Here is a 72,089-nt window from a genome sequence, read left to right on the forward strand (position 1 = left end):
CTTTCTTAAGAACACGCATAGAGAAATGTAGTGCTTTCCAGGATCTCCTTGTAATATTGGTGTCTTGTTCCTCTCAACCAAGTTTGCGATTTAAATATATACGTAGGTATTTACAAGTGTTCACTTATGGCACCGGTGTACCATTCTGTTGATACTTTATCATACAATATGTTAATCATTATGTATGTATGTATGTATGTATGTATGTATGTATGTATGTATGTATGTATGTATTGTAAATTTTATACTGAACAACAATGTAGTTTATTCTTCCAACAATAACTCTTCACCTTCTACATTTTAATTCCACTCCGTCAACAATGGGATTTGCTCTCCACACAGTAACACAGTATTCGTTAGTGCACTCCACAGACGACAATGGCAATTTACTTGGACTATTACGAACAACAATGAACTGTTAATCTTAACTAATGTTCACAAAGCACTATTTACAACACAGAACTGTCAGTTCTCGGTTCACAGCTCGTTTGTCTTGGCTAGTTCTTCTAGCTCAGTCACTCGCGTTCACAGAATCTCGAACCCCAGACCTTCAGATACGATCCGCTGAACTTCGAACTCAGATCCCCCAACTGCGGTCCACTGCACTCGAACTCCGGGCTTCAGGCTCCACAGTTACGGACACAACTCAAGTCGCGCTCTGGTCTCGAAGCTGGCTTCACTGCTACACAACACTGGCTTACTGACTGACTGAATGACTGACTGATTGACTGTTCCAAGTTCACTCGCGTGCGTAATTTATACTCACACCATAGTTGCGAGAAAGTACGAGTCTCGATATTTCGACGCGCGTCCATATAGCACTCCAGAGAAAGCACTCGAACAATCCGGACCCCTCTCCTCTCTGCCGCGGTCGCTCTTTCCCCTTTCTTCTCTCCGCAAGCACCAGATGCGCGCGCAACCCGCCCAAAGCACGGCCGACTTAGCTTCTCCTCCGTCGGTCGTGAGATCGAACCTCACGTGGCCGTCACAGTATGTATGTATGTATTTATTTTTTAGTAGGTTATTTTACGACGCTTTATCAACAGCTTAGGTTATTTAGCGTCTGAATGAGATGAAGGTGATAATGCCGGTGAAATGAGTCCGGGGTCCAGCACCGAAAGTTAGCCAGCATTTGCTCATATTGGGTTGAGGGAAAACCCCGGAAAAAACCTCAACCAGGTAACTTGTCACGACCGGGAATCGAACCCGGGCCACCTGGTTTCGCGGCCAGTCGCGCTGACCGTTACTCCACAGGTGTGGACTGTATGTATGTATGTATGTATGTATGTATGTATGTATGTATGTATGTATGTATGTATGTATGTATGTATGTATGTATGTATGTACTCTGCTTCCTACACAATACACACAGCTCGTTCCTGGAATTACTTGTCACAGGAAATCAGGAGCAGTCGGAGTCTAAAATCTTTTAAGTACACTCTACTTAGAAATGTCTTTAATGAACAGAACTAGACTCTTGCGGAAGTTTCTAAATAGTCTTAATTTACCAAGTTGTTATTTTTTTCTCCTCTCTCTTTTTCTTTTTCTTCTCTTTTTTTTATTATTATCTTTATATATTACTTAATCATTTGTGTTTGTGTGCCATTTAGTAGGACTTTGCTAATCAACATTTTATGTCTTGTCACCCATATGTATTCTCCAATTAGTATATTAACTGAATAATATATCTCAAGTAAATTAATCGTCCAATTTGTCTCGGGCATTTTAGATCTTATAAATTGTGTGTGTGTGTGTGCGTGTGCGTGCGTGCGTGTGTGTGTGTGTTTTTTTTCCCCCTTATGTTATGTAACTGATTTTGATTATGTGTAATTTTCTACTTTATTTTATATATTATGTAACTGATCTTGTCTATTGTAATTTCCTACTATATTTTATGTAATTCCTAAGTTATTCTCTTTTGTGTTGCCCTGTAATCAAATTTTATATCTCATGTATTTGTATTATTGAAACCTGGTTGAGTGGAAGAGAAGGCCTCATGGCCTTAACTCTGCCAGGCAAAATAAACGTACTACTACTACTACTACTACTACTACTACTACTACTACTACTACTACTACTACTATGTATGTATTCACACTGCAAATGGTAAATACTCGGTACACCAAGTATACATGGATACATACATACATACATACATACATACATACATACATACATACATACATACATACATACATACATACATACATACATACATACATACATACATACATACATACATACATACATACATGGACCAGTGAGCAGGATAGAGGCAGATAGGAAAGAATTAGGGCGTGTGAGTCTGGGAAATACTTGAATGTAAAAGAATAAAAAATAAATTCGTGAGTAGGTATAAAATAAACCTAGTAAAATTGTTGGATAGTAGGTCTGCAGATTGTAAAGTAAGAAGCGTGTTGTGGTCGACAAGATACATGGTAGACGTTTGTTTTCGAAGCACCCTGTCTGTTTTCCAGCCCCATAAGAGAGAACCGTCTGACGCTACTGCACTTAACATTCTAGAGAAAGATCCTAACACGACTAAGCTTATAGCAAATTAAGTATTCATATCATGTCAGCAGAAAAGAGAGAGTAACCCACTTGTAAATATGGGTCAAATTGTCAAGCGACGACTGCAAATGTTCAATCACACTATAACAGTCTATCGTTTACAGTTGATCCATGTATTTGCATGTAGCAGGAGGAGTGTTTGTACGTGGCTGGAAGCACATTCCTAAAATGCAAATAAGATCCCCCCGTGTCTAGGTTAATGTAATTGTAACACGAAGCATGACGGCGTAACAACTCAAGATAGACCCAGAGTCTTGTCTGCCAGCTCTAAGAGCCTCCATTAAGCTGCAACTGTATCATGTGACATCAGTTAGACCGAGTTTCATTTTCCAGCTAAATAAATGGCTGAATAATATAGATCTGCCGCGCCGGATGATTTTCAGACTGAGCATAACATCAAAATGTTAACATCAGGAGCGCCAAAACTTCGCCAACAACTATACTTCTTCGGCGACCTGTTTTATTGTTTTGAAGACGATTTTGGGATTTGAAGGCTGAATTCCTATAGCGTTTGGGAACCATTTCGAGGTTGTGAACTTTCAGGGTTTCCATGGTGATTTTTCTTACAGAAAACCTTCCGCATGATCAGGTTGAAATATTTTTTAAAAATCTGTACGTGGTCTGTTGGTCAGCATGCTGGCTTCCAGATCAGGAGGTCCAGGGTTCGATTCCCGGGCTCGGCTCTCGATGAATTTTTCTTGAAGAAGGGGAATTCCCTGGGTGTCTAAAGTCTGGAAATTTGTATGAATGTGAGTGTGATTGTGAGTGTGCTGGGTTAATATTAATTAACCAATCATCACAAATATACAAAAAAAAATACATGAAGTCTGTCGCTGGGCAGTAACCTGAACACAGATTTCAGCGTCACATTGTTGACAAGTAACTCCATCTGTTAGCACAACCATAAACCATCTAATAGATGCTATAGAGTTACGAACAATGAAAAAAAAAAACAATCTGTACGAGGGTTAAGGTCCATTCACAATGAAAATTAAACATAACCGTAACATAAACACAGAAGTTTGCGGCCAGGCTACCAAATGGGATCATTCACAATGATTCACATAAACACTGACATTAACATTACTGTAAAACGTTAACATGAAAGTTTGCAAACTCCAATCTTTCATACTTATGCTTACGTGATTTGCAAAAAGAACACAATCGTGGAGAGCTGAAGTATACGACAGAATATGAGGAAATGGCGTCGTTGTTATGTTTCCATGGTTACCAAGTATGTTTGCTGTTATGTTTATGTTCCCATCGTGAATGATGGTATGACTTCTTGATTTTACCGTAACGTTTACATTCTTAAGTTAACGCTTACGTTATGTTTAATTTTCATTGTGAATGAGCTTTTAATTCTGTAAAATGGCAAACTACTACACCACATACCTGCGGATACAAACTTACAGTGACAAGATGATGTTTAGGATTTGCCATGTTATTACCTTACAGTTGGAGAAAACCTCTAAAACACACAACCAGTTAATCACCTCACTACGTCCAAGTGCATCAGCTGCAAACGCGCAATCTCCTCAGCAACCCCGGTTGCCAAAATATTCAATTCAATTTATTAAGCCATTAAACATACAGTGATAGGCTTCGTCACAATACAGAAGGAAAAAAAAAAGACATACATTTGAAAAGACACATATAATTGAAAACAGTAAATTTTAATTAGAATGAAAACACAAAACCTTTTGAAACTCTAAAAAATTAATGAAAACACTTCACTCTTAATGTAATATTTGTAACTAAATGTAAATAACTTTATTTATTAAAAAACAATTTCTTATGAATTTATGTTAAGAAACTCATTTACAGAGTAGAAAGGATTAAATAAAAGCCAATTATAAAATCTAGTTTTGAAACTATTGGTTGGTAACTTATAATATTGACTGGGAAGTATTGGCAGCTGATTTTGGTGTTACTTAAAATTCCTTTACAGTGTACGTATCTGTGTAGGCCTATGCATTTTCAAGAGAAATTAAAATAATGGTTTTGAATAATTTTCTTACCAGAATATATTTCTTTTTATTTTAAGTCGTTTGTTGAAAATAAAGGGTAGTATTCATAAACAAGACTGTAGGTGAAGACGTCCCAAAGTCGACTTTCGTAGCTAAGTTTAACTAAGTCCTATTAATAGACAATTGAAGGGTTCAGAGCCATAGTGGGCCAAGCGTCATTTATTAAAAACGGAGAAAGCAAAGGTTAAAGTTAAATGAATACCATAATTTAATGAATATTAACATATCATTTAGTTTAAATGAGTATACTTTATATTACTTGCTGTATGTTTCCATTGAATTATGGTGATAACTTCATTTTAACCCTTGTTTTCTACGGTTTTAGTAAATGGCGCTTGGCCCACTATGGTTTGAACTCTTCAATTCTTCAGAGACTTTGATTTTGGTTAGTCCAGATTTGACGATCTTGTACTAATGTTAAGAGTCACAATCAAATAAATTAAATTAATGGCTAGTTGAAATATAGTAAGCATTATCACAAACAGCGCCATCTTTTTGAGTTACAAATCAACAAAACAATTGCACGTCAGTTCACTCATTGTAAAAATTATAATTCTGAAGACATGGCAGATAAGAAGATGTCACCAATGAACTTTGCGTTATGAAAAGGAATTTTATAAAGTTACATTTGTTCGGATCAAATTTCTGCACATTTGAAGGACAAAACTAAAATTCTTTCATTCATTTATTATCATAATGTACTTACTTACTGGCTTTTAAGGAACCCGGTGGTTCATTGCCGCCCTCACATAAGCCCGCCATTGGTCCCTATCCTGAGCAAGATTAATCCATTCTCTATCATCATTCCCACCTCCCTCAAATCCATTTTAATATTATCCTCCCATCTACGTCTCGGGCTCGCTAAAGATATTTTTCCCTCCAGCCTCCCAACTAACACTAAGTATGCTAATAATGGTGTAAACAGATTCTTCGAAGATGAATGATGACTATCGGAAATGGGATGTCAGATAACGAAGCTTTTATAGAAATTAGTTTATACCTGACTCCTACAAATACAAGACAGAAACAAAATGAAAGGAGCCGTGGAATGTATTCGCTAACTGGCGGAAATATTGATTGATTTCTGCGTCGTCGTCTAAACACAACAAATGCCTGCGGAGGCTCATTACGTTTCTATGACAGCGAGGCGGAATTAAGATTCCCTCTTTCAGGATTCCTCATTATTCCTGCCTTCCTCACTGTGATTGGTTTGCATACAGCGATTTTGCCGATAGCAAACCACCACAGCCTCTCAAATGAAATCCTAAGCAGGATGCCTAAATACATAACATTGAAATATTAATCACATTTCGTTTGTTGTAAATGAAGACTATATTGATCGAACTTCAAAACGTGAAATCGAAAATTGTCTGCAGAAAACCATTAGATTATCCGACAAAATTAATTTACTCTGAATTTAAAATTTATCTAACAAGTCGCCATGGTGATCTAGTGACTAGACTTTTCTCTTTATATCCACACAACTCGCGTGGGCTGACGAAATGCCAGAGACCCACAACGAGTGCACACAATCTCTGTGTGACTTGGAATTGTGGTTTTCTGTTAACGTACACAGTAACGTATATATTATGCAAATCTAGTCTTTCAGGTGAAGCTCCCTGTAAAGCAGATTTGAATAATTTCAAGGGAAAAATTGTTCCGGGGCCGGGTATCGATCCCGGGACCTCTGGTAAAATAATAATAATTATTATTATTACTAGTAAAAAGGTAAAAAACGGTAAAGGTATCCCTGTAACATGCCATGAAGGCACTTGGGGGGGTATGGAGGTAGAGCCCCATGCTTTCCATGACCTCGGCACTAGAATGAGGTGGTGTGGTCGGCACCACGCTCTATTATTATTACTATTATTATTATTATTATTATTATTATTATTATTATTATTATTATTACATGGAACTTAGGAATGATAAAAATTTTGAAATGTGGCAAGTATTCATTTATCATCTTTTATGCTAGCGAGACGACCAGGTTATGTCCTTCAAGCGTTATAATGTAATGTTATTATTTGATATAGTGCATCCTTTTTTATTTCCATCTTATTTTGTTCAACATATTTTGTATTTCTCGCATTTATAGCAATTGTTTTATATTAAGCTATTTCATATCGGTGTAACTAATTTCTATGGTTACTATTGTTGAGAACAATATATCAGATATAACAAACGTCTGTCGCAGTGATTCAGGGGCCCGGCCGGTGTCAGGGCAGTGTGAAGGTGTTTGCATTGTGACGCCCCGGTGGGGTGGAGGCCCTGGAGGCCTCTCACACTTGACATGCAGTGGCCGGTGTGACTGCAGACGCAGGGGAAAAGGTCCAGGGTGGATGTTAATGGAAGAACGCAGCGAGCATTGCAAGTAAGAGAAGAAGGACGAAGTCCACCAGACGTCTGACGCGGAAAGCGGTCCAATTGCACCAAGGGGTCGTGGGTTTAAATCCACGTGAGGCCAGGTTGAAACTTTGTGAATCAAATATCAGTGACGAAAGATTCATAATTTTGATTTTCTTGAATATTTGTATACTCGACTATATTTGGATATATACCCGAGGAATGGAGAATCGCCAAAATATCTCCGATATATAAAAAAGGAAACAGACAAGACTGTTCTAATTATAGAGGAATAAGTCTACTGAACACATGCTATAAAAGGTACGCCAATATTTTAAAAAATCGTTTAAACATAATTGTAGAAAATGTTATTTCGGATGTTCAAAATGGATTTAGAAAGGGAAGATCCTGTTGCGACTGTATATTCACTTTGACTCAATTATTTAAAAAATATAGAATTCAATATCCCAACATATATAGGATTTATAGATTATGAAAAAGCTTTTGATATGGTAAATAGAAGAAAATTATGGGATATAATGAGAAATAAAGGTATTCCACGACATTTGATCACGGCTATTAAAAGTCTATATGTAGACAATACAATTGTAATTGAAATGGGTTTTAAATCAAAGGAGCAAAAAAAGGTAGTAATAGATCGTGGTGTCAGACAAGGGTGCCCTCTATCATCTTCTTTATTTAATTTATACATAGACGAAGTCATTTTAAAATGACAGATCAGTTTAAATAAACATTTCAAAATAAATAATAAATTGTTAGATACAATGTTATTTGCCGATGATCAAGTAATGATTTCCAGTTCTGAAGATGATTTACGTTGGAAGAAATAAGTGTCAATTATAATTTTAAAATATCAAAGAATAAAACAAAATTTTAGCATTTAAAGGACATGATTCCTTAAGAACAAAAATAGTAATTGGTAATACAACTTTAGAGCAAGTGAATAGTTTTAAATATTTAGGTTTTAACTTATCCTATATTAAAAGTGAAGATATTAATGACAAAGTAAATAAATTTAATCTGATGTGTGGCACTATTAAAAGAACCCTTAAACACACGAGGAAAGAAAGAAAAATGAAATTTTATAAAGTAATGGCTGTTCCTATATTAATGTATGGATCGGAATATTGGACGATCACCAAGAGACAAGACTGGAAGCAGTAGAGATGAGATTTCTAAGAAATATAGCAGGATATGCTTTACTAGATAAAAAACGAAATGGAGAGTGAGTTTGGGAATGCGCCTTGCATGTGGAGTAGCGCAATAGATCTCTAAAGGACGTAGTGCTGGGCCGTAGTGTCCCTGTCCGGAAAGTCCATCCCAATAATAATAATAATAATAATAATAATAATAATAATAATAATAATAATAATAATAATATAATGAAGTTTTATAGTTTATAGTGGCAGTGCAAAATATTTGAACAGTGAAATGTTTTGAAGTGTTAGTGAAATCAGGATAGAATCAGTGAAATGTGTCGTAGTTCCAGTGCAGTGAGTGAGTTGACAGCGAGATGAGTGTAGTGCTGAAAGGTACTTGGGCAGGTATGAACATATCATACTCGTGAGTTTTAGTTCGAACTTAGGGTTAAGATACAAATTAGATTTACTTTAAATGTTACTTTAAGTGATCGTGCTTCATTTAATTGAGGATGCTCCCTGTTATTATTATTATTATTATTATTATTATTATTATTAATTATATTTTTTATTAATTGTGTTTCTTATTAATTGTCATGCAATTAGTTTCCACTGCCACAGAGTACATACCCATTTGCAGAGTGAATACATACATACACACATACATACATACATACATACATACACACACATACATACATACATACATGCATACATACACACATACATACATACATACATACATACATACATACATACATACATACATACATACATACATAGGCCTACATACATACATATACACGTGTTGGTTTATTAGACCCATAGAGTTGGTAAAAAAATATAAACGCAATCAGAAATATGAAGGTCAAAATTTGTTTAATTTTGTGCGATTTGACGTGGAATGTATGTATGTGTATGTATTTATTCACACTGCAAATGGGTATATACCCGGTGGCAGTGGTAACTAATTACATTCAATAATGACAATAATAAACTTATTAATTAAAAATACAATTAATAATAATACTAATAATTAATACTAACAATAATTTATAATAATAATAATATTATTATTATTTTTATTATTATTATTATTATTATTATTATTATTATTATTATTAATAACAGTAATATTAATAATAACAGACTCATGACTCATATGTGACATTTATCTAATAGTGATTATCTAATAGTAATTTAGAATTGTATTGAATGATCAACAAGTCATGTAGTATTACTAACCTTGTAATGGAACATGCTGTCCAATAAAAACAAAACAACAAAAAATACATACATACATACATACATACATACATACATACATACATACATACATACATACATACATACATACACTACAAATCCAGCTGACTCGGTTTTGACTCTCGACAGGGAAATGGAATCGTTCTAAATGAGGTAGGAAAGAGCATTAGGTTGTTCAGGTATGGTGTAGATTATTGCCTTTACTTTCCTGGTAAATTTAGCAGGTAAAATAAATAAACTGCTAGTTACCAGGGTAACGACTTCAGCAGCTGGTTGCGGCGGCGGACATTAACCAAACAGTCACAGAGTCACATTTCATTTATATTAAAGAACTTCTGAATAATTCAAAGAGGCTGTTTTCTTGCGCTTCATATAGCGTGAAGCTAGGATTGATGACTGGCTAGGAGAGAAGACAAGCGCTCTAAATTGCTAGGTTACAACCACGTGGAAAAAGTTATTTATCAGTCTGATGTCTAGTAGACAAGGAAATAGAGTACGCCGTCAAATTCTTTGCAGATTTGCAGCTCCGGACACAGAATTCCAACTAACACTTGTAGAAGTCTGAATTTCCATGCTACTGTTTTATCATTTTTAATTAACTTATAGTCTACAACGCAGTAATATCAGGAAGTTGCACTCGTGAAAGTGTATGTCTTTCAAATACAACTTTTCATGTAAATCTGTCCATTTAAATTAGAAAACTAAAGAAGGCCAGGAGATACCAACACTCTACGAAACTCAGGATGTCTTTTGCATAGCGTGGATGGGTACGAAACTGTTTTCGTATCGATCCATTTATGACTTCCCGTGTACTTCATACTTTTAACGAAACTTTTAATGGCAACTTCCTTCCGTGAGATTCCATTTCACATTTTTACACCCACGCTCTTATGAAAGCCATTCATACAGTTTATTCGTTTGCACTCATCAAACTTTTTGCGCAGATCCAGAGGGTGGTGGAGGCATTCCTCTCCGACCAGCGCTCCAAACTTTTCCCCAAGTCCCGCAACTTGCTCAGCAGAGCCCCATGTGAAATATGTGGGTCCAGCCAGGAATTCTATTACAACTTAAACGACACATACTCCTTCGTCTGCCTGGTCACTCCGTTCACATCAACCTCAGAGCGAAGAATGCCTACCACTTATTTAACGATAGTCGACGATAAGTAAGGTTCTTTCTTCGCTATATAATGCACTTCCACCCTCTTGTATTAATTCTGCACCTTTACTTTTTAACTTCGCTTTAGAATATGCCATTAGGAAAGTTCAGGATAACAGGCAGGGTTTGGAATTGAACGGGTTACATCAGCTGCTTGTCTATGCGGATGGCGTGAATATGTTAGGAGAAAATAAACAAACGATTAGGGAAAACACGGAAATTTTACTTGAAGCAAGTAAAGCGATCGGTTTGGCAGTAAATCCCGAAAAGACAAAGTATATGATTATGTCTCGTGACCAGAATATTGTACGAAATGGAAATATAAAAAGTGGAGATTTATCCTTCGAAGAGGTGGAAAAATTCAAATATCTTGGAGCAACAGTAACAAATATAAATAACACTCGGTAGGAAATTAAACACAGAATAAATATGGCAAATGCTTGTTATTATTCGGTTGAGAAGCTCTTATCATCCAGTCTGCTGTCCAAAAATCTGAAAGTTAGAATTTATAAAACAGTTATATTACCGGTTGTTCTGTATGGTTGTGAAACTTGGACTCTCACTTTGAGAGAGGAACATAGGTTAAGGGTATTTGAGAATAAGGTGCTTAGGAAAATATTTGGGGCTAAACGGGATGAAGTTACAGGAGAATGGAGAAAGTTACACAACGCAGAACTGCACGCATTGTATTCTTCACCTGACATAATTAGGAACATTAAATCCAGACGTTTGAGATGGGCAGGGCATGTAGCACGTATGCGCGAATCGAGAAATGCATATAGAGTGTTAGTTGGGAGACCGGAGGGTAATAGACCTTTAGGGAGGCCGAGACGTAGATGGGAGGATAATATTAAAATGGATTTGAGGGAAGTGGGAGATGATGATAGAGACTGGATTAATCTTGCTCAGGATAGGAACCGATGGCGGGCTTATGTGAGGGCGGCAATGAACCTTCGGGTTCCTTAAAAGCCATTTGTAAGTAAGTAAGTAAGTAAGGTTCTTTCTTACGTTCCTACAGAGTGTACAGAAAATGAGATCCAATACACAATCAGTGAATTGCTATTTAGTCAACTGTCCGGAGGCAGGTCTGAACCTCACAACCCAGCGGTCCCGGGTTCGATTTCCGGTCAGGACGAGTTGCCTGGGTGAGGTTTTTTTCGGGGTTTTTCCCTCACTCCTATGGATAAATATCAGGTTACTTTATCAGGCGATTGGAACCCCACTTATCTTCGCCACTTCCTTTTCTCCCCCATCATCCTTTCCTCATATCCCGTTTCAGGTTTTTCAGATCACTCTACAGGCGGCCTCCCGAAGCTGCTGGCTCTCTCGACCGGTCTCCGTGGAATGTAGTTAAGCGACGTTGGATGGCTTCTGCAATGGCACCCGAGGCGGACATACTGGGGGAGGAGTTTCGCCTCGGACCGACAGGGTGGCCTTGGGGGAAGTTGCCGAAGCAGGAATGGTATCTGGATTCTGTCGGTTGTAGGGACCGGTCGTTAAGGGAGTCATGTGGTTAGGGCGGTGCGCGTAGAGGATCCATATCGAGGGTTAGCGCAATAGATCTCAATAGGTCGCAGTGCTGGGCCATCCGTGCCCCTCTCAGTTAAATTCCATTCCATTCCAAGGCACACTTATGAGGTTACCAACTAACATTCTATATGTATTTCTGGATTCGCCAATACGTGCTACATGCCCTGTTCATCTCAAACGTCTGGATTTAATATTCCTAATTATGTCAGGTGAAGAATACAATGCATTCAGTTCTGCGTTGTGTAACTTTCTCCGTTCTCCTGTAACTTCATCCCTCTTAGTCCCAAATATTTTCCTAAGCACCTCATTCTCAAACATCCTTAACCTCTGTTGCTCTCTCAAAGTGACAGTCCAAGTTTCACAACCATACAGAACAACCGGTAATATAACTGTTTTTATAATTCTAACTTTCTGCTTTTTTGAGAGCACACTGAATGGCAAAAACTTCTCAACCGAATAATAACACGCATTTCCCATATTTATTCTGCGTTTAATTTCCTCCCAAGTGTCATTTATATTTGTTACTGTTGCTCCAAGATATTTGAATTTTTCCACCTCTTCAAAGGATATGTTTTCAATTTTTATATTTCCATTTCGTACCGGTATGGCATAGTTGCGCCCCTCGGTCAATTGAGAGGCCTAGACATGGCATAATTGCGCCCCGAAGAAATCAGGTAGCAGAAAGGACATGGCATAGTTGCGCTCCGATGGGTATAGTACACACGAAAGTGATTGTCATAATATAAACAAATTACTTAAAAATATTACAGTGATAACTGCATTGAAATCAGGTAAGCCTAGCATGTGATCAATTTTGCTATTTTAAATAACACTTTTATATCGATCACACAATAAATGAACTGCATTTTTTGTTTGTACATCGATATCTTAACTTGCGGTACAGGGTTTGGAATATTGAAACTTAGAACCATTGTGAATTATTAACTCTTTACCCTTTTCACTAAACTTAACATTCATTTTAAATTTTTCTCACACACGGTGTGGAAATCAGTAATAAAATGCCAACGGCTCATTCATTTGAATATGTCAGTTAATAAAATACTGCCAACTTCATGGTGTTCATTTTTACGGTATCGATAATAAATATTAAATCGAATATGAAATCAATAAGGTTGGTTGATTACAAGGCTCGAGTTCCCATAATGTCTTTTTCTCTACCTATTTCATCGGGGCGCAACTATGACATGCCCTTTTCTCTACCTGATGGGAACGGGGCGCAACTTTGCCCACAAAACAGGGGCCCTTTTTTATCTGCTGCATTTTATCTGACCATGGGGCGCAATTATGCCCTGCCCTTTCGTACAATATTCTCGTCACGAGACATAATAATATACTTTGTCTTTTCGGAATTTACTTCCAAACCTATCTCTTTACTTGCTTCAAGTAAAACTCTCGTGTTTCTCCTAATAGTTTGTGGATTTTCTCCTAACATATTCACGTCATCCAATATCTCTAATAATAATAGTAATAGTAATAATAATAATAATAATTATTATAATAATAATAATAACTACAGCTTTTATTTGCACCTTGATATATTCTTCAAGTGTTATATTAAAATACAGGAAAGACGCGAATTTTTCTGATCTTGATGACAACGCATATGTAAAAAAATCTCGCAACTTCTGTCAGAATGATGTATGTATGCGAAGTCTATGTTGCCAGCGCTATAAGTTGAAATTTATGTCTGGAAACAGATGAAGCTCGACGAAGTTTCCCAAGACACGGAGAGATTATCGAGCGGGCGGAATGGTCCTTAAATTGACAGTGATGTTTAATGCTGCAGGCACATTTGGGTCTCATTAGAGATTTATGTGTTGCGATGGAGTATGCCTATATCTGAGACTCCGTTGTTGCTACTCTAAGACTGGATGGAAATCTTAAACGAACAATTATGCGACATAATTTTACAATATAAAATTTATAAAAAAAAAAGCTGCCCTAAATCAGGGTTCGAATAGATCGGCCTACTAATCAATAGGGATATCCTGAACTAGCACCAACAGATAGCGCACGTGTACTTTGAGGGATGCGCTTTGCGTGTGCATTTGTTTTTCGGTATATAAACATTGAGGATATACGTAGTGTATTAGTATATTAAATACTCTTAAAAACAAATAAAAATGGCAAATTTTTGTTATGTTCTTATAAGTAAAAAAAAAGGGAAAGCTTTTTGTCTTCAATCAGGTCCCGAAATATTCTGAATATAAGCTTTAAACCTTAAAAATATAAATAATTAAATTGCGCCTCGAAAGTGCTAGCTATTAAAATATAAAAGTAACTACTTCAAGTAGGTAAGGAATTGTTGACTAAAGTTTCATTTTGGAAGACGAGAAAGAAAAATTAATAAAAACATACGCAATCTCGACAGTGAGCTATGTTAGCTTAGATTATATGCAGTAGTTATAGGAGTCTCCGAAGTTTACGCCTGCAGTAAACTCTCGATAAACTGGGATGTTTATTATCCAGGACCATTCGTAGTGAAATCCATTTCGTGAATAATGTTTTTAATGTACTGTACCCTAATTATTAAAACAATGTTTTAACTTCAAATTTTCAAAATCATCCTACATAGTATTCAAAACTGCATGTGCTTAACCTACAAAACGCACGACTAATCGTGATACTACTGCGATCATATTATATCATCCTATTAAAAATTGCACTTTAATCTTTCTGCAACTACACAAAAAAATACAAAGAATTCAATCTCGATAGTCCCTTCCCTATGAAAAACCACATTGGTGGCTCCAAATCCTGTTTTTAGCGTACGGTTCTTAAATATTAATGATTAAACAGGGCAGTATTCACCTTCGACATAGTTCCAATTTTTTTTATTCGTGCATCTCGTTCTCAAAGTTCTCGTTTAGGTTCATGAACATTCAATTTACTCGTATCTATATTCTGCATACTGCAGATTTTCCCACTCATCTCGGGGAATAGCTTAATATTATACAGGTTTACGTTATTATTTATTGTAAATTAAATTAAATTATGAGGTAAGAAAATATTGAATTATGTTAAATTTTACTAGGTTATACAAAATAATTGTAAATATAATTTTGACACCCACAGAAAACCAACAAGCGGGAAAACGTAATCAACTGTAGCATAGCCTATGACATAACATAGCCCTACATCATGTTGCGCCGCATGGAACGCTCCTGCCATCTAGCGGTAAAACTTCGCATAAGATATCCCTATTCATAAAGAATAATCCTGAAAACCAATTGTGTGACAATTTGAAACGAAAAAAAAAAACATAGGATAAATGATATGAAAACATAGGAAATCATTTACAATAAAAGTTTGTTGGGTACAAATGATCACTAATTATAGCTAAGGATGATTTTAACACATGAGATCCTATGGCATCAATCGTTGCAACAGAAATTTTAAATTGTTTAAGTTGATTTAAAGTTTCACGTGGGATCGTGCCACGGGCACCGAACATGAGCCCAAAAACTGTCCAATGTGTAATGTGGTATTGTGCTCCAAGATGCTGACAACAAGGCTCATAGATGACTTGTTTTTCACGACACACCTCTTGTGGCTGTTGCTCATGCATCTCAAAACGGATTGTGGGATCAAGAATGACACCCTTATCCTTCTGCCGATCAATTATGATGATATCAGCACGTCTAGTAGAGCCAACAGAAGAGACGCAACCAATCTCCTCATAAACCTCATAGGAAGCATTTTGACGGAGTGAAGATGCGATGAGAGAACGAACCGTATTATGTCTGTTGATTCTGAGCAATTCTCCATGATGGCAGAAACCCAAGACGTGAGGAAGCGTTTCTTGCTCGTCGCATCTTCTGCAACGGGTTGAGTCAAGAGTTCTACCAGGGAGAGTACGTACAGGTATTGATTACAGTTCATCTTAATGGCTTGCGTCCACTGACTGCTCGAAAGTCCCTTTTTGGTTGAGATCCACGAATTACCTTTCTTCCAGTGAGAATAGAAAACAACTCCCAAACCTTTACTTTTCAATTTGCTCCATTGATGTAAAAGAATCTCCACGGAATGCTTTTCTTAGTTTTTGAGAAGAAATACGTTCAGAGCAATCCAAGGTAATTGGTAATTGTTTGATACAATGTTCAATTTCGTTTGGAAGATTACGAGTGGCTGCTTAATGAGGGTTGTCAACGTGTAACATTTGAAGGGTTTTTTGAAAAAAAAAAAAAAAAACAACCATAGCCCAAAAACATAAATTTTCAAGAGAAGCGAAAACTATATGGCATGGATGTTGTTAACAATCCAAGTATGAAATTCATCAAGCCATTTCTTAAGTTGTTGTAGAAACTTGGGGCAACTGAAGCACTTTTATAAATTAAATAGTCTCACAGAAATACTTGTGGAAATGTAGGTGACTGTGAACAATAAAATTACTTACTTAAAATAGCTTTTAAGGAACCCGAAGGTTCATTACCGCCCTCACATAAGCCCGCCATCGGTCCCTATCCTGTGCAAGATTAATCCAGTCTCTATCATCATATCCCACCTCCCTCAAATCCATTTTAATATTATCCTCTCATCTACGTCTCGGCCTCCCTAAAGGTCTTTTTCCCTCCGGTCTCCCTACTAAGACTCTATATGCATTTCTGGATTCGCCCATATGTGCTACATGCCCTGCCCATCTCAAACGTCTGGATTTAATGTTCCTAATTATGTCAGGTGAAGAATACAATGCGTGCAGATCTGCGTTGTGTAACTTTCTCCATTCTCCTGTAACTTCATCCCTCTTAGCCCCAAATGTTTTCCTAAGCACCTTATTCTCAAACACCCTTAACCTATGTTCCTCTCTCAGAGTGAGAGTCCAAGTTTCACAACCATACAGAAGAACCGGCAATAGGGTAAACTAGGGTCTGTTGGGCAGTCGGGCATGTTGGACACTCAGTACTTTAACGTGTTACCTCGCCACTTGTGGGCACCACATTCTGCTAGAATGTGGTGCCCACAAGTGGCGTGGTAACACGTTAAAGTACAGAGTGTCCAACATGCCCGACTGTCCAACAGACCCTAGTTTACCCTATAACTGTTTTATAAATTCTAACTTTCAGATTTTTGGACAGCAGACTGGATATAAAAGCTTCTCAACCGAATAATAACAGGCATTTCCCATATTTATTCTGCGCTTAATTTCCTCTCAAGTGTCATTTATATTTGTTACTGTAGCTCCCAAGATATTTGAATTTTTCCACCTCTTCGAAGGATAAATCTCCAATTTTTATATTTCCATTTCGTACAATATTCTGGTCACGAGACATAATCATATACTTCGTCTTTTTGAGATTTACTTCCAAACCGATCGCTTTATAAAATAGAATGTTTTATTTTCGCTGGCAGAGTTAAGGCCCAAAGGCCTTCTCTTCCCCTCAACCAGCCTTAATCAATACAATAGTGACACACATATTTAAATTATTATTATTTACAATACACTAAAGACTCTTCAGCAATATTATTCAGTTAAATTTTAACGACTAGTACCTGTTTATTTAATTTGAGATAAAGTCTATTCGAAAAAGTAATAACTTAATTTACGAGCTAATACAATTAAATTCAATCTGTAGTCTTTGCAATATGTAAAGAATTATAATTAAGTTGAGATATCTACGGTGATTTTAAGAAAAGATAATCAGTTGTGGCTGAAGTGTCTCTCTCCTTTATGCTCACGTTTCTTCCATGGGATTACTTCTGTACCTAAAGATGGCTTATAACTAATACAAACCGAAGGGAAAAGTACCTTTGAGGAGATCGAGACGTAGATGGGAGGATAATATTAAACTGGATTTGAGGGAAGTAGGATATGATGGTAGGGAGTGGATTGATCTTGCTCAGGATAAGGACCGATGGCGAGGTTATGTGAGGGTGGCAATGAACCTCCGGGTTCTCTAAAAGCCATAAGTAAGTAATGACAAGTACAAAGGTAACTTATCTTTGACCTAGTCACAACCTTAAGGTTATTATTATTATTATTATTATTATTATTATTATTATTATTATTATTATTATTATTGTACGAAACGGAAATATAAAAATTGGAAATTTATCTTTTGACGAGGTGGAGAAGTTCAAATATCTTGGCGCAACAGTAACAAATATAAATGACACTCGGGAGGAAATTAAACACAGAATAAATATGGGAAATGCCTGTCATTATTCGGTTGAGAAGCTTTTATCATCCAGTCTGCTGTCAAAAAATCTGGAAGTTAGAATTTATAAAAACAGTTATATTACCGGTTGTTCTTTATGGTTGTGAAACTTGGACTCTCACTTTGAGAGAGGAAAATAGGTTAAGGGTGTTTGAGAATAAGGTGCTTAGGAAAATATTTGGGGCTAAGAGGGATGAAGTTACAGGAGAATGGAGAAAGTTACACAACGCAGAACTGCACGCATTTTATTCTTCACCTGACATAATTAGGAACATTAAATCCAGACATTTGAGATGGGCAGGACATGCAGCACGTATGGGCGAATCCAGAAATGCATATAGAGTGTTAGTTGGGAGGCCGGAGGGAAAAAGACCTTTGGGGAGGCCGAGACGTAGATGGGAAGATAATATTAAAATGGATTTGAGGGAGGTGGGATATGATGATAGAGAATGGATTAATCTTGCTCAGGATAGGTACCGATGGCGGGCTTATGTGAGGGGGGGCAATGAACCTTCGGGTTCCTTAAAAGCCAGTAAGTATTATTATTATTATTATTATTATTATTATTATTATTATTATTATTATTATTATTTAATTATTGATGCTCAAGTTCTTCAAATGAATACCTGTGACATAGGAAATTTGTTTATTAAAATTAATTACATTTCAACTAAGAGATTAGTTCAATCTCGTCCTGTAAGATCGCCCAGTAATAACATAAAACCTTCTTGCACTGAAATGAAACGTTGCAGAACATTTGTTCCTTTACAAAAAGTGTTATAAAAAAGGCTATTTACGCGATCCCAAATTTTGTCGGCGTAATTTAGAGGCAGAATGTATATTAATTTTACTTTCTTACTTACCTGTCGATGGAAAAATTGAAAAGCAAAGCTACTCCTGAAGAAAAATAGAAACATCCCATGCCTCAGAACTTCAATATTTTACCATTATCCTTGTTTGTTCTGCATCATAATGACATAAAAATGCTTCAGATACACGGGAAGGGACATCCAATTCTTTTTAAGTGAGATAATTCGAATTTTTTGTCTGAAATCTAAATTGAGACAGCCAGATTTGTTGCCGAAAACGCTGCCATAAACGAGTACAAAATTTTTCCCCTCATGACAGAAAAAAGGCCAGAAAATCTGGTTCTAACCTATAATGCATACTTGGGCATCGTGCCTCAATTGAGAATTGGTGCCTCACTGACCTTCACAGAGTTTATCGCTCTGAGTGTCATCATCTTCACAGTCCCTGTTCCTCCCTCACGTGGGCAGGTTCTATATCAGTTTCATAAGCAATATCAGTAGTGGCATAATGGCATTATCAAAGCAGTGTGTACGCGTTAGAAAACGATTATTTCATGAGAAATGGGAGGAAGAGTTTTTTTCCTGTTTAGAAGGGGAGAACATACGATGTAGCCTACTGTATGTTATGCTCGAAAATCCTATTAGGAATTAATAAATTTAATATACAACGACATTACTCGTTATGTCATAAAGAACATGCTGAATTAGAAGGTAAGACAAATTAAATGTTATTTTTTCGTACTATTCCGAAGAAAATTTATGATCTTAACATTTGCATAGTCTACTAAATACGACATTATACCTTAAACACGCTGCATTAAAAGGTACCAGGAATTAAATATTGTTTGTACGTATTATTTCCAAAAGATATTTATAAAAAAAAATATCAGATGTGCGTAGAAAACGAAATATGATTTTCTGAAATTATTTAAGTCGAGAACGTGTGCAAATCTATTAAGTAAACTTGAGAAACGCCAGAATATTCAAGAAAATAAACGTAAACAACGTGATGGATTATTATTGGCTAGTTACGCAATTTCTCGCCTGGGATTTAAATCAATTCAGCTACGTAGAAACAGTGAAGAGATTTATGATGAAAGCTGCCGAATTAATATGCCAAATTGAATAAAAGTTTTCGAATCTCTCACGTTAACCAAGCGCTTTCCTAATAATTCGCCACTGACCGCCTTAGATATTACGATAAGGTGACGCAGATCACAGCAGTTTATATTTCCCATCCTACTCTGCAGTCTCCTCTCCTAGTAAACAAACTACTGGGTGTTCAGTTCAAAATGTGTCTTGGCTCGCTGTATGCCGTCATGTGGCTAGCTGATGAGCCTAGAGAATTCAATCTTCCTACACTTCCGCAGCTCAGGTGTATAATAGAGGCAGAGAAGTTGGCTAGCAAGTACGGCGTTCATTCTGAAGAGTACGTGCCGATAAGTACGGTAACGCCGGTAGTGGCAGGAATGTGAACTGTTTGGAAATACGTACTGTCGGGATATGGGGAGAGGGTTAAGACGATTACTTACGTATTTGTTGACATTAACTTCGACGGTCAACATGGACACGGAGCATTTGATTTGTGTTGTGGAATGTTACCGTACGCAACCGATGATAACAAATACCCTGCGTACGACTTGCCGGCGCAAAACACGGTTCGAAAGAGGTTATGGTAGCACACAGACCGTACAGACCGCCATCTGTTGCTACGATGTTCAAGTTATACCGTACACGTTCTCAAGTTCAGATTGAAGAACGCCTTAAATAATAGGCAACTTCTCTAACATATAAGCTGAAACTCGCTTCAAATCGGTGACCCAACAACAGTGACGTCATGACACACTTTGAAATGAACACCCAGTATTTCAAATCGAGTGCCCATGGTTGCTATAATGGAATAAGTGGCAGAGATTGAAAGTCTGTTGACGCTGAACCCACTTGAAAACATATGGGTTATGAAAACGAGACTGACAGATTGGTCCCAAAGTTGTCTTGATAGCCACCTCTATTGGTTTATATTACACCCGCAACTGACTATTAAATTGCTGCTACCCCCTGACCTAGCCGTCACTAATCACTTCAGTGTCTGTCTTCATTACGTTAGCAGGTTGTTTGCCACTACGGGCGCCTCTTGTTTATGATGTGCGAATGCCCGCCGACTCCTATACGAAGCAGAACCGTTGATATAAATAAAAGAGCCGAGGAGGTCGTTCCGTCTCTTTCTCCGTTGTTCAGTGCATGGTAAATGATGAATGGTTCCCAAATGAGACAACAGAGGGCATTAGACGCGACCTGCTTATTTCTCGTCCTCGCAATACTTACAACAATGTGCATAATTAACAATACGTTGAAATAAACAGTTGAGCTGAGCAATTGCTATTGGTCTCCTTAAAAACGCCGTCAAACGGTCCACATTTATTTTGTACTGCGAAGACTGATTCTGCTGCGTTGGAAGAATAAAGGAAGTTGTCAGTTGTGGGGAATGGAGGAAGTTTTCCCGTCACAAAAGGAAATTTCATAGCTCTCGGCGAAATAGATAAGCAAGGTATGATTGCGAGATATGTCATCTACTGTTGGAAACATTGCAGGAATGCTGCTGAAATGAACTGCGTTCAGCGAAAAGAAAATATTTCGCCATCTCGTCTCATTTTCGTGATGTATCGATATTCGTTCTGCTACAAACAACTGGTCGTACGCCAGTTTAATAATAATAATAATAATAATAATAATAATAATAATAATAATAATAATAATGTTTGATTAATGTAATAATTAACTAGTCAGATATTTATGCAATGGAGAGGGAAAGGAACTGGCCACACTAACCCATTATTTCCTGGCTTAGTTGCCTCATGAGTGATGTCTTATGGTGTCACTTATGAAGTTCAGCCCTGTCTTCGGACAGTTTACTAAATAATAATAATAATAATAATAATAATAATAATAATAATAATAGTAATATAATAATAATAATAATAATATTAACAATAATAGCTTTTGTCATCCACTCGGCTCTCAAAAAAGCTGAAAGTTAAAATTTATAAAACAGTTAAAATGTATGGTTTTGAAACTTGGACTCTCACTTTGAGAGAGGAACAGAGATTAAGGGTGTTTGAGAATAAGGTGCTAAGGAAAATATTTGGGGTAAGAGTTACAGGAGAATGGAGAAAGTTACACAGCGCAGAACTGCACGCATTGTATTCTTCACCTGACATAATTAGGAACATTAAATCCAGACGTTTGAGATGGGCAGGGCATGTAGTACGTATGGGCGAATCCAGAAATGCATATAGAGTGTTAGTTGGGAGGCCGGAGGGAAAAAGACCTTTAGGGAGGCCGAGACGTAGATGGGAAGATAATATTAAAATGGATTTGAGGGAAGTGGGATATGATGATAGAGAATGGATTAATCTTGCTCAGGATAGGGACCAATGGCGGGCTTATGTGATGGCGGCAATGAACCTCCGGGTTCCTTAAAAGCCAGTAAGTAAGTAAGTATTGTTATTATTATTATTATTATTATTATTATTATTATTATTATTATTATTATTATTATTAAACAGTAGTAGTAGTAGTAGTAGTAGCTTTTAATTGAATAGATTTTATAATCATTTTATTAATATAACTATACTAACAAGTCCACTGCTATGGAATAACGGTTAACATGCCTGTCCGTGAAACGAGCGGACTCCGGGTTCAAATTCTGGTTGGGACAAGTTTCCAGAGGCATATTCCAATATTAAGTTTTGCAACTCCATGTTGTTGAAACTCCATTTCCTAGCCAATGAACATAGGTACCGGTCTTGATACAATGTTTAGCTTATATTAAGATAAACTTTGTTGTAAAATTTTAACGTAAAACTCCGGTACAACTGTAACACAAGTACTGCCCTGAATGAAATGTTTAAGCCTATATGTCTTGAAAATTCATTATTGTACCAGCTCATCATGACAAATACTCCAATAGAGGCAGTTAGTGTGTTATAATGAACTGTTACCTTCTTACCATTTGTACCAACTACAATCTTCATTGAACTCTATAGACGATTACTAGGCAAAAAGGCTTTTTTGATTCAATTTCATTTTTATTAAAACAGTTGCATTTCATTTCAATTATCTATATAGGCTATATTAAACAATCTCTGATACGTGACTATACATAATCTCATTCAGCAGAAGCTATAACATAACTTAAATAATATAAACAAGATAAATGATAGGAAGTTTTAATTAACGAAGATTAAATAAACATGAATCATTTTAAAAGGTACAATTATTGAAAGTAATATTGGCAAACAAAGAAACAAATGCTACGGAGGTGATACAAATTGTAGGATAAACAGCCATGATTGGTTGAAACACGTAATTTCATACCGTTTTATTGGTCAGAAGTAGTATAACGTAATAAAAGTGTAATAGTCTTAGTTATTTGACTGAAAATCATAAACTAAACATATTGCTTTTACAGGCAAGTAGCAAAGGAAGAACATTAATGTTTCAGTGCGACTGCACAGGGTAAATCGCAAATCACAGAAACCTGCAGAAAAGTATATTCTATTATCCATGTGCTAAAAAGGATAAATGTTCATCTCCCCTCTTGCTTAAAAAAGTCCCTTGTGCAGACACTTGCATTTCCCTATTTCGACTATGCGGACATTTTACTGACTGACCTCTCCAGCGACAACAAAATGAAACTTCAACGTGCTCATAATTTGTGTGTACGTTTTGTAAGCAATGTTCGTAAATATGATCATATTACCCCATCCCTGGAAGCAATAGGTTGGCTTAAACTAGATAAGAAAAGAAATTTACATTCACTTCTCTTTCTCTTCGAAATCTTGAACTCTTCTATTCCTTCGTACCTGTCGTCTCGCTTCACTTACCTTTCTTCCCACCATAATCTGAACACATGCTCTCGTCATGAAACAATACTAACAATACCATCCCATCGCACCTCCTCATACTCATCTTCTTTCACAATAGCCCTGCCAAGACTCTGGAATTCGCTACCTGCTAGCATCAGGGACTGTCGAAATAAAATTGAATTCAAACGAAAACTTACTAGGCACTTGGTCAGTAATTGATTACTTGTAAATAGTTTCTTTAATCTATGACAAAATATTTCAATATTCAGTAATTTCATCACTATACAATTTTGTTATTCTAGATTTAATTTGTAATCCAGTAAATATAAAATATTCTTTGTTTCTCTATGATAAATTATCTAGCTTTAATTATTCAGGTAATCTTTTCGTACTTTGATTTTATTGTAATTGTAAATTTAATACTAACTGTAATATTATTTGTAATTGTAATTGTAAATTTAATACTAATTGTAATTTTATTGTTGATATTGTAGTTGGAATCTCCTGGTAGAGGGGCAGAGAAGGCCTGACGGCCTTATCTCTACCAGGTTAAATAAATAAATACTAAATAAATAAAATACTAAATCGTGTTCGAGTCATGCAGACCTATACAAAACAGTGAAGCTCGTTTTAGAGTCATGTGGTGGGATTTAGATTGTATCATATTTTATACTTACTTACTTACTGGCTTTTAAGGAACCCGGAGGTTCATTGCCGCCCTCACATAAGCCCGCCATTGGTCCCTATCCTGAGCAAGATTAATCCAGTCTCTATCATCATATCCCACCTCCCTCAAATCCATTTTAATATTATCTTCCCATCTACGTCTCGGCCTCCATAAAGGTCTTTTTCCGTCCGGCCTCCCAACTAACACTCTATATGCATTTCTGGATTCGCCCATACGTGCTACACGCTCTGGCCATCTCAAACGTCTGGATTTAATGTTCCTAATTATGTCAGGTGATGAATACAATGCGTGCAGTTCTGTGTTGTGTAACTTTCTCCGTTCTCCTGTAAATTCATCCCTCTTAGCCCCAAATAATTTCCTAAGCACCTTATTCTCAAACACCCTTAACCTATGTTCCTCTCTCAAAGTGAGACTCCAAGTTTCACAGCCATACAGAACAACCGGTAATGTAACTGTTTTATAAATTCTAGCTTTCAGATTTTTTGACAGCAGATTGGATGATAAAAGGTTCTCAACCGAATAAATTCAGGCATTTCCCATATTTATTCTGTGTTGTATCATATTTTATAGGCGTCTTAATAAGAGAAGTCAAAAGTGTCTCAGTTTTCGAAAAGACTGTTCACAGCGACGTCAAAGCTCCACAAAGAGAACTCAGTTTCAGCGGAAACAAGTGAATGCCCTCCCCGTCCGCGGTACCGACATCACTCCAGCAACAACTGTTGTCGCTATTCCCTTTGTGTTGCTTTCCGCCTTTACTTTCGGAGAATAAAAATGCTTGCAATGAATTGTACAGCATCTGTTGCATAACAGTAAACAGGTTCTTCAGGGAAAGAAGTTCAGACTCTTATAGATTTGAAGGCAATTTAATTGCAGTAGATTTGAGCACCTGTGAATGCAGTCTACTATATCACTGACCTGGTCGATATAACTCCGCAGCCAGGAGTGTGTAGCGCTCGCCCTAATGGCGAAACTTCGAAACACAAAAACGGCTATAAACCTATTATTAGGGGCAAAATAGCTGCTCTCTCATTTGGCACAATAGGTGGGGACAGCAGTTCTCAATTTAAAATGGGGGATGGAGTAGGTTGGAATTTATCCATTATAAGGCGCTAATTGCAAAAAATGTAGTAATACAATGCGCGAGCAGACAGACCCGGGCTGGAGGCGGATCTTCATGAAATACAGCGGCGCTCTTGCCTTTCCCTGCGTGCCTGATGTCTAGGGACCGGATTTTTATGTAATTACATATTATATTCATTTCAACCTAACCGTATATAAATAACAAATCCTTGCGAATCTTGTACTGTTCTCCAACCAGATAAACCGTGAAAGGAATGTCCTTACTATTGCGTCATCTGTTGGAGCGAAGTAGATAGATGACATTAGAGTTATTTTTTTTTTATTTTAAATCCACCACCAACAGAAGCAGGCTTCCAATTACAGGTGGCTTACACAGATGTATACACAAAATACATAATAAGAGAGAAAAAAAAACAACACAAACGAAAGAAAGAAAATACATAATGGTAATAGATGCTAGAACATAATATGACAGTTAATATAGTGCCAACTGTCAATATAATGATGCAAAATTATTTTAAAACTTGAGTAAAAACATTATAATACACTTCTTCATAATTTAAATATCTAAGGCAATACAGTGCTTTTTAATATTGTATGAAGTTTTTCAATTGTTAAACTGAAATCCAATTGAGAATCACAGTTTAAAGACAGAGAGTTGTAAGTATTACACATAACATACAATGGAGAGTTCTTGAAGAAAACAGTTCTTACTTACTTACTTACAAATGGCTTTTAAGGAACCCGGAGGTTCATTGCCGCCCTCACATAAGCCCGCCATCGGTCCCTATCCTGTGCAAGATTAATCCAGTCTCTATCATCACACCCCACCTCCCTCAAATCCATTTTAATATTATCCTCCCATCTACGTCTCGGCCTCCTTAAAGGTCTTTTTCCTTCCGGTCTCCCAACTAACACTCTATATGCATTCTGGATTCGCCCATACGTGCTACATGCCCTGCTCATCTCAAACGTCTGGATTTTAAGTTCCTAATTATGTCAGGTGAAGAATACAATGTGTGCAGTTCTCCGTTGTGTAACTTTCTCCATTCTCCTGTAACTTCATCCCTCTTAGCCCCAAATATTTTCCTAAGCACCTTATTCTCAAATACCCTTAACATATGTTCTTCTCTCAGAGTGAGAGTCCAAGTTTCACAACCATACAGAACAACCGGTAATATAACTGTTTTATAAATTCTAACTTTCAGGTTTTTGGACAGCAGACTGGATGATAAGAGCTTCTCAACCGAATAATAACAGGCATTCCCCATATTTATTCTGCGTTTAATTTCCTCCCGAGTGCCATTTATATTTGTTACTGTTGCTCCAAGATATTTGAATTTTTCCAGCTCTTCGAAGGATAAATCTCCAATTTTTATATTTCCATTTCGTACAATATTCTGGTCACGAGACATAATCATATACTTTGTCTTCTCGGGATTTACTTCCAAGCCGATCGCTTTACTTGCTTCAAGTAAAATTTCCGTGTTTTCTCTAATCGTTTGTGTATTTTCTCCTAACATATTCACGTCATCTGCATAGACAAGAAGCTGATGTAACCCGTTCAATTCCAAACCCTGCCTGTTATCCTGAACTTTCCTTGTGGCATATTCTAGAGCGAAGTTAAAAAGTAAAGGTGATAGTGCATCTCCCTGCTTTAGCCCGCAGTGAATTGGAAAAGCATCAGATAGAAACTGACCTATACGGACTCTGCTGTATGTTTCACTGAGACACATTTTAATTAATCGAACTAGTTTCTTGGGAATACCAAATTGAATGAGAATATCATATAATACTTCCCTCTTAACCGAGTCATATGCCTTTTTGAAATCTATGAATAACTGATGTACTATACCCTTATACTCCTATTTTTTCTCCATTATCTGTGGAATACAAAATATCTGGTCAATAGTCGATCTATTACGCCGAAAACCGCACTGATGATCCCATTAATTTCATCTATGTACGGAGTTAATCTTCTCAAAAGAATATTGGACAAAATTTTGTACGACGTCAACAAAAGTGATATTTCTCGAAAGTTACCACAGTTGATTTTGTCCCCCTTTTTAAAAATAGGTACAATTATGGACTCCTTCCATTGTTCTGGTACAATTTCCTTTTCCCAAATAGCAAGTAGGAATAGGAATAATAAAAGGTTGCCTATGACGTAATTCTGTTCTTTTTACATTGAACTGAAGGAATTTAAGAAAATCACAGTTATTCAATATACCATTGACAGTCTTATAGAATAAAATTTGGCTATTTATTAATCGTTGAGATTTTAAAGTTTTATAATTAAATTCAAAAAGTAACTGATTATATGAAATTTGCTTGTCATAAGGCGATACGTGATGTTTTTTAAAATATAAATAACGTAAAAATCTTTTCTGTATCCTTTCTATTTGCATCTGATGGGACTGGAACTGAGGTGACCATATTACAGACGCATACTCTAGCTTACTTCTAACCATAGTTTTATAGAGAGTATCAATAGTATTTATATTTTTTAATTCTTTTGTATTTCTGATTATAAATCCTAATTTTCTATATGCATCAATTACCACGTGATTTAAGTGCATTTTAAAACATAAGTTGTGTGTAAAATAAATACCCAAATCCTTAAATGATTCTACTCTAGGTAACTTCACACCATTAATTTCATACGAATTTTGAGGAACTGTCCTATTTTTAGAATATGTCATAAAGTAACATTTATTAAGAAACAGAAGAAAATTATCGGTCAGTTTAAAAATCATGCGCTTTCCTGATATGTTATTTCCTTTATGAAGGTATTAAAAGACCAGGAGATTAACCGTGATCTAATTTTGTAACTAGGGTAGTATAAAAATGTGTATATCAGTGTTATTGTTTGTGCTGTGAGACTTAGCCAATAGAGATAAGAGTACCCACGTGTGTGACCTTATGACATCTTATGACATCAACATTCATTCACAGCATCACCCCGCTCCCTCTCATTTCCTGGAGACTTTCTCGTGGTTGGAGTACAGTAGTTACCATTAATATATTAAAATTTGATACTACATATTTTTACATATTTACCCCACATTACATATTGTCATCTGAATGCAAGAACTGGGTAACTCGAAATTTTTCGTTTTTTAGTTATCTCTTTTATAGCATAGAAAAAATTGCACAGAATGTAATGCAAGAACTAGGTAACTGATCTAACGATACCAGCGACATCTATTTTCCAATATAACAAATAGGTAAACGAAAACGAGACATATTCCTTAGTGCAATAAATAAGTAAAGAGGCAATGTTACAAAATAGAAAAAATCAAGTTACCTAGTTCTTGCATTCAGGCGACGATATTATGGCTTGGTATTACATAAATCTACATATTTCAGGGTTTTATTCATTTTTACTTCTTTAAAAGGAAAAATAAAACTTCTGCTGGGGAAATTTAAAATTTGAAATACACAAATTCAAAAAGCCTTTTTATCTAACCGAGAAAGGATATATTTCGGGACGAAACATAACATCTTAGTTCCAGGAAGTAAAAGAGGCACTCAACCCTAACCGCCCACTGTAAATATAAGTGAACAAAAGCAACCTTCCACTGTAAATATGAGTGAAAAAAGGCAACCTTCCACTGTAAATATGAGTGAAAAAAGGCAACCTTTCACTGTAAATATGAGTGAACAAAAGGCAATCTTCCACTGTAAATATGAGTGAACAAAAGGCAATCTTCCACTATAAATATGAGTGAACAAAAGGCAACCTTCCACTGTAAATATGAGTGAAAAAAGGCAACCTTCCACTGAAAATTTGAGTGAACAAAAGGCAACTTTCCACTGTAAATATGAGTGAAAAAAGGCAAACTTCCACTGTAAATATGAGTGAACAAAAGGCAACCTTCCACTGTAAATATGAGTGAACAAAAGGCAACCTTCCACTGTAAATATGAGTGAACAAAAGGCAACCTTCCACTGTAAATATGAGTGAAGAAAGGGCAACCTTCCACTGTAAATATGAGTGAAAAAAGGCAAACTTCCACTGTAAATATGAGTGAACAAAAGGCAACGTTCCACTGTAAATATGAGTGAACAAAAGGCAACCTTCCACTGTAAATATGAGTGAACAAAAGGCAACCTTCCACTGTAAATATGAGTGAATAAAAGGCAACCTTCCACTGTAAATATGAGTGAACAAAAGGCAATCTTCCACTATAAATATGAGTGAACAAAAGGCAAACTTCCACTGTAAATATGAGTGAAAAAAGGCAATCTTCCACTGAAAATATGAGTGAACAAAAGGCAACTTTCCACTGTAAATATGAGTGAAAAAAGGCAAACTTCCACTGTAAATATGAGTGAACAAAAGGCAACCTTCCACTGTAAATATGAGTGAACAAAAGGCAACCTTCCACTGTAAATATGAGTGAAAAAAGGCAACATTCCACTGTAAATATGAGTGAACAAAAGGCAACCTTCCACTGTAAATATGAGTGAAGAAAGGGCAACCTTCCACTGTAAATATGAGTGAACAAAAGGCAACCTTCCACTGTAAATATGAGTGAACAAAAGGCAACCTTCCACTGTAAATATGAGTGAAAAAAGGCAACCTTCCACTGTAAATATGAGTGAACAAAAGGCAACCTTCCACTGTAAATATGAGTGAACAAAAGGCAACTTTCCACTGTAAATATGAATGAACAAAAGGCAACCTTCCACTGTAAATATGAGTGAACAAAAGGCAACCTTCCACTGTAAATATGAGTGAAAAAAGGCAACCTTCCACTGTAAATATGAGTGAACAAAAGGCAACCTTCCACTGTAAATATGAGTGAAAAAAGGCAACCTTCCACTGAAAATATGAGTGAACAAAAGGCAACTTTCCACTGTAAATATGAGTGAAAAAAGGCAAACTTCCACTGTAAATATGAGTGAACAAAAGGCAACCTTCCACTGTAAATATGAGTGAAAAAAGCCACCTTCCACTGTAAATATGAGTGAACAAAAGGCAACCTTCCACTGTAAATATGAGTGAAAAAAGGCAACCTTCCACTGAAAATATGAGTGAATAAAAGGCAACTTTCCACTGTAAATATGAGTGAAAAAAGGCAAACTTCCACTGTAAATATGAGTGAACAAAAGGCAACCTTCCACTGTAAATATGAGTGAACAAAAGGCAACCTTCCACTGTAAATATGAGTGAAAAAAAGGCAACATTCCACTGTAAATATGAGTGAACAGAAGGCAACATTCCACTGTAAATATGAGTGAAAAAAGGGAAACCTTCCACTGTAAATATGAGTGAACAAAAGGCAACGTTCCACTGTAAATATGAGTGAACAAAAGGCAACCTTCCACTGTAAATATGAGTGAACAAAAGGCAACCTTCCACTGTAAATGTGAGTGAACAAAAGGCAACCTTCCACTGTAAATATGAGTGAACAAAAGGCAACCTTCCACTGTAAATATGAGTGAATAAAAGGCAACCTTTCTCATACAACTACTCTGTAATGTAAAAATCAAGAAGGGAATAATCTCATACGCATAAGCGGACGACATAGTAGTAGGGTCTAAAGTCCTTACAAAGTTACAAGAAACAATAAACATCATGGTAAAATGGTGCAATAAAAGAAATTTGATATAAATGTGGACAAGACAGAAATGATGATTCTCTGAAACGGCGGAAGAGCACCAGAAACAGTAGAAATCCTCATGAAGAACAGAAAATTAAAAATTGTACAGACTACAAATATCTAGGCTTAACAATACAAACCAGCGGAAATATTGATATTAAATATTTTCATGATTTTACATATTTTGGTACATATTCAGCTTATTTTTCTTACATAAATATGTACATATTTCACACCTTGATATTACATAAAAATCCGATGCCTACTGATGTCCCTCTTTTACCACGCTTTTTCTCAACTTCTTACTCAATGAGTCTTATAGTTCAAAAAGTATCTTATCTCGAAAAATCTAAAATTCAGATAAGTACACTCACTCTATGATCAATACGCAATGCACTGTCGCAAAATAATGTTACAAAAAATTCTTATAAATATGCTTGATGTTCCAAAATGTGTCTTATTCTCCAGAAGTGTGTTCCATAACTTGCCTACTCCATACTCCACAGAAGTGTTGTCGAAAAGAGGCACAACATTTTTTATATTGAGCCTCAGGTTATTCGCAAAGGGAACATCATTAAAGAAGCAAAATTAAATGTTGTTAACAACCTTCTACCAAAACATTTCGCCGATGGATTCAAAAATCAGGTCGAATTATTTTTCTACATGAACCTCCTGAATGCAAATCGAGCTGATGAAGCCCAGAATGTTGAATCAGATCTTGACCGTTGTGGTGAACCAGATTCTGAATCAGTTCATTGTGCTTAAGAACATTTGAAAACTTTTCATTATGAGAGTATTTTGAATTTTTTTGTAAGCTATATATATATATATATATATATATATATATATATACTAATTACTGACCTTAAACTACTTCAATAACAATGTATAACTTTTGATTTGAAGTCTTGTAATACAAAATTTAATATATATTGAAGATTTTTGTGTTGTTCCAAATCATGCCTTATCCAACTACATTGTTTCCGAAACTTACTTTCTCCTAGATATAGTTCCAAAACTTGCCTTCTCCATTTTTAACATTTAAATAAAAACCTTACTGAACAAAATAACGTACTGAGCTTCCATTTCTGATCTATATAGGCCTACTGTAAAATATTTGTTTTAAAGGGTGAAAAAATTCTTATTTTAGCATAAAAAATTAAGAAAATGTTTTTCTTGATCTGTGAAAAACATCAAAAGTGGAAAAGATACGTTTTGGAAATATAGGACTCATATCAACATTAATTTATTAGTATTGAAATCAATATAAACGAATTTTAATTTTTTATTTATTTATTTTGCAACATAAAATATAAACAGAAATACTTTAGCTCGTCCCTGAAAGAGTAGAACTCGTGCTCAGGGGCGGATTTCGGAATTGGAATTAAGAAATATATAATACAATTTGTCTTATGTCTACTACGCAATAAGAATATATAAATTTAAATTGACAATTTTTCGATTTTTATAAAATCCTTACATGAATGAGTGAATGAATGAATGTTAGCCATGATGTCCCATGTTGGGCACAGGCCTCCTGTGATGGGGTTAGAACCCCCTCGACAGGGATGACTCAAGTGTACTCGCTTGGTGAGCCAATCCAGGCGAGCTTGTCGTGTACACTACTTTTGTGACATGGTTCATAATCCTACAGTATTAGACTTTAACTAGTCTCAGCACTCTGTTCTTTGTTCATTTTTTTTTCCTTTTAAATTTAATAGGCTACTAGAACTATTAGAATTGATAAGATTAAGATATTTAAATGTAATTTTTTATATATTCTTGGGCCTAAATTACTACTATGATTAAATACTGTAGCAGTATTGCTTTTTGGTTCAAATAATCTTAAAGAATTCATATTTTTGTTTCATAACTATGAGAATACAATTCAAAATTATTTCGATTTTTATGCATGAATTTTATTAATACAATACAATAAATGTTTCTTATTTTAAGAACATTAAAGTCTGAAAACAATTTTTTTAAGAACATTAAAGTCTAAAAACAATTATTGAGATGGAAAATCAATAGGTTTATGAATGAAACCTCTATTTGTTTAATTGACCCCATTTTACATATACTGTACAGTATCTGTTTGAACGTAAGATGTGAATTATTGTTTCTCTTGCTCAGTTCCACCTCACATCCTGTATAATAAGCTGTGAACACTAATTAATGAATTAAACATCGCCGTATCATCGCCTCTGAATGCCATTATTTTAGTGTCTTCATATGAGATCTTCGCACAATATTGTTGGTAGTTAGTATTTATTGTTTACATAAAGTAACTTCCTCTCAGTTGTTTCTTCATGAAACTGGAGTAGTTAATCTAATGGTGGGGATGCCAACTTAATGTCCCTCGAATGACTTCATAACATTTTCTCTACACTTGCTGTAACATTTACATCATTGTAACTCTATCGCCATAGATGGCAGTTGAATAGCACAAACTACGTAATGTGTCACTATCTTTACATCACCTCAAGATTTTGTTGTTTTTATCAATACTGAAAAAGTCACTTAGGTCACTTCTCACACTAGGCGACGGATTGTAGTTTATATTTCAGTAGCATCGTTTGTGTTTGTGGGATGCCACTCGAAGCATCTTCTAATACCAACTCGATTCCTGAGTTAGATTTAACAGTAATAAGGTTAGCTCTTGGAGTGTTAGAAACCCGCCGGTAGAGGCACTGCCTTCCAAATCCAATATTTTCCCTGGGTTAAGGAGCGAATGATATCAGATGTCTGCGGTCTGAATGTGATCAATCCAGATCCCTGTATAAGCAGCTCCGCGGTTCAAGGTCATCCTTGATGACTCTTATACACAGAGTCAGTAATTCGATTTCCCCTTCCTCAGACAGGTCTAGTAATCCAGCTCAAAGTTGATCGAACACGCTTAAAGTCAGAGTTCACGAGCTCGTACACGGAGTCAGAATTCCTCTGTGTAAACTTGTTAGCAGTGCCGGCTCTCCATTCTTATCCCACCTGAAGCCACAAATTATACCTGACATGAAGTTTTCCTTAACGTTGATTTATATAGATCTTCACTTTATATACGCAGTGGCCCACATAAAGTGTTAAAAGTTAGTTTCTCTTAAATGTATCAATAAAAATATATGCTAACTTTTCCAAATATCATTAGAGGAGGGGACCTATTCAGATTGCGTCACGGATCATATTCCGTTGGGCCCCACTCATGGTGCACGAGGGAATAGACATTCTGGTTCTCAACAAATCGGGCAACTAGATTATTTTAAAGTAATCTTCTGTATATTAAGAAATATCAGAATACCACTACAGATGCTAATCAATAATAATAATAATAATAATAATAATAATAATAATAATAATAATTGTTAGTTGGGAGGCCGGAGGGAAAAATACCTTTGGGAAGGCCGAGACGTAGACGGGAAGATAATATTAAAATGGCGACCTTATTTTTTTACGGCCCTCGTAATTGCGGTCGAGTGGCCACAATTTTTATAAGCACTTCTTTTGACATTATTAACATGGTGGAAGATAAAAATTTAACTTTTTTTATCTGCCCCCATCAGAACGTTTGCTTGTGACACACTTTTTAATTAATCGGACTGTATCTTTTACTATAAATATTATTTATTACATACATATATATACACATGTATTACACATAAGCCTACATAATTCTATATAAATTGAATTAAAGTTTTATTTAGTAGCATTTATTAATAATATTATTAATATCTATAAAATAACTTTTTTTAAGAAGGGAAACTTTCATTTCCTGTAAGCTTCTACTAAGGAAAAGCTGCGAAAAAAATGTGGCAGCCACTATAAATTGTGAAATGATGTGAATTATTCCGGTCCAATAGCAATCAATTATGTAATCCTTCTAGCAAGTAAAAACAGAAGAATTCGTTAACTCATCTCCCAGATAACATAAAAGTTAAAGAACAAAATCTTTATAAGTGCTGTAGCTACCCGGCTGACTAAGGAATGAAGATTCAGGGAGAGCAGTGTAGAACATCTGCATTCCAACGTCCTAACCAGGCTTCGAGAATTTGGACCCGATACAATAAGTTTACTGTGCATGCACTATAAGTTGTTGACTCGCTGCAGGTAGATAGAGATGTGTTGAGGTAACAACGTTGCTATTTAGAGTAGAGTACGGTAGTATGGGGAAACACACATATGTAGGGGAAACCCGGGCAAAGCGGATAAGCTAAGAATAAACAATGCCATAGGCTATATTTTGGTGCTTCCGAAATAAAAACTTCATGACTTTGGTTGTGACACATGTTGTCCACATATCTACAAAATATCAATTCGTTTCTTGTACCTACGGACAGTGATATGATTTGAGAAAGAAAATATAGTTAATTATTCGCTTTGCCCGGGTACCCGGGTAAAGTGAATATCCCTATAACATTTTTACCTTTCTATTTAATTTCTTTTCACTGATAATAAAAATAAATCAACACATAAACACGATGTTAATGAGTGTAATTGATGTATTGAATATTTCGTCAATCTCTGAAGATGCCGACATCACAGATGTGGTTGATTCTGAGTGAGCATTAACTGTTTCTTCAGCCGCTGAAGAAGCTAGCACCACGAATTTGTTACATCTGAGCCATGTTTAGGTGAGGGGTTTGGACTTTTTTCCGTTGCTGGTTATCACAATCACAAAATTAAGACACAACGTTTCGAAGGGCGGTTCTCCTTTCGTCTTCAGGTGGAAGGAAGGAGAGAAGAGAAAAAAATCCTATTTTGTGATTGTGACAACCAGCAATGGAAAAAGTTCAAACCCCTCACCTAAACATTAACAATCCACCATTGCTTTCCAACCCCTCATTTAGATCAACATCTGAGCCAGCTGTCGTGTCGCTGATTTCTGTCTCAAGTGGGCGATCTGTAAGTTCATCTGGAGCAAACTCTTCATCAACAAACACATTATGGTTGTATGGCCAGATAGCAGAACCACTGATTGGAAGATTTTATTTCTTCAAGTGCTTTCTTCATGGCTTCTTCAGACCATTTGGCTTGCTCCGTCTTCCGTTTGAAAAATTAAACTATCTGAAAACACATTACGACCTTTTTAAGTAAAAATTAAGATCAATGCTGCTGATTTATAATTTAATTAGTGTGACTTAATGCCTCCACTATGTAAAATGATCTAACACGCTTTATTACAATAGACAAATATACAAAAATATCGGTCAGCGCGTCTGGCTGCGAAACCAGGTGGCCCGGGTTCGAATCCCGGTCGGGGCAAGTTACCTCGTTGAGGTTTCTTCCGGGGTTTTCCCTCAACCCAATATGAGCAAATGCTGGGTAATTTTCGGTGCTGGACCCCGGACTCATTTCACCGGCATTATCACCTTCATTTCATTCAGACGCTAAATAACCTAGATGTTGATACAGCGTCGTAAAATAACCTAATAAAATAAAAAAAAATACAAAAATACAGCTGACACTTATATAGTGGATAAGTTATCCACTTTGCCCGCAGACGACACTTCGCTTTTCATTTAAGGTTATACAAACATAAATGTCAATAATCTTCTTCGTAAGTACGGCATTTTAGAACTAATTCTATCACCCATATATTACTATCACATAACAAAGAGTTTCTGCAGTACTGTATGTTGTACAATATTTCTCTTACATTGAAATATTTTAAGAAAACAGTTAATTTTCTTCAAACACACGCTGACATCTTCTCTCACTACCTAGAATGACAACAAATCAGTTCTAGCAGCAAAATCTGGTAGGGATTATTCCCCAACATAGCATAAAGCGCTACTTTTTGGCGTTTCTAAGAAATAGGCATTATTCTCTTTGCCCGGGTTATTCGTTTTGCCCGAGACTCCCCTACATTCTGAAAGTAAATTTACATTACACAATGATAATATCAAAAGAGCATTTAGCATTTATTCTTCTGTCTTTTATAAGCATTTGTGTTTAATTATACACAGTGTTAATGGTGGAAATAAGCATGTAGCAACTTTAATTTTTTCATTTATCATATTGGTCGTCTTTAGGAAGTGCAGTTACAGTACCGAATTGCAATGTACTACAAGATACATTCTCAGTGTCTCAAACCTAAATCTTTTTCGGTTATCTGCCAAAGTTTGTACTGTAGAAAGCTGCGCTCTACGTCGCATGACGTGATAGGAGCAAAACGAAAAAACCTAACATCATTGCAGTCTCTAAGAGACAGTCCTTTATTCTCGGGTGACTATGTCCACTAATTTGCTGTTTATGTTACACAATGTTCCATATCCGTTATTTTTACATAAAATTGATTTCCACTTCTGTTTTACACGTTCAGTAGGTAACCGGTGTACTTGATGTCTCATTAATTCTCTGCATCATTTTCTAAATTAATTTAAGGGCTTCCGGCATCTCTTGCTCTGACTTTTCTAATCGTAATAGTTTCAGACACAGTTTGTATGAAAACCAAATTATTCGTCAGAACCTTCAAATCCAGAGCGTTTTCCTTTGCGTATTTATTGGTATTCATTCTACAGTACCACTGTACACTTTACCACTATACTCAGTACGCCGTTATGCGGATTTCCCACTAAACTTCTCTATTGGGTCCGAAGTCTCGAAGCCTGGTCCTCAAATTCAGATCTGAAGCTGTTTTTTTTTTTTTACCTTTGGCAGCTGTTTACGAAGTCTACCTCTGCTTGATAAACAGGGCTGACATCTTGTACTATGTCACACATTCGGAGTGTCAGCTTCCCTACTGTAGCAGAATATTGAAGACTCAGTTAACACGTGAAGATTTGTACCAAGTGTAATACATGTCTTTGTTCTTGTTCACGCTCTACCGCGTCGCTGGCAAGAAGCAGCCGTATCGAATACCAATAAATCGATTGTTAGGAGTGCAGGTGAGGCTTAAAGGACGCGACCAACCGCCCAAAATTCGTCACCTTTTGCTAATGTAAAAATACGTAACATAATTTAAGGAATTACAGAAGTAGAGTCAATAATTCCAAATAGAGCATCTGTTACATGCTGTAATTGCAACACCTTGTGTGTGTCAGCACTTGAAAATAATTGCTGCGAAGGATTTCCGTCAGCCTTTTTCTATTTCAATTAAATTACATCCACAGATAGGGCAGACAGAAGACTTCTGTTCTGCAAGTAAAATACACTCATTTTTTTACTTATTTATTTAATTATTAATTTATTTACTTATTCATTCATTCATTCATTCATTTAATTGTTCATGTTCTTATTTATTTATTCATTCACTTATTTACTTATTTTATTATTTACTTATACACTTATTTATTTATTTTATTTATTTATTTATTTACTTATTTATTTATTCAATTATTAATTTATTTATTTATTCATTCATTCATTTAATTGTTCATGTTCTTATTTATTTATTCATTCACTTATTTACTTATTTTATTATTTACTTATATCTTATTTATTTATTTATTTATTTACTTATTTATTTATTCAATTATTAATTAATTTATTTATTCATTCATTCATTTAATTGTTCATGTATTTATTTATTTATTTATTTATTCATTCATTCACTTATTTACTTATTTTATTATTTACTTATACACTTATTTATTTACTCATTTATTTATTTATTTATTTATTCACTTATTTTATTATTTACTTATACACATATTTATTTATTCAATTCTTTATTAATTTATTTATTTATTTTATTTTTTCATTCATTTATTTATTTAATTGTTTATGTATTTATTTAAATATTGTTTATTTACCTGCTGACTTACTTATTTACTAATGTATTTATTTATTTATTCACTTATTTACTTATTTTATTATTTACTTATACATTTATTTATTTACTTATTTATTTATTTATTTATTTATTCACTTATTTTATTATTTACTTATGCACTTATTTATTTATTCAATTCTTTATTTATTTATTTTATTTTTTCATTCATTTATTTATTTAATTGTTTATGTATTTATTTAAATATTACTTATTTACCTATTGACTTACTTATTTACTAATGTATTTATTTATTCACTTATTTACTTATTTTATTATTTACTTATACACTTATTTATTTATTCACTGATTCATTAATTTATTAATTCAATCATTTGTATATGTATTTATTTAGTTATTATTTATGTACGTACTGACTATTTATTTATTTTTCATTTATTTATTTTCTTATATACTTATTTATTTATTATTTGTTTATATACTCATTAACTTATTTATTTATTTCATTGTTTATTTATTTAGTTATTATTTATTCATTTACTTACTGACTTTTTTACCTATTTATTTATTTATTTATTATTTTGTGTATAACAGTACAAAGACCTACTTACAATAGACAGTATTTTAAAATTATACAGTCACGTCACGACATTGAGTAAAATAAAAAACCTTTTAAAAAGAAATAAATACAGATATAAATACAAGATATAAATGTAAGAATTAAAAATTGAAGAGAAACAATAGATGGAAATATTATTTTAAATTCACTATCTTCAGTATTTTAGTAAGAAAAATTTATATAAAACATATATAAGCGATGCTAATATCTGCACCTCATATTTTACATAATTCAATTTAGAACACATTCTTTATACTGTTGAAGTTTTATGTGGTGAAATGTTTGATTTTTTGTAGTGTAATAATTGACCATTTCTTAAGTGTGATGTTCTAGCGTTAAGTTGTAGTTTATTTGTGACAATATTTCGGTATTATCCGTTAGAGCGTTGAGTATTGTATACAATGAAAGTTGCTCGGCAAGTAATCTGCGACTGGCAAGAGACGTTAAATTAAGTTCAATAACTAGACCGCTGTACGAAATTTTGTTATGTATATATTTTGAAATAAAGATATCTTCAAAATCTTTTTCAGTTTTATCAATTCGATTACTATGCGATTTACAAGTGTGAAATCAAATTCCTGAAGAATATTTCAACCTAGAAAAAAGTATCAAAGTCCAAATGTTTTGAAAACATTATTTTGTGATTATAAAGAGACAAATTATGATTCATAGGGCCACCCAGTGCCTCTTTATTCTGGCGGAACGCTGAAACTAAGTTCCACAACCTTTTTAATATATTTTTATTCATTAAACGGAGAAATGTATTAATAAATATGTTTATGCTCGATCATGCCGAAATGTAGTAATTATACACCTGGTAGCAGTCCTTTAATGCATGTCATTAAAGTACACCTATTCATTGAAGTTCACGTTTTCGATTGTTCTCGGATACGCAATCGAAAGACAACGAGGGAAACGCCACGGAGGCTGGAAATCCAATACTGTCGCGGAAGGTTATGTTCTGTTACTATAATAATTAGCGTTAATTGTAAATAATATTCAAATAAATTCAATTTGTCATCTCGTTTTTCAATTCTAAATCAATTTCCAGGTTATACATTATTATTCCTCGGAAAAAATCAATACTTTCGCGTCTGCGCACATCTCACAATTTCGAGCTATGAACAAGGTCACTTCCGATCTTCTGTCAGATACAAATAAAATTAATATTTCTGAATAATTTCAAGTTAGAAATATGGTCGAGCATAAAAAGTCGTATGAAACTTGCCTATAATGGTAATTAAGACGCTCGTATGAAAATTATGAAACTCGCTTGCGCTCGTTTCATAAACGTACTTGCGTCTTAATTACTATCATTATAGGCTCGTTGCATAATGTACTAATTTAACATAGTTTTTCTTTGAACTTCGCTAAAGCCTTGAAAGTCTTGAAGTTTGACTAAAAGGAGATTAAAAAGACAAAATTCCCTTGCACTGGATGACAATCATCTCCTCGTCCGCTATAATAGATTCTACACAGAGTTCCACTACCTTTTTTCCCCCAAGAAGAAAGTCACTGATTACATCTAGATATTTTACAGAATATATTCGTTCTAACGGTTAACTATTCATTGTATAATTAGCTATTAAATAAGATTTACTCAATGTAGATATAAGTCATACAGAAACGAACCGTCGATCTGTGGGATTATCTTAGGATTCTTCAGTATAAAGCACGCAGCAGGGACGCACTACGTTAATCTAAGATGCTTCCCCTCCCCCTCGTCATGTAACAACTGCTTTGATCGTCAGAATATGAGGCTCAATCGGAACGTAAGAGCGAGTACAATGTTACTGAGATCTAGAATTTCTAAAAGGCTTCGGTATGCGCATTCTATTCAAGTGAATCAGCTGGAAAGCAGGTGTCACCTTGCTAGCTCGAGTGACAATTGCAAGTTGTGAAATAATTGGTTGGAAATTAGGTAATTCCGCCAGCTGAGAAGGTCTTTTCAGAACTCCTCATACAGAAATAATTATTTATACAACTAGGGGCTAAAATGAAACTTTGCGTCACGAGTGATTCATTTATCGGGCGTAAAAACCGCGAGTATAAAGTCATGTAAAGTTACTGTAGCTCTTACTAAAGTTGTACATGATTTTTGTAAAACCTTCATATAAAGTCTAAATAAATATATTTACTTACTTACGGCTTTCAGAGAACTCGGAAGTTCATAGCCGCCCTCACGTATGCCCGCATCGATCCCTAACCTGGGCAAGATTAATCCAGTCCCTACCACCATGACCCACCTCCCTCAAATCCATTTTAATATTATCCTCCCATATACGTCTCGACCTTCCCAAAGTTCTTTTTCTTCCGGCCTCCAACTAACACTCTATATGCATTTCTGGATTCGTCCATACGTGCTACATGCCCTGCCCATCTGAAACGTCTGGATTTAATGTTCCTAATTATGTCAGGTGAAGAATACAATGCGTGCAGTTCTGTGTTGTGTAACTTTCTCTATTCTCCTGTAACTTCATCCCTCTTAGCCCCAAATATTTTCCTAAGAACCTTATTCTCAAACACCCTTAGCCTATGTTCCTCTCTCAAAGCGAGAGTCCAAGCTTCACAACCATAAAGAACAACCGGTAATATAACTATTTTATAAATTCTACCTTTCAGATTTTTTGACAGCAGACTGGATGATAAAAGCTTCTCAACCGAATAATAACAGGCATTTCCCATATTTATTCTGTGTTTAATTTCCTCCCGAGTATCATTTATATTTGTTACTGTTGCTCCAAGATATTTGAACTTATCCACCTCTTCAAAAGATAAATCTCCAATTTTTATATTTCCATTTCGTACAATATTCTCGTCACGAGACATAATCATATACTTTGTCTTTTCGGGATTTACTTCCAAAAACCTATCTCTTTACTTGCTTCAAGTAAAATTTCCGTGTTTTCCCTAATGGTTTGTGGATTTTCTCCTAACATATTCACGTCATCCGCATAGACAAGCAGCTGATGTAACCCGTTCAATTCCAAACCCTCTCTGTTATCCTGGACTTTCCTAATGGCGTACTCTAGAGCAAAGTTAAAAAGTAAAGGTGATAGTGCATAATAATAATAATAATAATAATAATAATAATAATGATGATGATGATGATGATGATGATGATGATGATGATAATAATAATAATTCTTAAATTAAGCTTTCAGATTAAGAGTCTGTAATAATGATAAAAGAGAAAGAGTCATACTTTGATAAAACAGCAAATAGGACACCGCTTCCTAGATACATAATATTTGGAAAATATTTTTGTTCGAGATCGTGCGTATTTGCTTGTTTTCCGCACAGAACCAATACGCGGTAAGTGTGAAATACCACATTCAGTATTCCCAACGTAACACACATAACAATTTCCCTCTTCTTACCGCTTAAGCGCGACATTCATTTTACTGCTTTAGGCTTTTAACATATTATTTTCAGAGACGTTTAACATAGTAATAATTATAAATTGGAAACTTACCACTGCAATTCCACGTAAATTCCACTGTTAATTATTGTTTTTAAATATTTGCAAAAATTGAGTAAAGTCTACTGCTACACGAAAGCTATTGTATTCCTGATACAAGTAACATTAAGGAAGCCGTGAAAAAATCAACAAGACTCCAGATGCCGATGTTATTACTGCAATATGTTATATAAATAATATTGTTAAAATATTAAAATGAAAAATAAATCATTACATAACCTTACCGTTTGTTTTAAGTTCGCATTTATAGACTGGGGAAAAAAAAAGACAGACGTATATCACGGCCTGCTGGAGTATAGATATTTTTGTTTTTTTTTTTTTTTAAGTTGCCGTCATTGAACAGAAACCAAGATGGAGATTTCATTGCAACTAATTGGAAATTCGTCTTTCAGGTATGTAATAAACGATCTTCGCACAAAATAATGTACGATACACGAGCGGTATGTTTGTTTTCATGTTCTCCGAAATTAAAAAAGCTGAACTACGTTTTGCTTTTTCAATCTATTCCTCGAACATGAAAACGTCAACATACCGCTCTTGTAACGTATATTACTAATATAGGCGAAAATACCATAGGCCTATGTTAAGCGAAGATTATGAGGTTATAACACGGTAACCATGGCAACAAAATATGTTATTGTCAAATAATGAATGTGTAAAATCTGGGGACAACCATTTTACACAAAATCTCACGAAATTTGCCGGGAATTCAACCGTCGTTTCGAAACGAGTAGATCATCTTGAATTCCTTTACTCCTGTCTGTGTTCTCGTAGATTTTTTAAGGGTATAATTCCTACAGAGTTCAATTCCCTTTCGAACTTGTAGAATGATTATGCAGGGCGTCAACTTCTCGGTTCGTTTTATTCAGTTGCTGCTGAAGCTGGAGCTCTATGTTCGTAAATTTTAATTAGCCTTCATTTTTCATTTTTAACTCGATATCCCTCCGTTCGCTTTATTGATTTCCACCCCAGAAGTTGGGGTTCAGCTGCTAGTGGCTTAGAACTGAGAGTGGTAAGGCTGGTTTCCTCGAGGCATTACTGTCAACACTGATACCTAGTGTAATATGTGGGTAATTTTCCTATAAGTATATAACATACAGATGACTTTGTTTAATTCAAACTCTAATGGAAATTTAGAAAAATCTGAATATCCGAAATTCGAAGTAACCAGCAAATTATTTTGTTATAAAATTGATATAAATAAAGATACACTCGCATATACTGGGTGTTCAGTTCAAAGTGTGTCATGGCTCGCTGTATGCCGTCATGTGGCTAGTCGTTGAGCCTAGAAAATTCAATCCTCCTACACTTCCACAGAGGAGTATTACTTATGTGCCAGAGAAGTTGCCTAGCAAGTACGGCGTTCATTCTGAAGAGTACTTACCAATATGTACGCTAACACCTGTAGTGGCAGGAATGTGAACTGTTTGGAAACACGTACTGAGGTGAGCTTTTTCTTACTGTCGGGATATGGGGAGAGGGTTAAGACGATTACTTACGTATTTGTTGACATTAACTTCGACGGTCAACATGGACACGGAGCATTTGATTTGTGTTGTGGAATGTTGCCGTATGCAACCGATGATAACAAATACCCTGCGTACGACTTGCCCGTGCAAAACACAGTTCGAAAGAGGTTATGGTAGCACACAGACCGTACAGACCGCCATCTGTTGCTACGACGTTCAAGTTATACCGTACATGTTCTCAAGTTCAGATTGAACGCCTTGATTAATAGGCAACTTCTCTGACATAAAAGCTCAAACTCGCTTCAAATCGCTGACTCACAACAGTGACGTCATGACACACTTTGAAATGAACACCCAGTAGTATTTTCCATTAACTGCTGCCATACTTTACCCAATAATTTTAGAGACATTTTGCTTCCGATAAAGATAGATAGATAGATAGATAGATAGATAGATAGATAGATAGATAGATAGATAGATAGATAGATAGATAGATAGATAGATAGATGGATGGATGGATGGATGGATGGATGGATGGATGGATGGATGGATGGATGGATGGATGGATGGATGGATGGATGGATGGATGGATGGATGGATGGATGGATGGATGGATGGATGGATGGATGGATGGATGGATGGATGGATGGATGGATGGATGGATGGATCGATAGGTAGGTGGGTGGGTGGGTGGGTGGGTGGATGGGTGGATGGATGGATGGATGGATGGATGGATGGATGGATGGATGGATGGATGGATGGATGGATGGATGGATGGATAGATAGATAGATAGATAGATAGATAGATAGATAGATAGATAGATAGATAGATAGATAGATAGATAGATAGATAGATAGATAGATAGATAGATAGATAGATAGATAGATAGATAGATAGATAGATAGATAGATAGATAGATAGATAGATAGATAGATCGGTGGGTGGGTGGGTGGGTGGATGGATGGATGGATGGATGGATGGAACTTTATTGTCGAAGGCATAATATATGCATAGACATAGTCAAATATATACATTACATTAAATTTAAAATATGTCAAATATAGAATACATTATTCATTTCATTTCAAGGGCCCATGCGTGTATCCTCTAAATTGTAGGGACACAAATTTATTAATTTCATTTTTATAATTCCTGAATTTATTAGTATTTTTTGTAAATTTGATATCCTCAGGCAAACTATTGTAAATTTTGATGCCAAAGACCATATAGGTTCTGCTAATATTTGTAAGATGGTGTACTGGAATAGTTAAACTATTTTTGCTACGAGTATCATAAGTATGTAAGTCACTATTTTGGTGAAAATCAGACAGATTTTTATAAATTAGTAGTAAAACGTTAAAAATATATATACCATAGACAGTGAGAATATTACAAACCAAGAGATATTAACATATAAGTGAAAGTTTCGACAATATCTTATCTATTTTAAAAAAGTTATGTCTATACGGTAAATACATAGACAATTTTACACAAAGGATTCAGATACCAGATCATTAAGAAGTAGTTTACTGAGGCAGCTTGGAACTGAACTTATGGAAAGGAAAATAGCGGTTATCAAAGTATACGTGAATACAAATGCAGAAATATCTACATAATAATGACTATAAGGGTTTAAAAATACTTGGTGTTTGCTATAATGAAGAGCAAATTTATTGTTCACTTTAAAAATGGCATTAAGTAATGGGAATGGAACATACGAAATGACTTTGATGGCGTGAGTATATTATTATTAGTATTATCATTATTATTATTATTATTATTATTATTATTATTATTATTATTATTAATACTAACTTACTTATTGATGGCTTTTAAGGAACTCGGAGGTTCATTGCCGCCCTCACATAAGCCCGCCATTGGTCCCTATCCTGAACAAGATTATTCCAGTCTCTACCATCATATCCCACCTCGCTCAAATTCATTTTAATATTATCCTCCCATCTACGTCTCGGCCTCCTCAAAGGTCTTATTCCCTCCGGCCTCCCAACTAACACTCTATATGCATTTCTGGATACACCCATACGTGCTACATGCCCTGCCCATCTCAAACGTCTGGATTTAATGTTCCTAATTATGTCAGGTGAAGAATATAATGCGTGCAGCTCTGCGTTGTGTAACTTTCTCCATTCTCCTGTAACTTCATCCCTCTTAGCCCCAAATATTTTCCTAAGAACCTTACTCTCAAACATCCTTAACCTATATTCCTCTCTCAAAGTGAGGGTCTTAGTTTCACAACCATACAGAACAACCGGTAATATAACTGTTTTATAAATTCCAACTTTTTAGATTTTTTGACAGCTGACTAGATGACAAAAGCTTCTCAACCGAATAATAACAGGCATTTCCCTTATTTATTCTGCGTTTAATTTCCTCCCGAGTGTCATTTATATTTGTTACTGTTGCTCCAAAATATTTGAATTTTTCCACCTCTTCGAAGGATAAATCGCCAAATTTTATATTTCTATTTCGTACAATATTCTCGTCACGAGACATAATCATATATTTCATCTTTTCGAGATTTACTTCCAAACCTATCGCTTTACTTGCTTCAAGTAAAATTTTACTCTTATCAGTATTACCATTATTGTTAACATCATCGTAAATATAATCAAATTAAATTTAATCACCAGAGTAGCTCTTTCGGTAGCGCGTTTACCTACCGATCCGGAGTTGCGCTCTGGCGTAGGTTCGATTCCCGCTTGGACTGATTACCTGGGTTTTCTCTGAAGTTTTACCCAACCGTAAGCGAATGTCAGGTAATCTATGGCGAATCCTCGGCCTCATCTCGCCAAATACCATCTCGCTATCGCCAATTCCATCGACGCTTAATAACCCATTAGTTTATACAGCATCGTTACTTAACCAAATAAAAAACAAATTTAGTTCTGCAGTTGGAAATTACATTCAAATCTCCGTATAACGATTATTGTTATAACGATAAAGCTCTTATTGCGATTAAAAATATATTTCCCGGTATAAAATGTATTCCTTCAATGTAAAAATTCTCCCGATATAATGATATCCTCTAATACGATATATCTCTATTGAACGGTACCCAGTGTAGTATTTTCTCTGTCTACAACGACAAAGCCCGGTAAATGAGTGATTTCTTTCAAAAAAATGTAGGACAGTACAATGGGCAGCGTGTGAATTACTTCAGCAGTTCCAAACTAATGCAGAAAAGTGCAGTGTTTAGTGTCTTTGGATTTAATAAGGTCTTTAAGTGTGTCAATTTCCGTGAAGAGAGCTCTGATGCAAACTGACATAAGTTATTTCTTTTAAAATATGTAGGATAGTACAATGGGCAGCATATGAATCATTTCAACAGTTCCTAACTAGTGTTAGTGATGTTCGAGAAGAGTACAGTGTTTAGTGTCGTTGGACTTAATAACGTATTTATGTGTGTCAATTTCCGTAAAGAGAGTTCTGAAACAAATCGAAATTTAGTATTAGTATTTAGTATTTATTTATTTGTTTAAACTGATAGAGATAAGGCCGTCAGGCCTTTTCTGCCCCTCTACCAGGGGATTACAACTATAATATGAAGAATAAAATTACAATTAATATTAAATTTACAATTACAATTACAATAAAAATTAAACTACGACAAGATTACCTGATTAATTAAAGCTAGAAAATTAGAAATTTTCTCGGGCTTCCAGCCAGGTCATAGGTTGGTGATCCACCGACGTTTCGAGGATGTTCATCTTCCTCATCTTCAGGGTTAACCCTGAAGATGAGGAAGATGAACATCCTCGAAGGGTGAATCACCAACTTATGACCTGGCTGGAAGTCCGAGAAAATTTCGAATTATCACGTCGTCAGGAAAGCTTCAGTAGTTATTTGAAAGCTACACAATTTATCATAGAAGTTAAGAACAAAGAATATTTTTATATTTACTGAATTACAAATTAAATCTAGAATAACAAAATTCTATAGTGATGAAATTACCATATATTGAAATATTTTGTGATAGATTAAGAGAACTATTTACAAGAAACCATGTCTGAACGAGTCTTAATTACTGACCAAGTGCCTAGTAAGTTTGCGTTTGAATTGAATTTTATTTCGACAGTCCCTGATGCTAGCAGGTAACGAATTCCAGAGTTTTGGCAGGGCTATTGTGAAAGAGGATGAGTATGAGGAGGTGCGATGGGATGGTATTGTTAGTATTGTTTCATGACGAGAGCGTGTGTTCAGATTATGGTGGGAAGAAAGGTAAGTGAAGCGAGACGACAGGTACGAAGGAATAGAAGAGTTCAAGATTTCGAAGAGAAGGAGAAATGAATGTAAATTTCTTTTCTTATCTACTTTAAGCCAACCTATTGTTTCCAGGGATGGGGTAATATGGTCATATTTACGAACATTGCTTACAAAACGTACACACAAATTATGAGCACCTTGAAGTGATTTCTTTCAAAAAAATGTAGGACAGTACAATGGGCAGTATATTAACACTTTGTACCATAATATACATACCGAGTAAGCTGAATAGAAAGCATCTTACCAATTTAACTCTTATTTTAAACCCCTCATTATAACAATGCAATATTTTTCTTCGTTCCCCTAAATATCGCTATAGAGAGATTTGACTGTATTATACAATAACATAAAAATTCACTTCCAGTTATTGATTAATTCTTACCATGAACCTAAGCATTTTGTGAAATACAGGGACATCATTTTATTTTTACTTCAATTTTTATTGTACCTGAGTTTTTGAATGTACTTCACTCCCACCCCTTCTACTAATGAAGTTCAACCGTCCTCCACACAGATCCAAGACCGCATATACAGTCATAGTAGCCTTACGGTCATAGTAAACAGTACGTTCCAAGAATATGTTCGCGTTTTTCAGTGACGAAAGAGCTTTCAATATTGAATCATTTTCGCACAGGTACTGTCGTCCATTTGCCTACGTGGTATCCCGGTTTCCCCCACCTGCTTTTTTTCGCCAGCTAGTGGCTGGGCTGTCTTAGCTCCTTTCTCAGAACATTAATTTCTGTTAGGAATTGGACGTCTACGTAATATTATACAACTGTTTAAAATAACTTAAATAAAAGGGCCTTGTTAATTAACTGTCACGAGATTTCCTCCCTTTCTATGACCCTACGACATAACCAATTGGACGGACAGTAGATAGTATGTCTGAGTAATTTTATCTTTTCGGATCCGACAGAAGTGAAGATTGAATTTACAGTACGTAAGGTACCCTTTTATAAATAGGTACGGAATTATTTCAACATGAGTTACTAGTACGAAGAACGAAACTGTTAATTGGAATTAGATACAATAGTCTATAGTGCGATAATATGCAAAAAACAAATATAGCCTGTATCGAAATAACGGCCACCATTTTAAAAAATGTGTTTAAATATCCATATTATGATTATTTTTCAATTTAACTTCATTCTCTATATTGTACGCTAATGTGCTGTAGACAGTATAATATACACTGCATAATGAATACGTCCACATGGACAGCTCAGTTCGTGAGTAAAAACACTTATTGTTAATACTGTACTGTATTTTGATTAAACAAAAACCTAATGAAAATGATCAAACTCAAAAGAGTGATATTTCCTAGTTTACGTAAATGGATGAACTACTTTTCTTCCCTCCTATACCTAGTAAAGTGATTTGTTTGTATATTACGCCAGTATCATAGAACTCCAGTCGTGGAACGGGGTAGGAAACGGCGTTGATCCAGAGGTATAGGCAAGTTAATATTAAAAATGTTGGTAAAAATAAAATGAAAAATTCAAATATCTCGGAGCAACAGTAACAAATATAAATGACACTCGGGAGGAAATTAAACGCAGAATAAATATGGGAAATGCGTGTTATTATTCGGTTGAGAAGCTCTTATCATCCAGTCTGCTGTCCAAAAATCTGAAAGTTAGAATTTATAAAACGGTTATATTACCGGTTCTTCTGTATGGTTGTGAAACTTGGACTCTCACTCTGAGAGAGGAACATAGGTTAAGGATGTTTGAGAATAAGGTGCTTAGGAAAATATTTGGGGCTAAACGGGATGAAGTTACAGGAGAATGGAGAAAGTTACACAACACAGAACTGCACGCATTGTATTCTTCACCTGACATAATTAGGAACATTAAATCCAAACGTTTGAGATGAGCAGGGCATGTAGCACGTATGGGCGAATCCAGAAATGCATATAGAGTGTTAGTTGGGAGACCGGAGGGAAAAAGACCTTTAGGGAGGCGAGACGTAGATGGGAGGATAATATTAAAATGGATTTGAGGGAGGTGGGGTATGATGATAGAGACTGGATTAATCTTGCACAGGATAGGGACCGATGGCGGGCTTATGTGAGGGCGGCAATGAACCTTCGGGTTCCTTAAAAGCCATTTGTAAGTAAGTAAAAGTAAAATGATGTCCCTGTAGAATGACGGACGTAATTCCTCCAGGTAATAACCACCACTTCGAGACGTTTGTTTTAAAAAAGACACATTTACCCTTTTTCTTAATAACCCTTCAGCATTCAAGTAACGTTCCTGAAAGTTTCCAAATAGTTTAATACTCTTATCGAAAAATGGAGATAAAAATTGTGCAACTTCCTCCTCTTATTGGTTTGCGGTGGTCTTTAATAATAAACAAAAGAATCGTGAGTTCTCGACGTGACCCAGTTCGCTAAGTTTTAGGCTGGGCTTCGACATGAACGGCAATAAACCACTTAAGCCATGCCACGCGTCAGCCTCTCTTGGCGACCCAGTTCAACGGCCTCGTTAGAATACATATTTTAAAATTCCATCTCCGAAAACGTCCACGTGTCTAGGGTTACAGAACAATACCGAAATATCAGTCACAAAAGATAATAAATCACTTTGTATTAAGAGCTTCAATCTGCATTCATATGCCCTTTTCATGGGATTCACCAAAGCGCGGAGGAGAGATATTGCTTCATGTCTGCCTCATTGTTTCAGTTGGGTTTCCAGTTTAACGTATCCTACTGAAATCTGACGTTGAAGAATTATATAAGAATATATGCATACGGAAAGAGTCCTTGCACTTCCTTGATTCCTACATAGTAAAAATTTTTCTCGTGCCAAGTATATTTTATTTTCTTCGACGTTTCGGAAGCAATCACAATGTCCATCATAACTGAAAACTTGGAGAAGTATTCTAATCATTTGGGTTCATTGCACTGACTTCTCCCATGAACCGGACTAACAATGAAGACTTCCATTACCCCAGCTAGCAGCCCTCTCTCGAAGATTGTCAATACTGCGAGGAAAAAATGACATTATCGCCGCGGCCTCATGCTCAACATGTCGGCATCATACAATAACGTGTGGTGTGCTTTTAAAACATAATTTTGCCGACCGATTGTTGCTCTGTAAGTTTCACTCTAAGCGTCACGTTGTCACGTCTACTTCCTCGATAAGAATAAGCACTAAAGTCGTGTCGCTGTTATTTCCAGTGTGACTCCTCCCCTTTGCTTACGTCTTAGGAAGTGAAGGCTCTATAAAGTCTAGGTAAGTAGTATCGTTCGCCATTTTTGTTCTTTCGTTGCCGAGCTACCAGATGAGGAATCTATTTGCCACACCGTTAAACATTATCATGTCGTAGCTCCTATGATAATAAATCAAACGCAATGTAATTCAGCAAATAATTGAGCGGCAAATAACGTCCTCGTGTGCTTTCTGCGAACGCCAACGAAAGAGCCAAAATGGCGGGCGATTGTATTAAGTATTTATCGAGCCTTAGGAATTCATTACAACATCAATAGCGAATGACAAGACGCACACGTTTAAATGTAGCCGACCTGCAACGTGATTGGCTGCCGGAAATAAGAGCGACGGGACTATAGTTTGTTATATTGTTAAATGGCTTACTTACTTACTTACAAATGGCTTTTAAGGAACCCGAAGGTTCATTGCCGCCCTCACATAAAGCCCGCCATTGGTCCCTATCCTATGCAAGATTAATCCAGTCTCTATCATCATACCCCACCTGCCTCAAATCCATTTTAATATTATGCTCCCATCTACGTCTCGGCCTCCCTAAAGGTATTTTTCCCTCCGGTCTCCCAACTAACACTATATATGCATTTCTGGATTCGTATTGTTAAATGGATATTATTATTATTTCATATACGAGTATGTTGACATTCTTAACTCTTAATAACAACTCTATAATAATAATTTTTAATCACATACCTTAATGTTAGTCCTCAGCACAAGACATTGCAACCTCGGTTTTAGTCCACGTGGATTAGACAAGTAGGTGTCATTTAATAATGGAAGCAGCTTATTGGTTGCAATATTGAAATTGAGGCGAGTGATTGGAGCGGCGACATAAGAAATTGAAAACAATAATACAATTAAATTTCAAAGACCTGCCGAATGTAAACCATGAGAGCGCGGCGATAATACAAGCAGGGGAGTACCCAAGGGGGGGGGGGGTTACCGGGTTTGAACTCCCTCCCTTGAACTTCTTGACATATTTAGATTTGAGTATTTTCTTTTTACCCTAATCGCTTCCCCTTCTCTAACTTTTCACTGTAAGAGTAACAAAATCTACATCGATATAAGATATAGTCCTCCTACCCTCCTTCAATATAATCCCTGTGCTTGGTGCTGCGACACTTTCGAATTATAACAATGCTGTCTTTATTATAGAGAGACCTACCGCCTATTACCGACCTTGTAATAAACAGAAGCTGACACAATATGAAATCTAACTTATTGTTTTGACAGTTCTGCAGTGCAGATGATATTAAATATTATGCATTGTCGATTTTAAACTCATTTTAAGAGCGGTATTTATCCGTTCGTTAGTTTGAGTTCTGACTATTGTGATACATTTCTTTTAACGTTTTGTGTCTTTGACAGTTCATATTTTTAATATAAACTTCACATTATCGTTCCGGGTTCAGGGAAATATTTGTAATGATGAGATGGTACAATAATACATTTTTAAGATAATTAGTAAGACAATTAATATTTTATGCTCGACCATGCCGAAATGTAGTAATTATACACCTGGTAGCAGTCATTTAATGCATGTCATTAAAGTACACCTACTCATTAAAGTACAGGTCTTCAGCCAATCACAAGTCAGCTTTGTACCGTTATATCGATTATTCTCGGATATGCAATTGACAGACAATTAGCGAAAAGTCACGGAGGCTGGAAATCCAATACTGTCGCAGAAGGTTATGTGCTGTTACTATAATTAGCGTTAATTGTAAATAATATTCAAATAAATTCAATTTGCCATCTCGTTTTTCAATTCTAAATCAATTTCCAGGTTATGTCAGACTAATGTTCATTCTTATTCTGTGCCAAGGTCAATGACATTCGGCCTCGGAAAAAATCAATACTTTCGCGTCTGCGCACATCTCACAATTCAGGTCAGTTCGAACATAATCATAAAAAGACCTAATTTTCAATACTTTGAAGTTAGAAATATGGTCGAGCATAAAAAGTCGTATGAAACTTGCCTATAATGGTAATTAAGACGCTCGTATGAAAATTATGAAACTCGCTTGCGCTCGTTTCATAAACAATCCTACTTGCGTCTTAATTACTACCACTATAGGCTCGTTGCATAATGTACTATTATTGTATTAGAGTACTTTATTTTTTATAATCTTTATATACTTTCTTCTAATCTGTAATAGTCAATTAAATCTCACTCGAGTTTTGATTTTCTTTAGATAAATCAAAATCCCTAGTGAGATTACTGTCGATACAAATGAAAACTTAATGATTATTTTTTCTTCGAAAAACGAAAATGAGTGCTTTTTCACCCATTTCCGCCCTTAACGGGGGGCACCTAATAAAATTATTATTATAGTAAGTTTTAAATTAAATATAATAATGTTTAATTATTTGCATGATGAACAATTTAAAATACATTACAGTTTACTTCAAACCTACTTTCATTAACATCGTAGTGTGAAAGTTGGATTATTTTAAAAACATCACATTCTCCTCACCCATATCAGCAGTTCAATGTCTGTTAGCTGTTGATTCATGTCATTTCTTGGTTAGTTTCTAAATTCTACACTACCGTTCACTTTTTATATAACAGCCCAAAATGATTTGACTGAAAAGAAATGTTTACATTCTAGGAAATACATAGCATTAAGATACCGTCAATGCAATGATTAATTTTAAAATGTAATAACTGCATTATCCTAACTGGGTGGACGAAAACAGTTATCTCTTCCTAGTGTGAGTTCTAAAACTACAACAAAGAACCATCTATTGTTAAAACTGCGTAATCGTTCAACTGTGCACGTCTTCCATTCAGCTCTTGACTTGAAAACTTCTGTTGCAAGTGAAATAATAATGATAATTGTCTTTTGTGTGAGAACTGTGAACGAATTAATCTCAAAATACAAACATTGTTTCTTTTTTGACTCACGCTTGAATGAAGTACAACATTAAGTGAAACTTCTAGGGCCGGCTAATTCAAGTTATTAAGTAATTAAAGTTCCTTGTTTGAACTAAAATCCTTGTAAGGAGGCATAATCATGGCCATCGTTATTAATGCCCTGTTTCGTGAAGTCGCTAATGGCTTCTTTACAACGAAAGCTGCATAATATTATCAAAGACAAAACTTTTCCAGAGTCATGGCTTGCACAATATTCTGTGACTCTTTGTATTTTCGTATGCGCAGTTGCTTTTACAAGCCAGTCCACAATGTAACACGTCATTAATTTAAATTTTCATGGAAACGAAGAGTGGCACGTACATAATACACGTTGTAACAGAACCTAACCGACAAACTTTGAGGAATGACAGGTCGCAGTTTTGTTAAAGAACCTATGCTCGATGACACGTCCTTAAAGGCGCATCTCCACTATTAAACATTTAACATAACAACATGTTAAATGTTAAATTGTTTACCGTTGATTGAACATGTTAATGCCAATTTCATTTAAAACTTTGTCCACACTCTTAAACATGTTAAACTTGACTTTCTTTGCATAGTCCACCATAAACAGTCTCTGAGATTTTAATATAGATAGTGTTTTATTTTCAAAACTTGGACGATGGACTCAGATGATGATATGACTTTTGTAATTGCCTCTATTGCTTGTTACAAGGCTTTGAAAAGGAAGAAAATGAGAATGTGGATGCGGCAATATCTTAGTAAAAGACACTATGCAGGATACATTCTAAACGAGCTTCAAGTTGAATACAGTATCGATTTGGATTCAAAAACTTGCTGAGAATGTCAGAACACGATTTTAATATAGTGCTGCAAAAATACTTCCTGTTACATCAAAGAAATACACAATTTAAGAGCAGCCATTTCATCTCAATTAAAAAAATTACATCTCGATTGATTATCATAGGACCTACGACATGATAGATGTTAAAGGAGTGGGTAATATCGTATAATTATTCTTTCCGAAGTTTTGCGAACGTTAATAAACATCGCCAAAAATACGATCATTACTGACGTCAACATAGCATTAACGTTTAGCGTACGATGAGAGTGCGAAAACTCTCTATTATATTCTCGAGAACAGTTAAATAATAATTCCAGTTCTTAGTTTTGCCCGTGTATTGTTTTGCAGACACATCCCCCAAACAAGGCCTTTCCATCAGTGCATTAATTTTATTCTAATGTATTTTCTTTCGTCCACTCCATTACTTCGAACAACTTACAGCCAACACCAAGGACCAATGATAGTATAAAAATGATGAAGTTACGCGCCACAAAATCGGAACTTATAGTTGTTGCTATGGAAACTGTACGAACTTTTCCGAACTGTACCGACGCTGCACGAGCAAATGAATTGACTTGACATGTTTTCCATTTCTGCTGGAAAACACGCCAACATGTTAAAAGCGTTAAATTCAATATACTTAGTTAACATGTTAAGTCAATTGAGACTTGAAATGTCCATATACATGTTAAATTCAACATGTTATATTTAACATGTTGTTGTTAAATGTTTAATAGTGGAGACGCGCCTTAATATTTTTTAAACAAGTGAAATTTAAATTTCCATGCATGTCCTGACAATGTACAACAGTTGTTAAAATTGCATACCTGCACAGTATCTCATTACATTTTTGACACCGCAGCATTTCATCATCCAACTGTCAAGCATGTCAGGGTTGTGTTGGACTCAAGTTACACAGACCAGTAAAAAGAAAACAGCAATGTAACAGACATGAGAATGACATTATGCAACATATGCGATGCGGAATGCGCTTCTAAAAGGACACATAAGTAATGAAAGACATGTCATCCAACATAAATGTTTCTTAACAAAGAATGGTCCTCTCTGTGTAACTTCAAAGTTTGTCGGTGAAGTTCTGTTACACCCAGTATAATCTGCACTGTTAAACTGTCCTTCCACTTCTTCATTTGTTGCGCCTATTATTATTTGTTTCATTCATTCATAATGTTCTACCCAATGGCAGGTTTTCCGCTGCAAACCCAGCACTCTACAGTCTTTCCTATTTTCTGCCTTCCTTTTAGTCTACACATGTTCCATATATTTTAATGTTGTCTATCATATATCTTCTTCTGCCCAGAACGCTTCTCCCGTTCACCATTCCTTCCAGTGTATCCCACAGTAGGCAGTTTCTTCTCAGCCAGTGACCCAACCAATTCCTTTTTCTCTTCCCGATCAGTTTCGGCATTACTCTTTCTTCACCCACTCTTTTCAACACAACTTCTTTACTTATTTCGTCTGTCCATTTCACACGTTCCATCGTTCTTCATATCATGCTTCTAGTCGCTTCTCTTCACTTCATCGTAATATCCATGTTTCTGCCCCATAGTACAATGCTACATTACACACAAAGCACTACACTAGTGTCTTCCTTAGTTATTTTTATAGAGGTCAGCAGAAGATGCTCCTCTTTCTATTAAAAGCTTTCTTTGACATTGTTATCCTCCTTTTCACTTCTTGGCAGCAGCTCATGTTACTGCTTATAGTACACCCCAGGTATTTTAAGCTATCCACTTGTTCTACTGCCTCATTTAGAATTCGCAATTTTACCTTCTTTACTTTTCTTCCTATGACCTTGATTCTATATTTCTCACAGCTGTCATTTAACTCCAGTAGCATATTCTTTATTATCTTCTCTTCTGTTAACAACGTCATATCATCAGTAAATCTTATGCACTTTATTCTTCTTCCTCCCACTATCACTCCTCCTATGTTCTGAAAACAGTTCTTCACTAAATCCTCCAAGTAGATGTTGAGCAGGGTAAGTGATAAAGGATATCCTTGACGTACTACTCTCCCTATTTCGCTTCCTTCTAATATTTCTTCTCCTAGCCTGACTTTGACTTGTCATTTCATATAAAGATTACTGAACAGTCTTCTTTCTCTCCAATCCACATCAATTTTCTTTAGGATCTCTATTAGTTTATTCCAAACTATTTCGAAATGGGTTAGCAAGTTTCGTGTCCACGGCAATGTTAATTCATCATTTCGTGGCAATATTACACGATCCGTTCGAACGCCCACGAACATTGAACGAGTGCGAACTGCCGTGGCAAGAAGTCCGACCCATTCAACTGTGAAACAGCCTCTGGCGTTGAATATTCCGAGAACGACTCTTAGAAGAACTGCGCAGTCTTCGAGAAATAATCCTTTTCTTCAACAGGTTCGTTCCAACAAGCTGTTCATGGATCAGTTCATGTACGGTTCCTGTACCATCTTATGCGCATGCGCTGGTCGAGCATCTGCTATGGGATTGAAACTGGACTGGTCGCTGTTGGAACGCTTGCGCGGATCGTTATGTACTAAATCCAGAGATGCTATAACTGTGATCATCTTTGCTAAGAACGGGATGCTTATTATTATTATCGTTTTGCAGCTAATTCTAATTGCAGAAAATAGAATTTCGATCATTTTCTATAAAAAGATGACAAAAATTATGAAAGGCAAGAATTCCGCTAATTCAATGTCATGTTCTGGGGGACTCTCATCTAAAAAATAGTTTTTTTTTTTTAAATTATTAATGTATGTACGTTATTTATTATACTTTTAATCAAAGCTGCATGTTGAAATTGTAATTAACTATTTCAATACCCAAATAATTTCCATTCCCTTTCTTTTTGACGAAAATTTAAATTAAATCTCTAGTTTTATTATTCGTCTGTATTGTCACTTTTCATCTTTAACCTCATTGATGTGAACAGTCGATCATGTCTTTCTTCAGTATCTAGGAGACGTTGGTGAGCTTATGCGCATGCGCGTCTCGCGTACTCTTCCGTACATGCCTCAATCCGCGGACTATTTCTGACCGTTCCGAACCCGTGTCAAAAGCTTGTTGGAACGCCCGACTGCAGTACATGTTTCCGGTTCAGAACTGGTTCGGATTATGTTGGAACGCTTTTTCTGTACTGCGCATGCTCACGATGGTTACGGACGGTTCCTGACTGCTGTTGGAACGAACCTAACAAGGCGATGCAACAGGGCATACTGCAAGAGAAAACTTAACTACCGTCAGAACAATGTTTCCTTGCCGACTGATTCAAGATATGGGGACACCACTTGGCCAACAAGATGTCCGGATCTCAGTGTATGGGGCTATTTGAAGTCCAAAGTCTTCCACGTAGTACAGAAGAGCCTAGAGGACGCATACGATAAGAAATAAGGAACATTCATTGTGAGCTATTGCAGAGTGTAATGCATAACTTACGTGAAATATTACACAATTGTTTAAATTGTAAAGTGGGACACTTAACCCAAGTTATTTTCAAAATGTGAGGGCAAGACAACTAAATTTCACACTTTGAAGTTTGTTTTTCCCTAAAAGTTTATTTTATTTGCATTACTGGGGTCTTACAAAACCATTTTAAAAACCACCGTACCTAGTGGCCAGTCCTGTATAAGGCTGAAGAGGGAGATTGCCTGGTTTAAATGGAGTGCACTGGCATAATACAGTTAACATGGAGGCATGAGATAATTACTCTGCTTGCCATTGATTCAATGTCCCCGTTCAAAAAAAAATAACAAGTAAGAGAATAAATGGGGAGCAGAGGACGACGAGATTCAAGAGAAGAACAAGACGCAAGGAAAATAATAAGAAAGAAGAGCTGAAATGCAGACGAAAAAAGAGAGAATATTAAGAAAGGAAAGCGAAAAGAGAAGGAACGTGAAATAATAAAAAGGACGTAGAAGAAGAATAGGTGAACGTAAGAAATAAGATAAGGTTGAAGAGAAGCAGGGAAAGGAACAAAAAAGAAGAATAAGAGGTAAAGGACAATAAGTGGAAGATAAGAAGATGTAGAGAGGAAAGTAACAAACGAAAGGAAGAGGAGAGAAGGAAAATATAGGGAATGAAGATGAAAGAAGAGCAGCGTGTTGTATTGCGGTAGGACAGTAAGAGGAAAGAAGATATAGAAATGAAGTTAAGGAAATAAGAAACACAAAAAGGAATACGTAAATATTGAGTAGAAGAATAAAGTAGGGACACAAGGACAGAAATTTAAGAGGAGGTAAAGAATGGGAGTATGAGAAGAAATTACATCAAGAAGACATGGATAAAGGAAAAGAAGCTAACGAAGATGCTCAGGATGATTAGAGCGATACAGAAGAAGAGAGAAGAAAGGGGAGTATACGGATTTAAAGAATAGGCCTAGAGTAAAATAAGGAAGATAAATGAGAAAGTGTGAAGTATCCGGATAATGAAAAAGGAAGCAATAACAAACAGTATAATGAGACAGGCAGAAATTAAATAATGGAAGTAAAGAGGTGGAGTGATATATGATCTAAAAGTGAAATAAAATTACAAGAAGGTAAAGGACACGAAGGAGAAGCGAAAGCATAGAAGAATGATAAAGAGGATGAATAATAGAAATTAAGGGAAGCAGAAAAAAAAAGAGAAAGCAAAATAAATGAACATTCATACTGAAGGAAGGTGTAGACAAAAAGAACAAGATCTAGGTAGAAGCAGCTTGGTGTTCAGAAAGGAAAGTATCGTGTACTGTAACAGATGTAACATGGCTCAGAGGGAGAAGAAAAAGCACGGAAAGAGAATGACAAAATGGAGGCAGGTCTCAGCTGTTTCATCTCGCCTGATGAATGATACTGCGAGAGCCAGATTAAACGGGGCCGTGTAATTCCCAGCAAGGAGCCAGCCACCTGAATTCCGAAGCAGCGCGGCACGACGCGACGGGCTCTAGAGGGCGATAGTGTGCTGTTTGCACCGTGTGCTCCCGAGCAAACGAATGCAGGTTCGATTGCAAGGAACTGCTCGATGTTGTTAAGGGTGGGGGATGAGTCAAGATTCTCTATAATGCTTCTACTAAAGAGTTTAATTTGCCTCACATACTCCTTTTGGAATGTGTATACCTGCCACAGAATTTCATTTCATGTCACTTATGTAGTTTTTCAGTTACGCATTCTTTAAATTGTGCATATTTTGAATATTCATCTCCTCGGACAAATGTTTCGGAGGTTCATTGCCGCCCTCACATAAGCCCGCCATAGATCCCTATCCTGAGCAAGCTCAATCCAGTCTCTACCATCATATCCCACCTCCCTCAAATCCATTTTAATATTGTCTTCCCATCTACGTCTCGGTCTCCCCAAAGGTATTTTTCCTCTGGCCTCCCAACTAACACTCTATATCCATTTCTGGATTCGCCCATACGTGCTACTGTGCTCCAACCACGAGAAAGTCTCCAGGGAATGAAACGAAAGGGGTGATGCTGTGAATGAATGTTGATGTTATAAGATGTCATAAGGTCACACACGTGGGTACTCATATCTCTATTGGCTATCTTTCAAAGCACAAACCATAACACATTTTTATACTATCCTAGTTACAAAATTAGATCACTGTTAATCTCTTGGGGTGCTATTCATAGACATTTCGCAGCACGCTCTACGAGCGTACTAAGCTAGCCCCGGCTATCCACTGGTTACTTGTACAGAATTCAGATCATATCCTATCGCTAACACTGGTATATGAATACGAAAAACTCTGATCATCCACCGGAAACCCGCGCTAAAAATGTCTATGAATACGGTCCATAGCCTTTTAATCCCTCCATACAGGAAATAACATATGGAGGAGAGCGCATGATTTTTAAACAGACGTTATAACTCTAATATCATCTACCTACTTCGTTCCAACAGATGGCGCAATATTAAGCACATTCCTTTCATGGTTTATCTCCTGGTTGGAGAACAGTACACGCCCTGCCCATCTCAAACGTCTGGATTTAATGTTCCTAATTATGTCAGGTGAAGAAAACAATGTGTGCAGTTCTGTGTTGTGTAACTTTCTCCATTTTCCTGTAACTTCATCCCTCTTAGCCCCAAACATTTCCCGAAGCACCTTATTCTCAAACAGTCTTAACCTATGTTCCTCTCTCAAAGTGAGAGTCCAAGCTTCACAACCATAAAGAACGACCGGTAATATAACTGTTTTATAAATTCAAACTTTCAGATTTTTTGACAACAGACTGGATGATAAAAGCTTCTCAACCGAATAATAACAGGCATTTCCTATATTTATTCTGCGTTTAATTTCCTCCCTAGTGTAATTTATGTTTGTTACTGTTGCTACCAGGTATTTGAACTTCTCTACCTCCTCAAAGGAAAAATTTCCAATTTTTATATTTCCATTTCGTACAATATTCTCGTCACGAGACATAATCATATACTTAGTCTTTTCGGGATTTACTTCCAAACCTAAATGTTTAGTGTATGATCTACATATTTGGGTACAGTGCCTCTGATGTATTCGAAAAGCACTAATTATTCATATTTTAAACATTACTGGATTTGCTTAGTTAAATATGAAAAATAATGAGTGCGTGTCTGAAATTTACGTAGAAGCTTAATAGGGATTTAATGTAAAAATGTACTTGATAGTACGGTTGACTTTATAAATTATATTTGAGGATAACTATCTTCTATAATTCTGTAGATTAATGGAGATCATCAAAACAAATTCCAGTCAATCAGAAAGTCACAATCGAATATCTCAATTCTCATTATTAGAGCCCGAATGTTTAGGCATTTATTTTGGTTAAAATAGGCAGGCATATAGGGACTAAAAATAGTAAAAATAGGCAGTGAAATAGACATTTATTACTCATGGAAAAGACAAAAATAGACAAATACTTAATAACTATCCCATACGGTACTCACTTTCCTTGGTTACATGTCACAACAAGATGCTTTTTTAAGTTGTCAACTGTCATAGTGAACCGCCTGTCAGAGTGAACGTTTTTCATGGTGGAAAAAGATCTTTCTACTTCTACTGAAGTGATTGGAGCAAACTTAAAACAACTAATTTCAGAAGGACTGTCTCTACTTTATTTCAGAGATCGGGAAAAACCGACTGTGTTTTGTCTCAAAAAGAGAGGTGTGAGAAGGGATTAGAGACTTCAAAGTACGCGTGACTTGTGCGTGCAAGCGACAACAGTAACGGGACCTGGAGACTTGCTTTTAATACTTCCCTCATCCCCTTTCTTTCGCTGGTAAACCCCGAAGTAACGTGAGCACTGAGGGTTATACTGTTCAAACATCTTCGTTAAGTGACATAAAAGATGGAATCGTTAGGAGAGAAAAGTTTACGACTTCTTGGAAACATATGTATTGCTGGAGAATAAGATTCTCAGCAAATATTTGTGTGAGGTGAATATATATTTTTAATTTGTACAACTGTTCTTTTTTGTTTTTTGATATAATTTATGTGCGGTTTATTTTAAATGCATTAAAAATATAGAAAATGAGGAAATGTATCCTTCCCGAGCCTACACTACCATCTATACCAGATATGTAGAAAGATTTTATTCTACCTATGATTGCAAAGTGAAGAATCGTGTGAGTCGTTCGTTTATGATTCAAAAGAATACTTGGAATCATAGGCTGGAATGAGTTCTGAACAAACAGTGAATGAATCGTTACAAACGTTTCGTAATATCTGATTAAATCGCGGTAAAAGAATCGTGTTTACCAGCTCCAGTTTTAAAACCCTTATAATATATTGTTTGAAAAGGCGACTGGATTATCCAACAAATTTGGTCCATTCCGAATTGAATGTTTTTGGAATTGACCAAATTTATAAATACTCTTTAATGAAATTCTATCATAAAAATAGAATGAAATTTGTAGCTCAGCCACATGCTCATGATACAAGACGAAATTAAATTCTTCAGTTAGGTGAACCTAAATGTTTCACATCTGCTGCTTTACTACACAGTACAAATTATGGTCCACGTCTATATAATTCGATAATAAAAATTCATCCAGAGTTGACTACTTTAAGCAATGAAATTTTCAGATCCAGAATTAAAAAATTTATATGACAGACTTCCCTGTATATATATATATATATATATATATATATATATATATTATGTACCATGTATTGTAAAACTAGTTTATTTCTATCCTAAGTGTATTTTTATATTTTATCTTGGTTACTATATCAACATGAAATGCACTAATTATACTAATAATAATAATTTAATATTAATCTCAACATCGTCTCTTTTTCACTCAGTTATTACTAGACTTCGTGGAATTGCCACTAGAATCGTAAGGTTTACTACGCACGCGGTATAGACTGTATGAGAAGGGGACGTGCAACGGATGGAGTATGCCTCTGATGTAAACACTGAGCAGTATACTGCGGTTACAATAAAACCTGTATCCTGCAGTCAAGAAATATAATGAATGATCATTGAAGTAGGAAACGTCTATAAACATGTAAATACACAATTATTTTGTAGTGAGATATATTAACTCTTAAAATTTAATGTAATATACTCACATCATCCTTGAATATGTGCATTGCAGTGAAGAGTTACGTACATTTTGAGCGACTGCAAAGTGAACCTCCTCCGATGGTCACTCAAACAGTTTTTATATTGGGAAATTGTACGTTCAACATCACACGATGTAATAGGTGCATATTTGAAGAACGGAAAGTCACTACTTTTTAGTACACCAACTTCAGACATCTTGTCGTGACCTGATGGTACATCATTTATAATACGAAGTTGTGAATAGGCAGAATTTTCAGCAATGATGTTTCTCAACCTACATTTCACTTTTTCTGAAATTAGTGAATTGTTATTTTGGATAACGGTTTGTGATACTTTATACACTGTATTAAGGACTTCTGAGAGTTGTAGTGGCTGCGGGGGTAAGGGTATTACAGGGGCAATTGTTTGGAACAGCAACACTCTCATTGTAGTATGTTTGATTGAATTCTTGTCTGCACTGAACAAATGTTAAGCTTTGACTATTCCAACCACAGTAATGCAAAAACAAGTGCTTACATAGGTATACATTAGCTGTAGCTGCTCTATCTATTTGGACCGGTCACAACTCTTAACATGAACTGCTTATACTACCAGACCGGGCGGTCGCTCTCCTCTTCTATACTACCGTACATCGGCAACCTGATTGCATGCTGCGTGTGGCAATTCAACGAAGTCTAGTTATTACTAGTATTATTATTTACTAATTTTATTATCATCTTTATGTCACCTTTTTTCTTAAATATTTTGTCTACAAAGTATGTATATCTATGTAACGGAACTGTCCTCGAGCACGAGCTTTGCTCTTTCGGGGTATTTTAATGTAACGTTTTTATGTATATGTTATTATTAAATAAAATCTAAATAAATAAATATTGAATGATCTTTCCATTTGTCGATACTATCGATAGTATTGAAAACAATTTGACTATCGATAATTTCGGTAGTTGAAGACGTAACTATCGATAGTACTATAGAAAATCGCCCATTACTATCCTAGACTATGCTCGAGCGCGGGTTTGAATTCCGTTTGGGGTGATTGCCTTTAAGGTTTCATTCAACTGTAAGAAAAATGTCAGGTAATCTGGTTAAAATAATCTGTCACTACGTTATCATCAATTTCCCCCAGGCTGGGTAGTGAAATTGGTTACAATATAATAAAACGATCAACATAAAAGCATCATTAAATAAAACATTATTACCATAAATTCTAGTTGCATGAAGTTCTACCTCCATGCCCCCCAAGCGCCTACATGATTTGTATAGGAAAATAAACTTCATTCCAATTAGCTTAAGCCTACTTGGTTAGCCAAATACTATGCATACTCTGCAAGGTATAGAGGCAGTCTGAAAGATTCCTAGTGAAATGTAACTGTATATTCAATGTAGTTGTATTTGGCTTCCTATCAAGAAGGCGTGAAAGTCCATTCCACTAATGAGAAAAATTTCTAATTAGTCTCAAAAAGTAATTAATTTTTCTCACTAACTTCTTCCTTACATAACACAAGCCCAAGATATGAAGAGCGAGTTTCCAAGACTCTTTGCCCATTGCGATCCACGAGGACAGTCCTGCAGTACCCCCGCCCTATTAATAAGTTTGAAAGGTTCTGGCTCAATTAATTCCCGATACATTCTGTCTCCTTTATGTTCGATACAATGAGCGAGAGGCGCCCTGAATAATTCCGACCTTATCTTCCGCTTCCCAGACTTCAAGGCTGTTGCTTCGTTCTCGCCGTAGAAAATAACTGCAGATCCAAACTACAGCTGCGTTCATTCTGTCGTAAGAAGGTAAAGTTTTCCAAGGCATTGTGAGTTCATTTGATCGATACGTTTACTGCGGGACGCGGCGGAGGGAGGGGGGAAGGTAACCAATTTATCATACACTGTCACTTTCGTGACACTGGAATTCATGCTTTAAAATAAACCGTGGAAAAACTACAAAACCCTCGTGCTATATCTTTCGCTAAGGTAAGAGTTTATGTACCATGTTACCAACACCTTTCTTCTATTACCGAACAATTTCATGTTGCCCGCGGTATGCCAACATCTACTTGCAAGTCCACACCTGTGGAGTAACGGTTAGCGCGTCTAGCCGCGAAACCAGCTGGCCCGGGTTCGATTTCCGGTCGGGGCAAGTTACCTGGTTGAGGTTTTTTCGGTGTTTTCCCTCAACCCAATATGAGCAAATGCTGGGTAACTTTCGGTGTTGGACTCCGGACTCATTTCACCGGCATTATCACCTTCGTCTCATTCAGACGCTAAATAACCTAAGATTTTGATAAAGCGTCGTAAAATAACCTACTAAAAATTTAAAAAAAAATCTACTTGCAGGTGGCCCGGGTTCGATTTCCGGTCGGGGCAAGTTACCAGGTTGAGGTTTTTTCGGTGTTTTCCCTCAACCCAATATGAGCAAATGCTGGGTAACTTTCGGTGTTGGACTCCGGACTCATTTCACCGGCATTATCACCTTCGTCTCATTCAGACGCTAAATAACCTAAGATTTTGATAAAGCGTCGTAAAATAACCTACTAAAAATTTAAAAAAAAATCTACTTGCAGGTGGCCCGGGTTCGATTTCCGGTCGGGGCAAGTTACCTGGTTGAGGTTTTTTCGGTGTTTTCCCTCAACCCAATATGAGCAAATGCTGGGTAACTTTCGGTGTTGGACTCCGGACTCATTTCACCGGCATTGTCACCTTCGTCTCATTCAGACGCTAAATAACCTAAGATTTTGATAAAGCGTCGTAAAATAACCTACTAAAAATTTAAAAAAAAATCTACTTGCAGGTGGCCCGGGTTCGATTTCCGGTCGGGGCAAGTTACCTGGTTGAGGTTTTTTCGGTGTTTTCCCTCAACCCAATATGAGCAAATGCTGGGTAACTTTCGGTGTTGGACTCCGGACTCATTTCACCGGCATTGTCACCTTCGTCTCATTCAGACGCTAAATAACCTAAGATTTTGATAAAGCGTCGTAAAATAACCTACTAAAAATTTAAAAAAAAATCTACTTGCAGGTGGCCCGGGTTCGATTTCCGGTCGGGGCAAGTTACCAGGTTGAGGTTTTTTCGGTGTTTTCCCTCAACCCAATATGAGCAAATGCTGGGTAACTTTCGGTGTTGGACTCCGGACTCATTTCACCGGCATTATCACCTTCGTCTCATTCAGACGCTAAATAACCTAAGATTTTGATAAAGCGTCGTAAAATAACCTACTAAAAATTTAAAAAAAAATCTACTTGCAGGTGGCCCGGGTTCGATTTCCGGTCGGGGCAAGTTACCTGGTTGAGGTTTTTTCGGTGTTTTCCCTCAACCCAATATGAGCAAATGCTGGGTAACTTTCGGTGTTGGACTCCGGACTCATTTCACCGGCATTGTCACCTTCGTCTCATTCAGACGCTAAATAACCTAAGATTTTGATAAAGCGTCGTAAAATAACCTACTAAAAATTTTAAAAAAAATCTACTTGCAGGTGGCCCGGGTTCGATTTCCGGTCGGGGCAAGTTACCTGGTTGAGGTTTTTTCGGTGTTTTCCCTCAACCCAATATGAGCAAATGCTGGGTAACTTTCGGTGTTGGACTCCGGACTCATTTCACCGGCATTGTCACCTTCGTCTCATTCAGACGCTAAATAACCTAAGATTTTGATAAAGCGTCGTAAAATAACCTACTAAAAATTAAAAAAAAAATCTACTTGCAGGTGGCCCGGGTTCGATTTCCGGTCGGGGAAAGTTACCTGGTTGAGGTTTTTTCGGTGTTTTCCCTCAACCCAATATGAGCAAATGCTGGGTAACTTTCGGTGTTGGACCCCGGACTCATTTCACCGGCATTATCACCTTCATCTCATTCAGGCGCTAAATAGTCTAAGATGTTGATAAAGCGTCGTAAAATAACCTACTAAAAATTAAAAAAAAATCTACTTGCAGGTGGCCCGGGTTCAATTTCCGGTCGGGGCAAGTTACCTGGTTGAGGTTTTTTTCGGTGTTTTCCCTCAACCCAATATGAGCAAATGCTGGGTAACTTTCGGTGTTGGACTCCGGACTCATTTCACCGGCATTATCACTTTCATATCATTCAGACGCTAAATAACCTAAGATGTTGATAAAGCGTCGTAAAATAACCTCCTAAAAATAATAAAAAATAATCTACTTGCAGGTGGCCCGGGTTCGATTTCCGGTCGGGGAAAGTTACCTGGTTGAGGTTTTTTCGGTGTTTTCCCTCAACCCAATATGAGCAAATGCTGGGTAACTTTCGGTGTTGGACCCCGGACTCATTTCACCGGCATTATCACCTTCATCTCATTCAGACGCTAAATAGTCTAAGATGTTGATAAAGCGTCGTAAAATAACCTACTAAAAATAAAAAAAAATCTACTTGCAGGTGGCCCGGGTTCGATTTCCGGTCGGGGAAAGTTACCTGGTTGAGGTTTTTTCGGTATTTTCCCTCAACCCAATATGAGCAAATGCTGGGTAACTTTCGGTGTTGGACTCCGGACTCATTTCACCGGCATTATCACCTTCATCTCATTCAGACGCTAAATAGTCTAAGATGTTGATAAAGCGTCGTAAAATAACCTACTAAAAATTAAAAAAAAATCTACTTGCAAGTCTTAGGGCCGATTTCATTTAATTGTAATGTACTTCAAGTGCCAATAGATGAAGAGTCCAGGTATTTCACCCACTCTTTGAACAGTTTATATCTTGGTCATTTACATTTTTCAAGTTTCTTTAATCCATCCATGACAGGAAGACTGATGTGCATTATTTGTTAATGAAGGATGGGTGGAGCGGAGAAAAATTCTCTTCGCACCGGGGCTCGAACCCGGGTTTTCAGCTCTATGTGCTGGCGCTTTATCTACTAACACGCAAACACTCTGATGGGAGCAGATAAAAATGTTAATTTTTTTTCTTTCAACATATTAATAATGTCAAAAGAAGTGCTTATACAAATTTTGGTCACTCGGCCGCAATTACGAAGATCGTAAAAAGATAAGTTCGCCAGGGGCCGTTAACAGAAAGAAAACACAATTTCATTGGAAAAATTTGCTGGAACAGACACAGCAATTGTTGAGCTAATTTTCAACATATTTCCACTGGAATTGAGACATTTGTCATAATTATCATGAGAGCTACAGACATGTGCAGACGGCTGTCAAACGCTGGTTCCGATCCCAGGCGGCTGACTTCTACGACACAAGGATACAAAAATTGATCCCATGGTATGACAAATGTCTCAATTCCAGTGGGGTTTATGTTGATAAATAGCGCAACAGTTGCTGTATCTCTTTCAGTAAATCTTTTCATGCAATTGTGCTTTTTTTTTTCTATAAACGCCCCAGGGAAAACCACTTTCTGGACGGTCTTGTAATTGCGGTCGAGTGTCCAAAATTTGTATAAGCACTTCTTTTGACATTATTAACACGGTGGAAGAAAAAAATTTAACTTTTTTATCTGCCCCCATCAGAATGTTTGCTTGTAAGCCACACCGGATTCCATTTCCGATGCCGGATTGAATCCTCTCAGTTTAAGTTCCACCTCTTAGTTTCCCTTTAGTGGCCAACCCTCATGCACTGTGTCACAGATGTGTGACAGTGGCACAATGTCCAACATACTATGTGCAGAAATGCACTCATTACGAGTGACTAAGTGGCCGGGATCTGAAAGAATGAGCGCCGTCTTAAATCACTAAGTGATTATTTTACGCATATCATATTATTTTAATGTGCCGAAATACGTATATTTCCGTGCAGGAATTCTCTCCGTCGGATCCCGACCACTTAATCACTCGTAATGAGTGCACCTCTGCACATAGTATGTTGGACATTGTGCCACTGTCACACATCTGTGACACAGTGCATGAGGGTTGGCCACTAAAGGGAAACTGAGAGGGATCCAATCCGACATCGAAACTGGAACCCGGTGTGGCTTAGTGGATGAAGCGTCAGCACGTAGAGCTGAAAAACCGGGTTCAAGTCCCGGTACCGGAGAGAATTTTTCTCCTCTGCACCCATCTTTTATTATAAGATAACGCAGAATTACTGCACGGAAATATATGTTTATTGTTTATTGTTAGTAAAATAACCTGTACAAAAATACAATCTCAATTCTTCTCTGAAGGAGTAAAAACTCGTGCTCAGGGAGTTATCTAAACACATACTTAACATACACAAAGATAATTATTTGACACAAAGTGGGTCAAGAAAAAAGTTATAGGAATAAATTAACTTTAAAAATACAATTTCAATTTTAACAATTTAAATCATACAAATACAGACACATATTAAATCAACATATATTCTTTAAAAATTAAATTCCTAACGCTATTTTTTTAATTTCTGATACTAAAATTTTCCAAATTTGGGTATTTTTCAATTATTTTATTATACAGGGTGCGTCAGAAAGAACGGATGGATTTCACATGGCAAGAAAATTGTAAACATTCATCAAACCAAAAATTTATTGTTATCAACATATTCACCAATACATGCAGTTTATTTATGAAAACAACATTATCCATATGATGTCCTTGGCTTTCAATACAGGCATCGAGGCTTTTTCTGATGTTCGCCATCACTTTCACAGTCATAGCTGGTGCAATTGCCACGATTTCTTCACGAATCGCTGTCTTCAGTTCGTCCAGTGTATGTGATCGATGTTTACAAACTTACGCCTTCAAATGGTCCCAAAGAAAGAAGTCGCAGGGCGCGAGATCTTACCGTAGCCTCGGACAATCTCAGTGCAATAGAATTTCGTCCAGGTGATTTCTTCTTTAATGTTGAACCTGTGATACGAAATGAAGCCACCCACCGCAAAATTGTATTCCGAGTTGGAATCCTAGCGTGACATCCGATGTCGAAATGAGTCCTGAGTGGCGATCACAGACTCTTCATTTTTCAAAAATGTCTCTACGATGAAAGCACGTTGTACACCAGACCAACACCATATTCTCAACTGAAACTGCATTCTATGGCTGACACAACAGTCGTGGTCCCCCTCACTATATCTCTCTCCTCGTTGCGTATCGATAGTTTGAAATCCATCCGTTCTTTCTGACGCACCCTTTATAACCTTGGACCAAAGTAGGTACCATGGCTCAGAGCTGTGCTTGTGAAACTCTTTGGTTCCTCTAGTCGTATAAAATCGGATCCGTATTTATATTCCCTGTTGTTGTTATTATTATTATTATTATTATTATTATTATTATTATTAATTATTGTTAGTATTAATGATTAGTATTATTATTAATTGTATTTTAATTAATAAGTTTATTATTGTCATTATTGAGTGTAATTAGTTACCACTGCCACCGGGTATATACCCACTGCAGTGTGAATAAATACATACATACATGATACAATTTGAATTTATTACGACTTTTATGTATGAAGTTTTATAAGGCATTATAATACATCTATTTAATTTTGAAAACATTAAAAACAGTGAAGAAAAGCTCGGATGAGTAATCAATTGGTTTATTAAGGCATATTTTAATTATTCTTTTCTGAATAAGTATTAGTGGAGTGAGATTAGAATTAGAATTACAAGCATGTACTTCGGTACATCATAATAATATATATTTTTTTTAAACTGATGATTTAATTCCAAGAATTGACCAGCCTCATAGGCCAGTGGTCAGAGCTTCTGACTAAAGTTTATGGGGTTCCGAGCTCGATTCCTGGTTAGAACACAGGAATTTTTTCTTAAAGAGAAATGTGCCTATGTTCGTTCATGATACGTAAATTAGGCTAGGCC

This window comes from Periplaneta americana, chromosome 13, assembly GCF_040183065.1.
Source record: "Periplaneta americana isolate PAMFEO1 chromosome 13, P.americana_PAMFEO1_priV1, whole genome shotgun sequence".
In the NCBI taxonomy this organism is placed as follows: Eukaryota; Metazoa; Arthropoda; class Insecta; order Blattodea; family Blattidae; genus Periplaneta; species Periplaneta americana.